At 47.6% G+C, this 70,312-nt stretch overlaps 20 non-coding genes and 2 pseudogenes across 20 annotated transcripts; all 22 read left to right on the top strand.

Annotated features, from left to right (window-relative positions):
• The first annotated feature begins 14,580 nt into the window (after positions 1–14,580).
• On the top strand, positions 14,581–14,744 carry LOC135029203 (U1 spliceosomal RNA). The gene has a single exon (XR_010225375.1). It is a non-coding gene; the product is annotated as a U1 spliceosomal RNA (small nuclear RNA).
• A 152-nt stretch (positions 14,745–14,896) lies between these two features.
• Positions 14,897–15,048, top strand: LOC135029215 (U1 spliceosomal RNA; annotated as a pseudogene).
• A 682-nt stretch (positions 15,049–15,730) lies between these two features.
• Positions 15,731–15,894, top strand: LOC135029200 (U1 spliceosomal RNA). Its single transcript, XR_010225372.1, has one exon. It is a non-coding gene; the product is annotated as a U1 spliceosomal RNA (small nuclear RNA).
• Positions 15,895–16,046: 152 nt separating this feature from the next.
• LOC135029216 (U1 spliceosomal RNA) lies at positions 16,047–16,209 on the top strand. The gene has a single exon (XR_010225387.1). It is a non-coding gene; the product is annotated as a U1 spliceosomal RNA (small nuclear RNA).
• A 671-nt stretch (positions 16,210–16,880) lies between these two features.
• Positions 16,881–17,044, top strand: LOC135029198 (U1 spliceosomal RNA). Its single transcript, XR_010225370.1, has one exon. It is a non-coding gene; the product is annotated as a U1 spliceosomal RNA (small nuclear RNA).
• A 152-nt stretch (positions 17,045–17,196) lies between these two features.
• Positions 17,197–17,359, top strand: LOC135029221 (U1 spliceosomal RNA). The gene has a single exon (XR_010225392.1). It is a non-coding gene; the product is annotated as a U1 spliceosomal RNA (small nuclear RNA).
• A 674-nt stretch (positions 17,360–18,033) lies between these two features.
• LOC135029206 (U1 spliceosomal RNA) lies at positions 18,034–18,197 on the top strand. Its single transcript, XR_010225378.1, has one exon. It is a non-coding gene; the product is annotated as a U1 spliceosomal RNA (small nuclear RNA).
• A 152-nt stretch (positions 18,198–18,349) lies between these two features.
• On the top strand, positions 18,350–18,512 carry LOC135029217 (U1 spliceosomal RNA). The gene has a single exon (XR_010225388.1). It is a non-coding gene; the product is annotated as a U1 spliceosomal RNA (small nuclear RNA).
• A 674-nt stretch (positions 18,513–19,186) lies between these two features.
• LOC135029197 (U1 spliceosomal RNA) lies at positions 19,187–19,350 on the top strand. The gene has a single exon (XR_010225369.1). It is a non-coding gene; the product is annotated as a U1 spliceosomal RNA (small nuclear RNA).
• A 153-nt stretch (positions 19,351–19,503) lies between these two features.
• On the top strand, positions 19,504–19,666 carry LOC135029222 (U1 spliceosomal RNA). The gene has a single exon (XR_010225393.1). It is a non-coding gene; the product is annotated as a U1 spliceosomal RNA (small nuclear RNA).
• Positions 19,667–20,337: 671 nt separating this feature from the next.
• Positions 20,338–20,501, top strand: LOC135029205 (U1 spliceosomal RNA). Its single transcript, XR_010225377.1, has one exon. It is a non-coding gene; the product is annotated as a U1 spliceosomal RNA (small nuclear RNA).
• A 956-nt stretch (positions 20,502–21,457) lies between these two features.
• On the top strand, positions 21,458–21,621 carry LOC135029202 (U1 spliceosomal RNA). Its single transcript, XR_010225374.1, has one exon. It is a non-coding gene; the product is annotated as a U1 spliceosomal RNA (small nuclear RNA).
• Positions 21,622–22,577: 956 nt separating this feature from the next.
• On the top strand, positions 22,578–22,741 carry LOC135029204 (U1 spliceosomal RNA). Its single transcript, XR_010225376.1, has one exon. It is a non-coding gene; the product is annotated as a U1 spliceosomal RNA (small nuclear RNA).
• Positions 22,742–22,893: 152 nt separating this feature from the next.
• Positions 22,894–23,056, top strand: LOC135029218 (U1 spliceosomal RNA). The gene has a single exon (XR_010225389.1). It is a non-coding gene; the product is annotated as a U1 spliceosomal RNA (small nuclear RNA).
• A 674-nt stretch (positions 23,057–23,730) lies between these two features.
• Positions 23,731–23,894, top strand: LOC135029208 (U1 spliceosomal RNA). Its single transcript, XR_010225380.1, has one exon. It is a non-coding gene; the product is annotated as a U1 spliceosomal RNA (small nuclear RNA).
• A 152-nt stretch (positions 23,895–24,046) lies between these two features.
• On the top strand, positions 24,047–24,209 carry LOC135029231 (U1 spliceosomal RNA). The gene has a single exon (XR_010225400.1). It is a non-coding gene; the product is annotated as a U1 spliceosomal RNA (small nuclear RNA).
• A 4,737-nt stretch (positions 24,210–28,946) lies between these two features.
• LOC135029211 (U1 spliceosomal RNA) lies at positions 28,947–29,110 on the top strand. The gene has a single exon (XR_010225383.1). It is a non-coding gene; the product is annotated as a U1 spliceosomal RNA (small nuclear RNA).
• Positions 29,111–29,261: 151 nt separating this feature from the next.
• LOC135029227 (U1 spliceosomal RNA) lies at positions 29,262–29,403 on the top strand (annotated as a pseudogene).
• Positions 29,404–30,097: 694 nt separating this feature from the next.
• LOC135029210 (U1 spliceosomal RNA) lies at positions 30,098–30,261 on the top strand. The gene has a single exon (XR_010225382.1). It is a non-coding gene; the product is annotated as a U1 spliceosomal RNA (small nuclear RNA).
• Positions 30,262–30,413: 152 nt separating this feature from the next.
• On the top strand, positions 30,414–30,576 carry LOC135029226 (U1 spliceosomal RNA). Its single transcript, XR_010225397.1, has one exon. It is a non-coding gene; the product is annotated as a U1 spliceosomal RNA (small nuclear RNA).
• Positions 30,577–31,247: 671 nt separating this feature from the next.
• Positions 31,248–31,411, top strand: LOC135029213 (U1 spliceosomal RNA). Its single transcript, XR_010225385.1, has one exon. It is a non-coding gene; the product is annotated as a U1 spliceosomal RNA (small nuclear RNA).
• A 152-nt stretch (positions 31,412–31,563) lies between these two features.
• Positions 31,564–31,726, top strand: LOC135029232 (U1 spliceosomal RNA). Its single transcript, XR_010225401.1, has one exon. It is a non-coding gene; the product is annotated as a U1 spliceosomal RNA (small nuclear RNA).
• Positions 31,727–70,312: the final 38,586 nt, after the last annotated feature.

Consider the following 70,312-nt stretch of genomic DNA (forward strand, 5'->3'; position numbering starts at 1 on the left):
CACTCCTCTGCCCACCTCCACCTCATCTCCCTTCCTCACTCTCTGCTCTTGACTTTGCCACTTACTTCACATCCAAAATTGACTCCATACGTCAGGACATCACATCACACCAGACTATCAGAAACCAGCCTTCTCCCATCCCTTACCAACCCTCCCCATCCCTCGCACCAACTCTGTCATCTTTCTCCCATGCATCTGGAGAGGAAGTCATGGCCCTCATTCGTTCCTGTTCCCTCACCACCTCCCCACTTGACCCTAACCCCCCCGCCTCCTCTGCCACATCTCTTCTTCTGCTTGTTCACATCTTTCCCACCTTCTCAATCTCTCCCTCTCATCAGGCACTGTCCCCTCTGCCTTCAAGCACGCTCTCATCTCTCCTATTCTTAAAAAACCTACCCTTGATCCAAACTCTCTCTTTAACTACCGACCCATCTCTCTTCTCCCTTTTGCCTCCAAACTCCTTGAGCGTATTGTCTACAACCGCCTTACTTCCTTTCTTTCCTCACACTCACTGCTTGACCCATTCCAGTCTGGCTTCCGTCCTCTCCACTCCACTGAAACTGCCCTTACAAAAGTATGCAATGACCTCCATGCTGCTAAATCTAAGGGACACTACTCTCTACTTATTCTACTTGATCTCTCTGCTGCTTTTGACACTGTGGACCATCCTCTCCTACTGCAAATCCTTCACTCCATTGGTCTGCGTAACACTGCCCTCTCTTGGTTGTCGTCCTACCTTTCTGACCGTTCATTCTCTGTCTCCTCTCATGACTCCACCTCCCCCTCACTTCCACTAACTGTAGGGGTACCCCAAGGTTCTGTCCTTGGTCCTCTTCTCTCTCTATACGTCCTCACTAGGTAAGCTCATTAGTTCTTTTGGTTTCCAATATCATCTCTATGCTGATGACACTCAAATCTATCTTTCCTCTCCAGACCTCTCCCCTACTCTCCTCACTCGTATCTCCAACTGTCTCTGCTATCTCTTCCTGGATGTCCCAGCTCTTTCTTAAACTTAACATGTCTAAGACCGAGCTGATCATCTTCCCTCCCTCCCGCATAACCTCACCTCCTACAATCTCATTATCTATTGATGGCACTACTATCTCCTCTACCCCCCAAGTGCGCTGTCTTGGAGTAATCCTTGACTCCTCCCTCTCCTTCAAACCACACATTCAGCACCTCTCACAAACCTGCCGTTTTCATCTAAAAAATATTTCCAGGATCAGACCCTTTCTGACCCAGGATGCTACTAAGACTCTTATCCACTCACTGGTCATCTCCAGACTGGACTACTGTAATCTCCTCCTGACTGGCATTCCTGACAAATACCTCTCTCCACTCCAATCTATCCTCAATGCTGCTGCCCGGCTAATTTTCCTCACCAAATGCACTACGTCCACCTCTCCTCTCTTACTAGTCCTTCACTGGCTCCCCTTCCCTTTCAGAATCCATTTCAAGCTTCTCACACTTGCTTACAAAACCCTCACCCACTCCTCTCCCATCTACATCTCTGATCTTATCTCGCTTTACACTCCCACCCGTCCTCTTCGCTCTGCTAATGCACGCCAACTCTCCTGCCTACGGATTACTTCCTCCCACTCCTACCTCCAAGATTTTTCACGTGCTGCACCACTTCTCTGGAATTCCCTACCTCTCCCCCTCAGACTCTCCACCTCTCTACAAAACTTCAAATGGGCTCTCAAGACCCACTTCTTCACCAAACCCAGCCAAATCTCATCCTAAACCTCTGTTCCACGCTCTCTATGTACCCCATCTGTCTCACCCCTGTCTGTCTACCCCTCCCCTTTAGAATGTAAGCTCTCATGAGCAGGGCCCTCTTCCCTCATGTGCTTACTCTTTTCTTACTTTAATAATCTTCAGCTGCACCAAATCCAGCAGTCTTCTGCCCCCTGATACTTATTCCAGTGTCATCTGCTGATGTAGCTATGTTTATTTACCCTGTACTTGTCCTATATTGTCATCAACTGTAAGTTGCTGTTTTCCTGTTTGATTATTTGTTTATGTACTCTGTAATTTGGTGCTGCGGAACCCTTGTGGCGCCATATAAATAAAGGATAATAATAATAAATAATATATTATATAGCAGTACGGTACAGTAGGCCACTGCTCTACCTACCTCTGTGTCGTCAAGTATACTATCCATCCATACCTGTGGTGCATTTTAGAAAAAAAACATATCTCGGCAGAGCAATCTATATATCCATCATTTTTCAGACAGCAACAGTGGGTATTGTAATAGTCACCCAATCCATCACTTTTATAGGGTTACATGCATCCACATGCTACAGCCTGTCTCAATAATTTTACTGTCACGGTGTGTGTGTTTGTGTTTTTATTTGGGTATTTTTTGTTGTTGTAGAACTACAGGTACCAGCGAGCCCGTTATTTCCCCGCCTGCTGGTACTTGAGGTTCTCCAAGTACCAGCAAGTGGGGGAGGCTTGCTGGGCCTTGTAGTTCCACAACAAAAAAACAATATTCTTTTTTTACACATATGGCTATCAGCCCGGCACCCACCACACAGGGGTGCTGGGGACAGCCTCGGGCTTCACCCCTGGCCCTTGGGTGCCTCGAGGGGAGGAACCTCTTGATTTAAGGGATCCCCACTCCTCCAGGGAACCCCGGCCAGGGGTGACTAGTTGGAGGGGTAATGCCAGGGCCGCAGGGACCTACATAAAAGTGTCCCCTGGCTGTGGCATTATCTCTCTGGCTAGTGGAGCCCGGTGCTGGTTTTAAAAATATGGGGGACCCCTACATCTTTTGTCCCACGTATTTTTTGGAACCAGGACCCGTCTAAGAGCCCGGTGCTGGTTGTCTAAATACGGGGAACCTCTGTCCAATTTTTCCCCAAGTATTTAAATAACCAGGACCGGCTCAAAGAGGCTGGTTATACTAAGGAGGGGGGACCGCACACATTTTTTTTAACCCATTCAGACCCTTCTCCTTTAAGTTAATGGAAGCCCTGGACAACAAAATTGCATTCATGTCCTCCTCCCTCACCCTTCCCAGTCCCAAACACTCATTTTTTTTTCTTTAAAAATTTATAATATATCACAAGAACAATGAGCAGGCAGGCAGCGGGCATTGGCGGCATCGGACTGATATAGAAATTAGTGGTGGAGGGCTGGGTCAGTTGATTGTGGGAGAGTTTGTAAGCCATTGGCGGTGGCAGTGGGTATCGGCTCAGAGGCAGTAGCGGGCATTGGCTAAGGGTCATCGGCAGGATTCGGCGGACATTATGGCTGTAGTGCCTCACTAGCCACTGACCTCACCGCACGCCACTGTGGGACAGATGTAACATGCAGAGAGAGGTAGATTTTGGGAGAAGGAATGTCCTAGCATAACTGTTAATTGCAGTGTAATACTGTAATTCAACTGTGCAGCATTTGTGGCTAAATGTCAAAGAAGCCAGTATTTACCCTGCATGCAAAACAATAAATGTATTTGCACATACCTCCAAACTAACCCAATTTTTGCAGGACAGTCACTTTTTTTGGGAATGTCCAGCTAACCCAAATAACCCCCCCCCCCCAGTGTCCCATAGTCATGGGGAAGGGGGGGGTGGAAGGCTCCCTGTAGCTTGTTGCTCTGCAAATATGCACATTGTGGGTAATTCAGACCTGATCGCTAGGGTGTGTTTTTTGCATCCCTGTGATCAGGTGGTTGCCGCCTACAGCGGAAGGGAAAATTTGCTGTGCAGGTGTGTGATCACATGTGCACAAGAGCTGCACAGCTCAGCACTTACTCAGCCATTGAGGTGACGTCACAAATCCTCCCACAAAACGCCGGGTCCCTCCAGTGTTTTTCCGGACACTCCCTAGAAACATTCAGTTGCCACCCACACAAACACCCTCTTCTTGTCAATCTTCTTGTGATCTCCGGACCGTCGCACCTACGCATTGTGGCGCATACGCATGTGCAGTGCAGACCTGATTGCCCGCTGGGTGAAAATAAATTGAAGCGATCTGGTCTGAATAAGCCCCAATGTCTATTCACGGGAGACAGAGGGGCTGGGGTATGGTCAGCAGCTCACAGAGCACCTATAATGACAAAAATGGGAGACATGGCTCATGATCGCGATATACCTGCGAAGGTACGCCCTCTATTGATTGACAGGCAGAGGCATTCGCATTTTCTGCGGAGCACCCGGAGAAAATGTAGGCACATGCACAGGATGGACCCTGCGTATATGCCCCCATCCTCTTCATAGTTTTTGGGGTTGGAACGAGCAGTGTGAAAACATCAATCGATGGGGGTAATTCCAAGTTGATCGCAGCAGGAATTTTGTTAGCAGTTGGGCAAAACCATGTGCACTGCATTTACGAACAGATGATTTTTTATATAAATTTTAAAATGTTAGTAAATGTGTGTTTTTTTCAACCTGGAAGCCCAACATCGATTAAGATCGATCTTAAATAGACCCCTGGGTTTTAAGGATAACCATGGTTGAGTCCAATAATTAATTCACATTGACCGAAGTTCTAATTAAGTAGTGATGTGCACCGGAAATTTTTCGGGTTTTGGGTTCGGTTCCGCGGCCGTGTTTTGGGTTCGGACGCGTTTTGGCAAAACCTCACCGAAATTTTTTTGTCGGATTCGGGTGTTTTTTTCAAAAAACCCTAAAAAACAGCTTAAATCATAGAATTTGGGGGTCATTTTGATCCCATAGTATTATTAACCTCAATAACCATAATTTCCACTCATTTTCAGTCTTTTTTGAACACCTCACACCTCACAATATTATTTTAATTGGTATTTGGTACCGGGGACACAGTACCTCAATCAAGTCTATAGTTGGCTCTGAAATCAGCATTAAACTGGATCCACACTTAGATTATCTGTCCAATTTTTTTTTCTAGTTGAAACAAAATTATGCTAATATGTGGCAGCAAATGACAATTGACCATTTGCTCCCAAACACTGGAAAACATCCAAAAATGGTCATTTAGATAAATTGGTTAAATCCATTTCATTTAGCTAATTTATCCAAACTACCTTTATTGTATCTTTGTGGGTGAATGATGTGTGGGTCAGTGTTGAGGGTGGTGGAGGAGATGGGTAATAGGCACAGCAGGGTGTGGACAGTCAAATAGTGTGCTTAGAGGTGCAGATAAATAGGGATATCTAATAATTCACCCACTATTCTATAGAATTATTAGATATCCCTATTTATCTGCATTACTCACCTAACACTCAGCATTTATCTACATGCTGATGCTATTCATAGCACTTAGCTTGCAAGTATTTTACCCATAAGAAGACACATTAGATGTTCCCTCTCTTTTCATTAAAGACGTCCCCAGCAACCATACTGTACTATACTACAACAGGAATAATTACTGTGGGGGATTATACCATTTGATCTGGAATAAAGGGAAAATATTGTGGAAAGAGTGCTGTAAGTGTATGATATGTAGAACTATTGCCAGGTTCTGACATTTGTCAAGTGAATTACTAATATACATTCAACTAATATTACATAGTGTCCAGTAATTCAGTATCAGACTAATTGATAAAGTCAATTTGGATCAATAATAAAGACACAACACAGGTAGCGAACCTTGATATTAATAAATGTATTTCCATTTATTATATATGGTAATTACATTATACAAACTTATTGTACTTTATCTCGTGTTTAGACAATTTTAACGAATTTATTAAAAGTAAATTTTTAAATCATCATTTGTGCGCCAGCAAAAGAGACATTCTTTTCTCTTCTCCTTTCCTGCATAACATTACTTGTCTCTGGTAGCACCCCCGAACGTCCTACAATTAATATTTAATATAACTGATGGACATTTATTGGGGCCTCTTCATACAAATATTTAGAATTTAATAGCTGGTGCAGAACACATCCCCTTCCCCCCATTCCCTGTATATCTGGATTCACCAAGGAAATGCTGATACTGACTCCAAGAAGAAAGGGAGTCTCTTCCCTATGAAGGTGAAGCCTTGTTTGGCGACGGCCTAGTTAATTTGATCTCGGCAGCTCCCGCAGGTAAGTCAACCTTCTTGCACTATGTTCCCTCTCAACGGATAAAGACGCATCATTATCTGATGCAGTCATTTCGGCCCAATAGATATGCAAGAAGTTAAGATTCCCCTTTCTTTGCAGGTAGAGGAAGAAGAAGAGGGAAGAGGTCTGTAGCCTCTTCAAGATTGCAGGAGCAGAGATTGCCCTCTGCTTCTGCCAAATCAACTGCATGACGCTAGGGCTTTCTTGCAGGAGCCCGCACCAGTGGGGGCACGTCTAAAACTCTTCAGTCAGTTCTGGATTCATTCGGACCTGGACTCGTGGGTTTTATAAATAGTGTCCCAAGGGTACAAACTGGGGTTTCAAGACGTTCCCCCTCACCGATTGTTCAAATCAGCCTTAGACAGCAGGGAGAAGGTTTTTATTCAAGCCACTTCGTGGTCCCGAAGCCGGACGGCTCAGTCAGACCAATCTGAAATCTGAAATCCCTCAATTTCTACCTAAAGAAATTCAATTTCAAGATGGAATCTCTCACGGTAGTGATCTCCAGTCCGGAGGAAGGAGATTTCATGGTTTTGGTAAACTTAAAGGATGCCTACTTACATGTTCCCATTTAGCCACTGCATCAAGCTACCAGAGGTTTGCAATTCAGGATTGTCATTACTAATTTCAGACGTTGCCATTTGGTCTGTCCACGGCTCCGAGGATTTTCACCAGGGTGATGGCGGAAATGATGGTTCTCCTTCGCAAGCAAGGAGTCACAATTATCCCGTACTTGGATAATAGTTTGCTGTCTGTTTCCACTTCTCTTTTCTTGAGCCGCTCCCTTCTATGCCCTTGCGCACTATCCTAACTTCTCCCGTCTGCTTACTTTGTGCCTTCCAACGCACAATGCGAACTACAGGTAGTGCTGCAGGGCCCACACCTTTTTACTTGCCTTACAGAGCAGCTCTGGAGCTGTTACAGTGCCCAGCTGCTGCAAGAAATCAGCTTGAATGCTTCAGGGGCTGGGGCATAGCCAACATGAGCCCCACACCGAAGGAGGGTGGAGGTGTTTAATGCGAACTAGGGGTCATCCAAGCGCCGCAAAAAGCCGCCATGCCCTGCATAACCCTTTTCTCTTTTCATATGCAGATGAGGGTTCCAGCCAACTTTGGCCCACTGCTTGGATGACATCACCGTATGCAAATCCGTCTTCTGCAGACCTTCTCCCAGGAATGCTTTTACTAGTTGTTGCATTTGGTTTGTTGTTTGGGGGTGCTTCAGTATTAGGCAGCCTTCTACCCTCCCATGTTCATCTCACCTGCCAGGTGAGATACTATGATCATGAAGTTGCTTCTCCCAGGGCAAGGCTCACCCATTGCCAGGCTGATGCAAGAACTGGCAGCCCGACTAGAACATCAGGAGGCTGCACAGGGCCACATCATCCGCTGTCTCCAGGATCTCTCTACTCGGCTGGATGGGATTCAGACAACTCTCCGTGGATCAGGCGCGTCTGGTGCGTCAACCACAGTGACTCCAGCTATAACCCCACCCACCTTACCCATTTCTGCTCCACGTCTTCATCTTCCAACGCCAGCAAAATTTGACGGATCTCCAAGATTCTGCAGGGGATTTCTCAACCAGTGTGAGACTGCAAGGGATATTGGACTCTTGAGTTCACGGGCCAATTTCATGGCAGTCTCGGATAGGAGGGCATTGTGGATTCACCAAGGGAATGCTGATGCTGACTCCAAGAAGAAAGGGAGTTTCTTCCCTATGAAGGTGAAGCCTTGTTTGGCGACGGCCTAGTTAATTTGATCTCGGCAGCTCCCGCAGGTAAGTCAACCTTCTTGCCCTATGTTCCCTCTCAACGGATGAAGACGCATCATTATCTAACGCAGTCATTTTGGCCCAATAGATATGCAAGAAGTTAAGATTCCCCTTTCTTTGCAGGTAGAGGAAGGAGAAGAGGGAAGAGGTCTGTAGCCTCTTCAAGATCGCAGGAGCAGAGATCGTCCTCTGCTTCTGCCAAATCCACTGCATGACGCTGGGGCTCTCTTGCAGGAGCCCACACCAGTGGGGGCACGTCTAAAACACTTCAGTCAGTTCTGGATTAATTTGGACCTGGACTCGTGGGTTTTACAAATAGTGTCCCAAGGGTACAAACTGGGGTTTCAAGACGTTCCCCCTCACCGATTGTTCAAATCGGCCTTAGTCAGCAGGGAGAAGGCTTTTATTCAAGCCTCTTCGTGGTCCCGAAGCCGGAAGGCTCAGTCAGACCAATCTGAAATCTGAAATCCCTCAATTTCTACCTAAAGAAATTCAATTTCAAGATGGAATCTCTCAGGGTAGGGATCTCCAGTCCGGAGGAAGGAGATTTCATGGTTTTGGTAGACATAAGGATGCCTACTTACATGTTCCGTTTAGCCACTGCATCAAGCTACCTGAGGTTTGCAATTCAGTATTGTCAAAACCAATTTCAGACGTTGCCGTTTGGTCTGTCCACGGCTCCGAGGATTTTCACCAGGGTGATGGCGGAAATGATGGTTCTCCTTCGCAAGCAAGGAGTCACAATTATCCCATACTTGGATGATCTCTTGATAAAGGCGAGACCCAGGGACCAGTTGTTGCAAAACATTGCACTCTCCCTGACCGTTCTTCAACAACATGGTTGGCTCCTAAACTTGCCAAAATCGCAGTTGGTCCCAATGACGCGGTTGTTGTTTTTGGGAGTGATACTGGACACAGAAGAGGTTTTCTTCCAGTGGAAAGGCTATGGAGATCCAGAGTCTGGTCAAACAAATTCTGAAACCAGCAAGAGTGTTAATCCATCAATGCATTCGGTTGCTGGGGAAGATGGTTGCGGCCTACGAGGCCATTCAGTTTGGCAGGTTCCATGCTAGAGTGTTCCAGTGGGACCTGTTGGACAAGTTGTCCGGATCCCACCTACACATGCACCGGAGGATAATCCTGTCTTCCAAGACCAGAATATCACTCCATTGGCGGCTGCACAGTTCTCACCTCCTAGAGGGGCGATGGTTCGGGATCCAGGACTGGATCCTAGGGACCACGGATGCAACCCTCCGAGGCTGGGGAGCAGTCACACAGGGGGAAAACATCCAAGGAAGATGGTCAAGTCGGGAAAGTTGTCTCCACATAAATGTTCTGGAGTTAAGGGCCATTTAATAACTGCAGACACAGTACGCACTGGGACGGGTGCCAAGCATCCTCTACGGACTAAGAGAAAAGGATTTACCGGTAGGTATTAAAATCCTATTTTCTCTAACGTCCTAGAGGATGCTGGGGACTCTGTAAGGACCATGGGGATAGACGGGCTCCGCAGGAGACATGGGCACTTTAAGAAAGACTTTAGTTCTGGGTGTGCAGAGGCTCCTCCCTCTATGCCCCTACTCCATACCTCAGTTTGATACTGTGCCCAGTGGAAACTGTGTGCTTTTCAGGAGCTCTCCTGAGCTTTCTGACAGAAAGTATTTTGTTAGGTTTTTAATTTTCAGGGAGCACTGCTGGCAACAGACTCCCTGCATCGAGGGACTGAGGGGAGAGAAGCAGCCCTACTCTCTGAGTTGCAAGGTCCTGCTTCTTAGGCTACTGGACACCATTAGCTCCAGCGGGATTGGTACGCAGGATCTCACCCTCACCGTCCGTCCCAGAGCCGCGCCGCCGCCCCCCTCGCAGAGCCGGAAGATAGAAGCCGGGTGAGTATGAGAAGAAAAGAGACTTCAGCGGTGGCAGAAGACTTCATGATCTTCACTGAAGTAACGCACAGCACTGCAGCTGTGCGCCATTGCTCCCATACACCTCACATACTCTGGTCACTGTAAGGGTGCAGGGCGCCCTGGGCAGCAATATAAACCTCTTTTTGCCAAAAATATAACATATATACAGCTGAGCACTGTATATATGTATGAGCCCCCGCCAATTTTACAGTTTAAGCGGGACAGAAGCCCGCCGCCGAGGGGGCGGGGCTTCTCCCTCAGCACTCACCAGCGCCATTTTTTCTCCACAGCACCGCTGAGGCAGCTCCCCAGACTCTCGCCTGCTGAAACCACGGTAGACAAGAGGGTTGAAAAGAGGGGGGGGGGCACATAATTCGGCGCAAATTACATACAGCAGCACTACTGGGCAAACATTAAGTTACTGTGTTATTCCTGGGTTATATAGCGCTGGGGTGTGTGCTGGCATACTCTCTCTCTCTGTCTCTCCAAAGGGCCTTGTGGGGAAACTGTTTTCAGAAAAAGCATTCCCTGTGTGTGTGGTGTGTCGGTACACGTGTGTCGACATGTCTGAGGAAGAAGGCTATATTAGAGAGGAGCGGGAGCAAATTAATGTGGTGTCTCTGCGACAGCTGATTGGATGGATATGTGGAATGTTTTAAATGCTAGTGTAAACTCAGTGCACAAAAGATTAGACAAGGCTGAAGCTTCGGGACAGTCAGGGTCTCAACCCATGCCTGATCCTATGTCGCAGGGACTGTCAGGGTCTCATAAGCGCCCACTATCCCAGATTGTTGACACAGATACTGACACGGATTCTGACTCCAGTGTCGATTACGATGATGCAAAGTTACAGCCAAAATTGGCAAAATCCATTCGATATAGCATTATGGCAATAAAAGATGTTTTGCACATCACAGAGGAACCCCCTGTCCCTGACAAGAGGGTACATAAGTACAAGGGAAAGAAGCCTGAGGTAACCTTTCCCCCCTCACACGAGCTGAACGAGTTATGTGAAAAAGCTTGGGAATCTCCAGATAAAAGACTGCAGATTTCCAGAAGGATTCTTATGGCGTATCCTTTCCCATCAATGGATAGGTTAAGATGGGAATCCTCCCCTAGGGTGGACAAAGCATTAACACGCTTATCCAAGAAGGTAGCCCTCCCGTCCCAGGATACGGCTACCCTCAAAGAGTCTGCTGACCGCAAACAGGAGATAACCCTGAAGTCCATTTATACACATTCGGGTACCTTACTCAGACCGGCAATTGCGTCGGCCTGGGTGTGTAGTGCTGTAGCAGCATGGACGGATACCTTATCTGAGGGGATGGATACCCTAGATAAGGATACTATTTTATTGACCCTGGGGCATATAAGAGATGCTGTCCTATATGTGTGTATGCAAAGTACAGGTGGTGCTGCAGGGCTCACACCCTTTTACTTGTCTTGTAGAGCAACTCTGGAGCTGTTATTGGATCCATCTGCTGCAGGCCTTCCCCCAGGAATGCTTGCACTAGTTGTTGCATTTGGTTTGTTGTTTGGGGGTGCTTCAGTATTAGGCAGCCTTCTGCCCTCCCACATTCATCTGAAAATGTGTTCTCCCTGCAGTTGTTGTCCCCAGATGAGAGTTCCCTTGTGCTTCCTCAGTTGAATCTCCTTAACTTGACGGGGGTGTGCCCGAGCAGCCGCCCTCCACAGCCCTATCCCAACACATACTTATCTTGCATATGAGATCTCTTGATCATGAAGATAGTTCTCACAGGGTGAGGTTCATCCATTACATTTTAAAGTAGGAAGGTACAAATTACATATTCGAATTACATATATGTGCTGGATTCAAATGTTTTCCCCCTTCCTTTCTCAATTGTGCCCATCAGCAGCTATACTTATGTTGCTGCCAATGGTTGTGACACATTTTTTTCTTCTGTGGGGTACACTGGACTCCACAAGGATTCATATTGGGGTGTAGAGTAGGATCTTGATCTGAGGCACCAACAAGCTCAAAGCTTTTGACTGTTCACAAGATACTCAGCGCCCCCTCCTCTATAACCTCGCTTCCATGAACAGGGAGCACAGTTTGTAGTTGGTGCCTTCAGTAGCAGGCCACTTAACAGGGGGCTGCCTCAGGCATCCTATTCTTAGCTAATAATTTTGACAAGAAAAGAAGAACTTTTTTAATAAGAATCTACAAGGGCTGCAGCAGGCTAGGTCTAATAGACATATTTACTGCAGCTCCATCACTCCCAGCGGCACAGTATACTCCAGTGCCCCGGTTGCTGGGTCACTGCAGCGGAGGCTCCGGTTTCTTCCTAAGGTCAGTCACACACACACCGCCCTCCGGGATCACGAGGCCGCTGATGAAAGGGTGGTAAGGGTCTTCTGTGCCCGCTTTATACTGTGATCCAGCGTGGCTGTAGGGGGCGGGCCGTGTGCGCACTGGCGTGGACACTGATTACTGGGCAGCTGCTCCACTAGCCACCAGGGACAGTTAAGGAGCACAGCTCTGGGGGTTTTTCTCCTATATTAACCCCATATTGTACTACCCGCAGTGCATTGTGATAGGTAATAGGGCCTGATTCGGGTTGGATTGCAATCGCAATAAGCAATCCAACTGCAAAAATTGCTAAGAGCATACGCATCCGCCTGCAGATAATGCGATCGCCTCTGCCAGTCAATCGGTGCAGGGGGGGGGGAGGGGGGTCAACAACACTCCATTCCCAAGTCAGAGATGGAGCGGTGCGGGGGCAGGGTTTCAATATTGGGTCGGCAACGGAGAAACAGGAGGCGTGGTCAGAGCGGCTGCATGACATCTCATGGGCCGGACTCCGCCAGTGGAGCCCCAGCGTCATGCAGTAGATTTTGTAGAGGCCGGGGAGGACTTCTGTTCCTGGGAGCTAGCTGTGTTGTGCATCTTTTTTCCTCTGCCCCTACCTCTGGCAAGAAAGGACGCACCTCACACTTTCTTGTTTCTTTGTGACCGAAAAGACTGCATTTGATAATGCAGAGCTTTCTTATGCTGTGAGGGAACATAAGGTAAAAAATTTGATTTTCCAGCTGTAGCTGTGCGTGTTAATGCTTTGTCCATCCTAGGGGAGGATTCCCATCGTAACCTATCCGTTGATGGGAAAGGATACGCCATAAGAATCCTTCTGGAAATCTGCAGTCTTTTATCTGGAGATTCCCAAGCTTTTTCACATAACTCGTTCAGCTCGTGTGAGGGGGGAAAGGTTACCTCAGGCTTCTTTCCCTTGTACATATGTACCCTCTTGTCAGGGACAGGGGGTTCCTCTGTGATGTGCAAAACATCTTTTATTGCCATAATCCTATATCGAATGGATTTTGCCAATTTTGGCTGTAACTTTGCATCAACGTAATCGACACTGGAGTCAGAATCCGTGTCGGTATCTGTGTCAACAATCTGGGATAGTGGGCACTTATGAGACCCTGACAGTCCCTGCGACATATGATCAGGCATGGGTTGAGACCCTGACTGTCCCAAAGCTTCAGCCTTGTCTAATCTTTTGTGCAATGAGTTTACACTAGCATTTAAAACATTCCACATATCCATCCAATCAGGTGTCGGCGGAGACACCACATTCATTTGCTCCCGCTCCTCTCTAATATAGCCATCTTCCTCAGACATGTCGACATACGTGTACCGACACACCACACACACACAGGGAATGCTTTTCTGAAGACAGTTTCCCCACAAGGCCCATTGGAGAGACAGAGAGAGAGAGCATGCCAGCACACACCCCAGCGCTATATAACCCAGGAATAACACAGTAACTTAATGTTTGTCCAGTAGCGCTGCTGTATGTCATTTGCGCCGAATTATGTGCCCCCCCTCTCTTTTCAACCCTCTTGTCTACCATGGTATAAGCAGGGGAGAGTCCGGGCAGCTTCCTCTCTGCGGTGCTGTGGAGAAAAAATGGCGCTGGTGAGTGCTGAGGGAGAAGCCCCGCCCCCTCGGCGGCGGGCTTCTGTCCCGCTTAAACTGTAAAATTGGCAGGGGCTCATACATATACAGTGCCCAGCTGTATATATGTTATATTTTTGCCAAAAAGAGGTTTATATTGCTGCCCAGGGCGCCCCCCCTGCGCCCTGCACCCTTACAGTGACCGGAGTATGTGAGGTGTATGGGAGCAATGGTGCACAGCTGCAGTGCTGTGCGTTACCTCAGTGAAGATCATGAACTCTTCTGCCGCCTCTGAAGTCTTCTTTTCTTCTCATACTCACCCGGCTTCTATCTTCTGAATCTGCAAGGGGGACGGCGGCGCGGCTCTGGGACGGACGGCGAGGGTGAGATCCTGCGTACCAATCCCTCTGGAGCTAATTGTGTCCAGTAGCCTAAGAAGCAGGACCTTGCAACTCAGAGAGTAGGGCTGCTTCTCTCCCCTCAGTCCCTCGATGCAGGGAGTTTGTTGCCAGCAGTGCTCCCTGAAAATTAAAAACCTAACAAAATACTTTCTGTCAGAAAGCTCAGGAGAGCTCCTGAAAAGCACCCAGTTTCAAATGGGCACAGTATCAAACTGAGGTATGGAGGAGGGGCATAGAGGGAGGAGCCAGTGCACACCCAGAACTAAAGTCTTTCTTAAAGTGCCCATGTCTCCTGCGGAGCCCGTCTATCCCCATGGTCCTTACGGAGTCCCCAGCATACTCTAGGACATTAGAGAAACTAGAATTTTAGTTTGGGGGTGCTTCAGTATTAGGCAGCCTTCTGCCCTCCCATGTTCATCTAAAAAAGATGTGTTCTCCCTGCAGTTGTTGTCCCCAGATGAGAGTTCCCTTGTGCTGCCTCAGTTGAATCTCCTTTACTTGACAGAGATGTGCCTGAGCAGCGGCCCTCCCCAGCCCTATCCCAAATCATACTTATTTTGCATAGGAGATACCATGGTCATGAAGATTGTTCTCCCAGGGTGAGGTTCATTCATTGCATTCTGGGTATGCTGACTCCTGTGATTTCCCCAAATGGGGGAAACTCGACTGCATTATTTGTGGTAGTGGGGGACTGTGTTTGTGCTTTCCTCTGGTCAGCTCTGGTAAAAGTCAGATTTCTTTGTCTCAGATCTTCCTCTAGCCTTGTTTTTCTTTCGAGAGTTCCCTTGTGCTGCCTCAGTTGGATCTCCTTCACTTGACAGGGGGGTGCCCGAGCAGCGACCCTCCCCAGCTCTAGCCCAACTCCTACTTACCTGCCAGGTGAGATACTATGATCATGAAGGTGCTTCTCCCAGGGCAAGGCTCACCCATTGCACTCTGGGTGTGCTGCTCCTGCGATTTCCCCAAATGTGGGAAACTTGACTGCATAATTTGTGTTTCCCGTGGTCGGATCTCGTATAATTCAGATCTCTTTGTCTCAGGTCTCTCTCCAGCCTAGTTTGCTGTCTGTTTCCACTTCTCTTTTCTTGAGCCGTTCCCTTCTATGCCCTTGCGCACGATCCTGACTTCTCCCGTCTGCTTACTTTGTGCCTTCCAATGCACAATGCAAACTACAGGTAGTGCTGCAGGGCCCACACCCTTTTACTTGCCGTACAGAGCAGCTCTGGAGCTGTTACAGTGCCCAGCTACTGCAAGAAATCAGCTTGAATGCTTCAGGGGCTGGGGCATAGCCAATATGAGCCCCACACCGAAGGAGGGTGGAGGTGTTTAATGCAAACTAGGGGTCAGCCAAGCGCCGCAAAAGGCCGCCATGCCCTGCACGCCCCTTTTCTCTTTTCATATGCAGACGAGGGTTGAAGCCAACTTTGACCCACTGCTTGGATGACATCACCATATGCAAACCCATCTGCTGCAGGCCTTCCCCCAGGAATGCTTGCACTAGTTGTTGCATTTGGTTTGTTGTTTGGGGGTGCTTCAGTATTAGGCAGCCTTCTGCCCTCCCATGTTCATCTGAAAATATGTGTTCTCCCTGCAGTTGTTGTCCCCAGATGAGAGTTCCCTTGTGCTGCCTCAGTTGAATCTCCTTTACTTGACAGAGATGTGCCTGAGCAGCGGCCCTCCCCAGCCCTATCCCAAATCATACTTATTTTGCATAGGAGATACCATGGTCATGAAGATTGTTCTCCCAGGGTGAGGTTCATTCATTGCATTCTGGGTATGCTGACCTCTGTGATTTCCCCAAATGTGGGAAACTCGACTGCATTATTTGTGGTAGTGGGGGACTGTGTTTGTGCTTTCCTCTGGTCAGCTCTGGTAAAAGTCAGATTTCTTTGTCTCAGATCTTCCTCTAGCCTTGTTTTTCTTTCGAGAGTTCCCTTGTGCTGCCTCAGTTGGATCTCCTTCACTTGACAGGGGGGTGCCCGAGCAGCGACCCTCCCCAGCTCTAGCCCAACTCCTACTTACCTGCCAGGTGAGATACTATGATCATGAAGGTGCTTCTCCCAGGGCAAGGCTCACCCATTGCACTCTGGGTGTGCTGCTCCTGCGATTTCCCCAAATGTGGGAAACTTGACTGCATAATTTGTGTTTCCCCTGGTCGGCTCTCGTATAATTCAGATCTCTTTGTCTCAGGTCTCTCTCCAGCCTAGTTTGCTGTCCGTTTCCACTTCTCTTTTCTTGAGCCGCTCCCTTCTATGCCCTTGCGCACTATCCTGACTTCTCCCGTCTGCTTACTTTGTGCCTTCCAACGCACAATGCAAACTACAGGTAGTGCTGCAGGGCCCACACCCTTTTACTTGCCTTACAGAGCAGCTCTGGAGCTGTTACAGTGCCCAGCTGCTGCAAGAAATCAGCTTGAATGCTTCAGGGGCTGGGGCATAGCCAACATGAGCCCCACACCAAAGGAGGGTGGAGGTGTTTAATGCAAACTAGGGGTCAGCCAAGCGCCGCAAAAGGCCGCCATGCCCTGCATAACCCTTTTCTCTTTTCATATGCAGACGAGGGTTGAAGCCAACTTTGACCCACTGCTTGGATGACATCACCATATGCAAATCCATCTGCGGCAGGCCATCCCCCAGGAATGCTTGCACTAGTTGTTGCATTTGGTTTGTTGTTTGGGGGTGCTTCAGTATTAGGCAGCCTTCTGCCTTCCCATGTTCATCTGAAAATATGTGTTCTCCCTGCAGTTGTTGTCCCCAGATGAGAGTTCCCTTGTGCTGCCTCAGTTGAATCTCCTTTACTTGACAGAGATGTGCCTGAGCAGCGGCCCTCCCCAGCCCTATCCCAAATCATACTTATTTTGCATAGGAGATACCATGGTCATGAAGATTGTTCTCCCAGGGTTAGGTTCATTCATTGCATTCTGGGTATGCTGACCCCTGTGATTTCCCCAAATGTGGGAAACTCAACTGCATTATTTGTGGTAGTGGGGGACTGTGTTTGTGCTTTCCTCTGGTCAGCTCTGGTAAAAGTCAGATTTCTTTGTCTCAGATCTTCCTCTAGCCCTGTTCTTCTTTCGAGAGTTCCCTTGTGCTGCCTCAGTTGGATCTCCTTCACTTGACAGGAGGCTGCTCGAGCAGCGACCCTCCCCAGCTCTAGCCCAACTCCTACTTACCTGCCAGGTGAGATACTATGATCATGAAGTTGCTTCTCCCAGGGCAAGGCTCACCCATTGCACTCTGGGTGTGCTGCCCCTGCGATTTCCCCAAATGTGGGACACTTGACTGCATAATTTGTGTTTCACCTGGTCGGCTCTCGTATAATTCAGATCTCTTTGTCTCAGGTCTCTCTCCAGCCTAGTTTGCTGTCTGTTTCCACTTCTTTTTTCTTGAGCCCCTCCCTTTTATACCCTTGTACACTATCCTGACTTCTCCTCCCGTCTGCTTACTTTGTGCCTTCCAATGCACAATGCAAACTACAGGTAGTGCTGCAGGACCCACACCCTTTTACTTGCCTTACAGAGCAGCTCTGGAGCTGTTACAGTGCCCAGCTGCAGCAAGAAATCAGCTTGAATGCTTCAGGGGCTGGGGCATTGCCAACATGAGCCCCACACCGAAGGAGGGTGGAGGTGTTCAATGCAAACTAGGGGTCAGCCAAGCTCCGCAAAAGGCCGCCATGCCATGCACGCCCCTTTTCTCTTTTCATATGCAGACGAGGGTTGAAGCCAACTTTGACCAACTGCTTGGATGACATCACCATATGCAAATCCATCTGCGGCAGGCCTTCCCCCAGGAATGCTTGCACTAGTTGTTGCATTTGGTTTGTTGTTTGGGGGTGCTTCAGTATTAGGCAGCCTTCTGCCCTCCCATGTTCATCTGAAAATATGTGTTTTCCCTGCAGTTGTTGTCCCCAGGTGAGAGTTCCCTTGTGCTGCCTCAGTTGAATCTCCTTTACTTGACAGAGATGTGCCTGAGCAGCGGCCCTCCCCAGCCCTATCCCAAATCATACTTATTTTGCATAGGAGATACCATGGTCATGAAGATTGTTCTCCCAGGGTTAGGTTCATTCATTGCATTCTGGGTATGCTGACCCCTGTGATTTCCCCAAATGTGGGAAACTTGACTGCATTATTTGTGGTAGTGGGGGCCTGTGTTTGTGCTTTCCTCTGGTCAGCTCTGGTAAAAGTCAGATTTCTTTGTTTCAGATCTTCCTCTAGCCTTGTTCTTCTTTCGAGAGTTCCCTTGTGCTGCCTCAGTTGGATCTCCTTCTCTTGACAGGGGGGTGCCCGAGCAGCGACCCTCCCCAGCTCTAGCCCAACTCCTACTTACCTGCCAGGTGAGATACTATGATCATGAAGTTGCTTCTCCCAGGGCAAGGCTCACCCATTGCACTCTGGGTGTGCTGCCCCTGCGATTTCCCCAAATGTGGGAAACTTGACTGCATAATTTGTGTTTCCCCTGGTCGGTTCTCATATAATTCAGATCTCTTTGTCTCAGGTCTCTCTCCAGCCTAGTTTGCTGTCTGTTTCCACTTCTTTTTTCTTGAGCCCCTCCCTTCTATACCCTTGTGCACTATCCTGACTTCTCCTCCCATCCGCTTACTTTGTACCTTACAATGCACAATGCAAACTACAGGTAGTGCTGCAGGGCCCATACCCTTTTAATTGCCTTACAGAGCAGCTCTGGAGCTGTTACAGTGCCAAGCTGCTGCAAGAAATCAGCTTGAATGCTTCAGGGGCTGGGGCATGGCCAACATGAGCCCCACACCGAAGGAGGGTGGGGGTGTTTAATGCGAACTAAGGGTCATCCAAGCGCCGCAAAAGGCCGCCATGCCCTGCATACCCCTTTTCTCTTTTCATATGCAGATGAGGGTTCCAGCCAACTTTGGCCCACTGCTTGGATGACATCACCGTATGCAAATCCGTCTTCTGCAGACCTTCCCCCAGGAATGCTTGTACTAGTTGTTGCATTTGGTTTGTTGTTTGGGGGTGCTTCAGTATTAGGCAGCCTTCTGCCCTCCCATATTCATCTGAAAATATGTGTTCTCCCTGCAGTTGTTGTCCCCAGATGAGAGTTCCCTTGTGCTGCCTCAGTTGAATCTCCTTTACTTGACAGAGATGTGCCTGAGCAGCGGCCCTCCCCAGCCCTATCCCAAATCATACTTATTTTGCATAGGAGACACCATGGTCATGAAGATTGTTCTCCCAGGGTGAGGTTCATTCATTGCATTCTGGGTATGCTGACCCCTGTGATTTCCCCAAATGTGGGAAACTCGACTGCATTATTTGTGGTAGTGGGGGACTGTGTTTGTGCTTTCCTCTGGTCAGCTCTGGTAAAAGTCAGATTTCTTTGTCTCAGATCTTCCTCTAGCCTTGTTCTTCTTTCGAGAGTTCCCTTGTGCTGCCTCAGTTGGATCTCCTTCACTTGACAGGGGGCTGCTCGAGCAGCGACTCCTCCCCAGCTCTAGCCCAACTCCTACTTACCTGCCAGGTGAGATACTATGATCATGAAGTTGCTTCTCCCAGGGCAAGGCTCACCCATTGCACTCTGGGTGTGCTGCCCCTGCGATTTCCCCAAATGTGGGACACTTGACTGCATAATTTGTGTTTCACCTGGTCGGCTCTCGTATAATTCAGATCTCTTTGTCTCAGGTCTCTCTCCAGCCTAGTTTGCTGTCTGTTTCCACTTCTTTTTTCTTGAGCCGCTCCCTTCTATGCCCTTGTGCACTATCCTGACTTCTCCCGTCTGCTTACTTTGTGCCTTCCAACGCACAATGCAAACTACAGGTAGTGCTGCAGGGCCCATACCCTTTTACTTGCCTTACAGAGCAGCTCTGGAGCTGTTACAGTGCCCAGCTGCTGCAAGAAATCAGCTTAAATGCTTCAGGGGCTGGGGCATAGCCAACATGAGCCCCACACCGAAGGAGGGTGGAGGTGTTTAATGCAAACTAGGGGTCAGCCAAGCGCCGCAAAAGGCCGCCATGCCCTGCACGCCCCTTTTCTCTTTTGATATGCAGACAAGGGTTGAAGTCAACTTTGACCCACTGCTTGGATGACATCACCATATGCAAATCCATCTGCGGCAGGCCTTCCCCCAGAAATGCTTGCACTAGTTGTTGCATTTGGTTTGTTGTTTGGGGGTGCTTCAGTATTAGGCAGCCTTCTGCCCTCCCATGTTCATCTGAAAATATGTGTTCTCCCTGCAGTTGTTGTCCCCAGATGAGAGTTCCCTTGTGCTGCCTCAGTTGAATCTCCTTTCCTTGACAGAGATGTGCCTGAGCAGCGGCCCTCCCCAGCCCTATCCCAAATCATACTTATTTTGCATAGGAGATACCATGGCCATGAAGATTGATCTCCCAGGGTTAGGTTCATTCATTGCATTCTGGGTATGCTGACCCCTGTGATTTCCCCAAATGTGGGAAACTCGACTGCATTATTTGTGGTAGTGGGGGACTGTGTTTGTGCTTTCCTCTGGTCAGCTCTGGTAAAAGTCAGATTTCTTTGTCTCAGATCTTCCTCTAGCCTTGTTCTTCTTTCGAGAGTTCCCTTGTGCTGCCTCAGTTGGATCTCCTTCACTTGACAGGGGGCTGCTCGAGCAGCGACCCTCCCCAGCTCTAGCCCAACTCCTACTTAGTTGCTTCTCCCAGGGCAAGGCTCACCCATTGCACTCTGGGTGTGCTGTCCCTGCGATTTCCCCAAATGTGGGACACTTGACTGCATAATTTGTGTTTCACCTGGTCGGCTCTCGTATAATTCAGATCTCTTTGTCTCAGGTCTCTCTCCAGCCTAGTTTGCTGTCTGATCCACTTCTCTTTTCTTGAGCCGCTCCCTTCTATGCCCTTGTGCACTATCCTGACTTCTCCCGTCTGCTTACTTTGTGCCTTCCAACGCACAATGCAAATTACAGGTAGTGCTGCAGGGCCCATACCCTTTTACTTGCCTTACAGAGCAGCTCTGGAGCTGTTACAGTGCCCAGCTGCTGCAAGAAATCAGCTTAAATGCTTCAGGGGCTGGGGCATAGCCAACATGAGCCCCACACCGAAGGAGGGTGGAGGTGTTTAATGCGAACTAGGGGTCATCCAAGCGCCGCAAAAGGCCGCCATGCCCTGCATAACCCTTTTCTCTTTTCATATGCAGATGAGGGTTCCAGCCAACTTTGGCCCACTGCTTGGATGACATCACCATATGCAAATCCATCTGCGGCAGGCCTTCCCCCAGGAATGCTTGCACTAGTTGTTGCATTTGGTTTGTTGTTTGGGGGTGCTTCAGTATTAGGCAGCCTTCTGCCCTCCCATGTTCATCTGAAAATATGTGTTCTCCCTGCAGTTGTTGTCCCCAGATGAGAGTTCCCTTGTGCTGCCTCAGTTGAATCTCCTTTACTTGACAGAGATGTGCCTGAGCAGCGGCCCTCCCCAGCCCTATCCCAAATCATACTTATTTTGCATAGGAGATACCATGGTCATGAAGATTGTTCTCCCAGGGTTAGGTGCATTCATTGCATTCTGGGTATGCTGACCCCTGTGATTTCCCCAAATGTGGGAAACTCGACTGCATTATTTGTGGTAGTGGGGGACTGTGTTTGTGCTTTCCTCTGGTCAGCTCTGGTAAAAGTCAGATTTCTTTGTCTCAGATCTTCCTCTAGCCTTGTTCTTCTTTCGAGAGTTCCCTTGTGCTGCCTCAGTTGGATCTCCTTCACATGACAGGGGGCTGCTCGAGCAGCGACCCTCCCCAGCTCTAGCCCAACTCCTACTTAGTTGCTTCTCCCAGGGCAAGGCTCACCCATTGCACTCTGGGTGTGCTGTCCCTGCGATTTCCCCAAATGTGGGACACTTGACTGCATAATTTGTGTTTCACCTGGTCGGCTCTCGTATAATTCAGATCTCTTTGTCTCAGGTCTCTCTCCAGCCTAGTTTGCTGTCTGATCCACTTCTCTTTTCTTGAGCCGCTCCCTTCTATGCCCTTGTGCACTATCCTGACTTCTCCCGTCTGCTTACTTTGTGCCTTCCAACGCACAATGCAAACTACAGGTAGTGCTGCAGGGCCCATACCCTTTTACTTGCCTTACAGAGCAGCTCTGGAGCTGTTACAGTGCCCAGCTGCTGCAAGAAATCAGCTTAAATGCTTCAGGGGCTGGGGCATAGCCAACATGAGCCCCACACCGAAGGAGGGTGGAGGTGTTTAATGCAAACTAGGGGTCAGCCAAGCGCCGCAAAAGGCCGCCATGCCCTGCACGCCCCTTTTCTCTTTTGATATGCAGACAAGGGTTGAAGTCAACTTTGACCCACTGATTGGATGACATCACCATATGCAAATCCATCTGCGGCAGGCCTTCCCCCAGAAATGCTTGCACTAGTTGTTGCATTTGGTTTGTTGTTTGGGGGTGCTTCAGTATTAGGCAGCCTTCTGCCCTCCCATGTTCATCTGAAAATATGTGTTCTCCCTGCAGTTGTTGTCCCCAGATGAGAGTTCCCTTGTGCTGCCTCAGTTGAATCTCCTTTACTTGACAGAGATGTGCCTGAGCAGCGGCCCTCCCCAGCCCTATCCCAAATCATACTTATTTTGCATAGGAGATACCATGGTCATGAAGATTGTTCTCCCAGGGTTAGGTTCATTCATTGCATTCTGGGTATGCTGACCCCTGTGATTTCCCCAAATGTGGGAAACTCGACTGCATTATTCGTGGTAGTGGGGGATTGTGTTTGTGCTTTCCTCTGGTCAGCTCTGGTAAAAGTCAGATTTCTTTGTCTCAGATCTTCCTCTAGCCTTGTTCTTCTTTCGAGAGTTCCCTTGTGCTGCCTCAGTTGGATCTCCTTCACTTGACAGGGGGGTGCCCGAGCAGCGACCCTCCCCAGCTCTAGCCCAACTCCTACTTACCTGCCAGGTGAGATACTATGATCATGAAGTTGCTTCTCCCAGGGCAAGGCTCACCCATTGCACTCTGGGTGTGCTGCCCCTGCGATTTCCCCAAATGTGGGAAACTTGACTGCATAATTTGTGTTTCCTCTGGTCGGCTCTCATATAATTCAGATCTCTTTGTCTCAGGTCTCTCTCCAGCCTAGTTTGCTGTCTGTTTCCACTTCTTTTTTCTTGAGCCCCTCCCTTCTATACCCTTGTGCACTATCCTGACTTCTCCTCCCGTCTGCTTACTTTGTGCCTTCCAACGCACAATGCAAACTACAGGTAGTGCTGCAGGGCCCACACCCTATTACTTGCCTTACAGAGCAGCTCTGGAGCTGTTACAGTGCCCAGCTGCTGCAAGAAATCAGCTTGAATGCTTCAGGGGCTGGGGCATAGCCATCATGAGCCCCACACCGAAGGAGGGTGGAGGTGTTTAATGCGAACTAGGGGTCATCCAAGCACCGCAAAAGGCCGCCATGCCCTGCATGCCAATTTTCTCTTTTCATATGCAGACGAGGGTTGAAGCCAACTTTGACCCACTGCTTGGATGACATCACCATATGCAAATCCATCTGCTGCAGGCCTTCCCCCAGGAATGCTTGCACTAGTTGTTGCATTTGGTTTGTTGTTTGGGGTTGCTTCAGTATTAGGCAGCCTTCTGCCCTCCCATGTTCATCTGAAAATATGTGTACCTCCTGCAGTTGTTGTCCCCAGATGAGAGTTCCCTTGTGCTGCCTCAGTTGAATCTCCTTTACTTGACAGAGAAGTGCCTGAGCAGCGGTCCTCCCCAGCCCTATCCCAAATCATACTTATTTTGCATAGGAGATACCATGGTCATGAAGATTGTTCTCCCAGGGTGAGGTTCATTCATTGCATTCTGGGTATGCTGACCCCTGTTATTTCCCCAAATGTGGTAAACTTGACAGCATTATTTGTGGTAGTGGGGGACTGTGTTTGTGCTTTCCTCTGGTCAGCTCTGGTAAAAGTCAGATTTCTTTGTCTCAGATCTTCCTCTAGCCTTGTTCTTCTTTCGAGAGTTCCCTTGTGCTGCCTCAGTTGGATCTCCTTCACTTGACAGGGGGGTGCCCGAGCAGCGACCCTCCCCAGCTCTAGCCCAACTCCTTCTTACCTGCTAGGTAAGATACTATGATCATGAAGGTGCTTCTCCCAGGGCAAGGCTCACCAATTGCACTCTGGGTGTGCTGCTCCTGCGATTTCCCCAAATGTGGGAAACTTGACTGCATAATTTGTGTTTCCCCTGGTTGGCTCTCGTATAATTCAGATCTCTTTGTCTCATGTCTCTCTCCAGCCTAGTTTGCTGTCTGTTTACACTTCTCTTTTCTTGAGCCACTCCCTTCTATGCCCTTGCGCACTATCTTGACTTCTCCCGTCTGCTTACTTTGTGCCTTCCAACGCACAATGCGAACTACAGGTAATGCTGCAGGGCCCACACCCTTTTAGTTGCCTTACAGAGCAGCTCTGGAGCTATTACAGTGCCCAGCTGCTGCAAGTAATCAGCTTGAATGCTTCAGGGGCTGGGGCATAGCCAACATGAGCCCCACACCGAAGTAGGGTGGAGGTGTTTAATGCGAACTAGGGGTCATCCAAGCGCCGCAAAAGGCCGCCATGCCCTGCACGCCCCTTTTCTCTTTTCATATGCAGACGAGGGTTGAAGCCAACTTTGACCCACTGCTTGGATGACATCACCATATGCAAATCCATCTGCTGCAGGCCTTCCCCCAGGAATGCTTGTACTAGTTGTTGCATTTGGTTTGTTGTTTGGGGGTGCTTCAGTATTAGGCAGCCTTCTGCCCTCCCATGTTCATCTGAAAATATGTGTTCTCCCTGCAGTTGTTGTCCCCAGATGAGAGTTCCCTTGTGCTGCCTCAGTTGAATCTCCTTTACTTGACAAGGGAGGCATTTTGGATTTTTTCTTTGGGTACCCTTACACCTGATGGTCTGAATGAGAGCATCGAACAGAACAACATTGGCAGTCTCTGAAGATTTTATCTATTGATTTACCTAATATATTATTTATTGAATATCCATTTATTGTATGTTTAATAAATAAACAAAATTATTAGAAGTAGCTATTTTGGAAACAGCTTTCCTCTTAGGATGAAACTGTATAACCCTGTTGTGTGTATTTCTTTAAAGTTCCTTAGTAAAATCCACTAGTAATGATGAACATCAGATTTCTTCCTCCATCCTCTTTTTACACTTTCTCTTGGTTCTATATATATATTTTTTTTTCTATTTTTATTATTTTCCCCTCCTTCTCCCAAAAGGCCCCCCTCCCTCCCCCCCCTCCCTGTTTTAAATTTTAAAATCTTTAAATATTTAAATCTTCGAATCCTTAAATTGTCTGTTTAATATTTATTTTTTCTTCAATTCTTTTTGTTGTTTAAACAGCAATGTAATTATTCCAGGGGTTAAAATAATGAAATATAGAAATAATATTAACAAAAATTAAAGGTAAAAATGAATTGATAGAATGATCCCATTAAAAGTAAATAAATAATATTGATGTTAAGCTGAGCGGGTTGGATTCGAACATGGGACTAGCTGCATAGAATGCAGGTGATGTTTCCCCTGCGCCACAAGAACTGCTTTAGTAGTGGCCTGGATTTATGTTACCCTAAAAGGTTTTATATAAGTAAATGGGGATCCTTAGTGCTGAGTCTCTGAATTATGTATATGTGATTATAGATATGAGGTATTGATTGAAAGATTATAGGTTAATCTGTATATAGATTATATATTTTCTGTTATTTTTTAAACCACCTTGTTGCTTATTTTATTATTATTTTTAATCACCATGTTGCTTATTTTTATATTATGAAATGCCTTTATATGTGCAAATGCAATTAGAAAGTTGTTCCATATGTGAGTCATTACATGTATGCATCCAATTAGTACATGTATGTATCCAATCAACTAATTAGTAATACTATTGGTCCGGTGCATTTTAAAAAGAGCCTGCTAGGCTGCTGATGTATCCTCTGACGAAACCGCTCTTGGATAACAGCGGAGAAACGCGTAAGGAAGGTGATTACCGGACACTCTGATTGCTGAGATATAAGCCCGTTCATGAACGAGCTACATCACGGCGGACGTCTGATGTAAAGACAGCGGTGAAGGGGAAAAAGCAATTTGAGACCGAGCAAAAGGAGGTCTCTACCCACGGCAGGAAGAAATATCCCGACCGCGAGTGCCAATAAGATCCAGCCACGGTTAACGGGGGTCGTAGCATACCGCTGTGTTTCACCAACCATCACAGCGCTCTCCCCCTGTTTTCTTTCATTACTCACGTGAGTTACATATGAACTTTAACTGCAGTAAATAAGAGGCGTTGGTTACAACTGTTGCTGTTCATCCACAAGAAGGAATTTAATGTATCAATTACAATTGGAAAGTAACGATTAAATTACAACAGCTGTATCCAGGAGGATTTTTTGGACACTTTAATAAACATTCTGTTGTCATCAAGGGCAATATGAAATAGATCCTGATTACATTTAGATATGGATAGTGGTGCCCATAGTTGCCAATTCAGCTTATAACAAGCGGAATTGGGCTTGTTTTTTCTTCTGGTTGCTTATTTTTTTGGGTGGTTGCTTGTTGCTTGTTTTTGGGCTTATAATTTTTTTTGCTGCTTGTTTTTGGGCTTCTTTTGTTTTTAGGTATCACTGACACAGACTTTCTGAGATAATTAGTCATTCATCCATATAACACAGATAACACAGATCCTCACACAGACATACTGTAGGTGAGACGTCGTGGATGAATAGAGTCTTAAAGAAATGATGATGAGTCAATCATTATGTCTATTGTTGCAGACTGCCGGTTGTGTGTATTCAGTAGGGCTAATTTGTTTTTAACAATGACAACAACAAAGACACTGACCAGACACACAACAGTGAAGCAATTCAGGACCACTTTATGTGGTATTCTTTATGTCAGATATGGTTTAAGACGCTTGGGTATTTGTTGCAAGGATTTTAAACCAACTACCAATATGCTTCAGCGCTTCAACTCAGCAATGTATAACATGGAAGCTTCTATAGACGATGGAGACAGCTCAGATGAATTTGCTTATATCCATTTTACATAAAACCTTTGAAATTCAGTGTGCCATGTACTTTACCTCACAGTATGCCATCTGCAATACACTTTACTTCACACAGTGTGCCATGCACTTTACCTCACACAGTGGGGGTGATTCCGAGTTGTTCGCTCGCTAGCTGCTTTTAGCAGCATTACACACGCTAGGCCGCCGCCCTCTGGGAGTGTATCTTAGCTTATTAGAATTGCGAATTGCGAATAAAAGATTAGCAGAATTGCGAATAAATAATTCTTAACAGTTTTCTGAGTAGCTCGAGAGTTACTCCTACACTGCGATCAGCTCAGCCCGTTTCGTTCCTGGTTTGACGTCACAAACACGCCCTGCGTTCGGCCAGCCACTCCCCCGTTTCTCCAGACACTCCTGCGTTTTATCCTGGCACGCCTGCGTTTTTCCGCACACTCCCAGAAAACGGTCAGTTTCCACCCAGAAACACCCACTTCCTGTCAATCACACTCCGATCACTTCAACGATGAAAATTCTTCGTTCGGACGTGAGTAAATCTACTAAGTTTTGTGCTAAATTACTTACCATGCGCATGCACATTTTTGCCTTAATCGCTCCGTTGCGAAAATCGGCAACGAGCGAACAACTCGGAATGACCCCCAGTGTGCTATCTGCAATGCACTATACTTCACACGGGTGGTCTTCAGTATGCCGACTGACGGGATCCCGGTGCACAGTATACCGGCGCCGGGATCCCGACAGCCGGCATACCGATACTTATTCTCCCTCGTGGGGGTCCACGACCCCCCTGGAGGGAGAATAAAATAGTGTGGCGCGCGTAGCGTGGCGAGCGTAGCGAGCCAGCAAGGGGCTCATTTGCGCTCGCCACACTGTCGGTAAGCCGGCGGTCGGGCTCCCGGCGCCGGTATGCTGGTCACCGGGAGCCCGACCGCCGGCATATCGTAGTGAACCCCTTCACACAGTGTGCCATGCACTTTACCTCACATAGTATGCCATCTGCAATGCACTTTACCTCTCAGTAATTCCTTTGTTATTTATTGAATTGAGTTATTATTTAATATTTATATATGCATTTATTATTTTGAATTGTCTTAATAATCTTTTGTTTTGTTACCTTCATTTGGCCTCTTTATTTATTTAATAGAAGTACAAAGTTGGATGTTGTAAGATTATTTGTTTTATCTTTCCATTGAATAAATATTTCACAGTGAATACAAATGACCACAGATACAGTATATACAGCTGGCAATTTTCACTTGAGATTTTTCTTTAGAGGAAACATGAAAGTTTAGTATCTTAAATTCACAACTCTAACTATATTTATAAAAATTCCAGTATTCTTTAAAAGCCAGTTTTGTGCTGATAAATATCATTATAAAGACCTTAAAGGCAGATTATATAAATAATTATATGTATTTTAACAATAATTTATATTAAAAAAAAAAACTTGAGTTGGGCTTTTTTTTGGGCTTTTTAGGATTGGTTTGGGCTTGTTTTGGGCTTATTTTTCAGTCATCTGTTGCTTGTTTTTAATTTCAGAGTTGGCAACACTGGTGGTGCCTATATATGTTGACTCCATTGTATTTTATTGAATGTGGGTTTCTTCTGTCTATATATATTTTTTAAAAATAAAGAGCTTGTATATTTTATTTTTTGCGCTCCCTTGATAACAAGTGTGATTATCTTTAAAATTTGGTTTATTATTAGTAGAACAGTACTACCTATGGGAGCACCATTTTATAATATATGGTGAAAATTAATAGATGTATAAAGATTAAATAAGCAACAAATTGGTGAAATAGATAAGTTTTGATAGGAGCACTGGGTTCTATATATATATATTGACATTTGGTTACATATATGTATAGACTTTATAAATTCTTGACAGAGATGTGCCTGAGCAGCGGCCCTCCCCAGCCCTATCCCAAATCATACTTATTTTGCATAGGAGATACCATGGTCATGAAGATTGTTCTCCCAGGGTGAGGTTCATTCATTGCATTCTGGGTTTGCTGACCACTGTGATTTCCACAAATGTGGGAAACTCGACTGCATTATTTGTGGTAGTGGGGGACTGTGTTTGTTCTTTCCTCTGGTCAGCTCTGGTAAAAGTCAGATTTATTTGTCTTAGATCTTCCTCTAGCCTTGTTCTTCTATCGAGAGTTTCCTTGTGCTGCCTCAGTTGGATCTACTTCACTTGACAGGGGGGTGCCCGAGCAGCGACCCTCCCCAGCTCTAGCCCAACTCCACTTACCTGCCAGGTGAGATACTATGATCATGAAGTTGCTTCTCCCAGGACAAGGATCACCCATTGCACTCTGGGTGTGCTGCTCCTGCGATTTTCCCAAATGTGGGAAACTTGACTGCATAATTTGTGTTTCCCCTGGTCAGCTCTCATATAATTCAGATCTCTTTGTCTCAGGTCTCTCTCCAGCCTAGTTTGCTGTCTGTTTCCACTTCTTTTTTCTTGAGCCCCTCCCTTCTATACCCTAGTGCACTATCCTGACTTCTCCTCCCGTCTGCTTACTTAGTGCCTTACAATGCACAATGCAAACTACAGGTAGTGCTGCAGGGCCCACACCCTTTTACTTGCCTTACAGAGCAGCTCTGGAGCTGTTACAGTACCCAGCTGCTGCAAGAAATCAGCTTGAATGCTTCAGGGGCTGGGGCATAGCCAACATGAGCCCCACACCGAAGGAGGGTGGAGGTGTTTAATGCGAACTAGGGGTCATCCAAGCGCCGCAAAAGGCCGCCATGCCCTGCACGCCCCTCTTCTCTATTCATATGCAGATGAGGGTTGAAGCCAACTTTGACCCACTGCTTGGATGACATCACCATATGCAAATCCATCTGCTGCAGGCCTTCCCCCAGGAATGCTTGCACTAGTTGTTGCATTTAGTTTGTTGTTTGGGGGTGCTTCAGTATTAGGCAGCCTCTGCCCTCCCATGTTCATCTGAAAATATGTGTTCTCCCTGCAGTTGTTGTCCCCAGATGAGAGTTCCCTTGTGCTGCCTCAGTTGAATCTCCTTTACTTGACAGAGATGTGCCTGAGCAGCGGCCCTCCCGAGCTCTATCCCAAATCATACTTATTTTGCATAGGAGATACCATGGTCATGAAGATTGTTTTCCCAGGGTGAGGTTCATTCATTGCATTCTGGGTATGCTGACCCCTGTGATTTCCCCAAATGTGGGAAACTGGACTGCATTATTTGTGGTAGTGAGGGACTGTGTTTGTGCTTTCCTCTGGTCAGCTCTGGTAAAAGTCAGATTTCTTTGTCTCAGATCTTCCTCTAGCCTTGTTCTTCTTTCAAGAGTTCCCTTGTGCTGCCTCAGTTTGATTTCCTTCACTTGACAGGGGGGTGCCCGAGCAGCGACCCTCCCCAGCTCTAGCCCAGCTCCTACTTACCTGCCAGGTGAGATACTATGATCATGAAGGTGCTTCTCCCAGGGCAAGGCTCACCCATTGCACTCTGGGTGTGCTACTCCTGCGGTTTCCCCAAATGTTGGACACTTGACTGCATAATTTGTGTTTCACCTGGTCGGCTCTCGTATAATTCAGATCTCTTTGTCTCAGGTCACTCTCCAGCCTAATTTGCAGTCTGTTTCCACTTCTCTTTTCTTGAGTTGCTCCCTTCTATGCCCTTGCGCACTATCCTGACTTCTCCCGTCTGCTTACTTTGTGCCTTCCAACGCACAATGCAAACTACAGGTAGTGCTGCAGGGCCCACACCCTTTTACTTGCCTTACAGAGCAGCTCTGGAGCTGTTACAGTGCCCAGCTGCTGCAAGAAATCAGCTTGAATGCTTCAGGGGCTGGGGCATAGCCATCATGAGCCCCACACCGAAGGAGGGTGGAGGTGTTTAATGCGAACTAGGGGTCATCCAAGCACCGCAAAAGGCCGCCATGCCCTGCATGCCAATTTTCTCTTTTCATATGCAGACGAGGGTTGAAGCCAACTTTGACCCACTGCTTGGATGACATCACCATATGCAAATCCATCTGCTGCAGGCCTTCCCCCAGGAATGCTTGCACTAGTTGTTGCATTTGGTTTGTTGTTTGGGGGTGCTTCAGTATTAGGCAGCCTTCTGCCCTCCCATGTTCATCTGAAAATATGTGTACCTCCTGCAGTTGTTGTCCCCAGATGAGAGTTCCCTTGTGCTGCCTCAGTTGAATCTCCTTTACTTGACAGAGATGTGCCTGAGCAGCGGCCCTCCCCAGCCCTATCCCAAATCATACTTATTTTGCATAGGAGATACCATGGTCATGAAGATTGTTCTCCCAGGGTGAGGTTCATTCATTGCATTCTGGGTATGCTGACCCCTGTTATTTCCCCAAATGTTGTAAACTTGACAGCATTATTTGTGGTAGTGGGGGACTGTGTTTGTGCTTTCCTCTGGTCAGCTCTGGTAAAAGTCAGATTTCTTTGTCTCAGATCTTCCTCTAGCCTTGTTCTTCTTTCGAGAGTTCCCTTGTGCTGCCTCAGTTGGATCTCCTTCACTTGACAGGGGGGTGCCCGAGCAGCGACCCTCCCCAGCTCTAGCCCAACTCCTTCTTACCTGCTAGGTAAGATACTATGATCATAAATGTGCTTCTCCCAGGGCAAGGCTCACCAATTGCACTCTGGGTGTGCTGCTCCTGCGATTCCCCCAAATGTGGGAAACTTGACTGCATAATTTGTGTTTCCCCTGGTCGGCTCTCGTATAATTCAGATCTCTTTGTCTCATGTCTCTCTCCAGCCTAGTTTGCTGTCTGTTTACACTTCTTTTTTCTTGAGCCGCTCCCTTCTATGCCCTTGCGCACTATCCTGACTTCTCTCGTCTGCTTAATTTGTGCCTTCCAGCGCACAATGCGAACTACAGGTAGTGCTGCAGGGCCCAAGCCCTTTTACTTGCCTTACAGAGCAGCTCTGGAGCTGTTACAGTGCCTAGCTGCTGCAAGAAATCAGCTTGAATTCTTCAGGGGCTGGGGCATAGCCAACATGAGCCCCACACCGAAGGAGGGTGGAGGTGTTTAATGCGAACTAGGGGTCATCCAATTGCCGCAAAAGGCCGCCATGCCCTGCACGCCCAGGGGTACAAGCTGGAATTCGAGATGTCTCCCCCCAGCCGTTTCCTAAAATATGCCTTGCTGACAACTCCCTCAGGCAGGGAGGCTGTGCTAGAGGCAATTAATAAGCGGTATTCCCAGCAGGTAATACTCAAGGTGCCCCTACTTCAATAAGGACGGGGTTACTATTCCACACGGGTTGGGGTACCGAAACCGCATGGTTCGGTGTGACCCATTTTATATTTAAAATCCTTGAACAAAAAAATTCAAGTTCAAGATGGAATCGCTCAGGGCGGTTATTCCAAGCCTGGACGAGGGGGATTACATGGTATCCTGGGACATCAAGGATGCTTACCTGCATGTCCCCATTTACCATCCTCGCCAGGAGTACCTCAGATTTGTGGTACAGGATTACCATTACCAAGTCCAGACACTGCCGTTTGGACTGTACATTGCACCGAGGGTGTTTTATTAAGGTAATGGCCGAAATGTTGATACTCCTTCAAAAAAAAGGGAGTTGTAATTATCCCGTACTTGGACAATCTCGTTATAAGGGCGAGGTCCAAGGAGCAGTTGGTAGTCGGGGTAGCACTATTTTGGAAAGTGCTACAACAGCATGGTTGGATTCTAAACAGTCCAAAGTCACAGCTGGTTCCTATGACACGTCTACTGTTCCTGGGGATGGTTCTGGACATAAACCAGAAATAGTGTTTCTCCCGGAGGAGAAAGCCAAGGAGTTGTCATCTCTAGTCAGAGACATCCTGAAGCCAAAATAGGTAGCGGTGCATCATTGCACGCGAGTCCTGGGAAAAATGGTAGCTTCCTACGAAGCAATCCCATTAGGCAGGTTCCATACAAGAACTTTTCAGAGGGACCTGTTGGACAAGTGGTCCGGATCGCATCTTCCGATGCATAGGCTGATAACCCTGTCTCCAAGGACCAGGGTATCTCTACTGTGGTGGCTGCAGAGTGCCCATCTTCAAGAGGGCCGCAGGTTCGGCATACAGGACTAGGTCCTAGTGACCATGGATTCCAGCCTTTGAGGCTGGGAGGCAGTCACACAGGGAAGAAATTTCCAGGGACTTTGGTCAAGTCAGGTTATTTCCCTACACATAAATATTCTGGACCTGAGGGCCATTTACAATGCCCTGAGGCCGGCAAGTCCTCTGCTTCAAAACCAGCCGGTACTGATCCAATCAGACAACATCACGGCAGTCGCCCATGTAAACCAACAGGGCGGCACAAGAAGCAGGATGGCGATGGCAGAAGCCACAAGGATTCTCCGATAGGCGGAAAATCATGTGTTAGCACTGTCAGCAGTGTTCATTCCCGGAGTGGACAACTGGGAAGCAGATCTTCTCAACAGACACGACCTCCACCCGGGAGAATGGGGACTTCCTCCAGAAGTCTTCCAATAGGATTGTACACCATTGGGAAAGGCCACAGGTGGACATGATGGCGTCCCGCCTCAACAAAAAGCTATAAAAGATATTGCACCGGGTCAAGGGACCCTCAGGCGATAGCTATGGACGCTCTGGTAACACCGTGGGTGTACCAGTCAGTTTATGTGTTCTCCCCTCTGCCTCTCATACCAAAGGTACTGAGAATAATAAGAAGGCGAGGAGTAAGAACGATACTCGTGGATGGCCAAGAAGAGCTTGGTACCCAGAACTTCAAGAATTTATATCGGAGGACCCATGGCCTCTGCCACTCAGACAGGACCTGCGGCAGCAGGGGCCCTGTCTGTTCCAAGACTTACCGCGGCTGCGTTTGTCGGCATGGCGGTTGAACGCCGGATCCTGAAGGAAAAGGGCATTCCGGAGGAAGTCATTCCTACGCTTACTAAAGCCAGGAAAGAGGTTACAGCAACTCATTATCACCGCATATGGCGAAAATATGTTGCATGGTGTGAGGCCGAAAGGGCCCCAACAGAGGAATTTCAACTAGGTCGATTTCTGCATTTCCTGCAAGCAGGAGTGACTATGGGCCTGTCGAAGTCAGAAAAATGTCTCAATGCACACTGCCATATTTGCACCGCACACTGGTCCGTGCTGCGCATGCGTATGCTCTCCCGTGGAAGCGCATACCCGCAATAGCGTGCACTCGCACGCGCAGTATGCGCATTTACGGTAGAGTTTATGTGATCGTAGCGTGCGACTCATTCGTTACAAAAGTTCACAATTAATGTCGTTTATAGATCATGTTCCCCTCAATAGTTTCTGTAAGTTTGGTTTAGATAGAATGTCCCTGAGCGGAGGAGTCCCTCTTTGTATTGCACGAAGGGTCTAACAGGAGTCATACAGCAGTATTTGGTACCCATCGGAAGAGTATTTAATTAGCAATATTCCGGTGTTGGTTTGGAGCGTATTAATCGCTCGTGCGAATAGTTATGAACATAAGAAGTTTATGTCCATTTCTATTATTTACCCATACTCAGGTATGCGGCGGGAAACCCAGTTTCCCACCCACCTGAGCCGTTTAAACTCAGCACAGCCCACCTGTATGAATCAACCTATGACCTTTGGTTACAGTACAGGGCCGAATTCCTGTGTCCAATAAACTGAAGGATTGTAGGACCAGGAGATTGCATTGTGTGTGGGGCATAAATAGGCAGGCCGACCACATCCAGCTCTCACTCTCTCATCAACGGTTATCTGCTGATAATCGGGAGCTGGATATCGAGGCGCAGGCGATCATACCCTTTGTGCGTAAGTTCTCTCCGTAATCATTGTCTTTCTGTGAGCCAATTCCTCTCTCTCCCTCTGTGTCTATTTCTCTCTCTCTATTTTCTCTTTTCTCTCGTAACTCCCCTAGACTAAACTTTATAGTATTGTATTGTATTGTGTTAGGCCAGGATAGTATTGTAGTTTATCCCTTAGTTAGGTGTTTGGTTAGGAAGTCTTTGTTATATTGTAGTGTATCATTTGTACTGTGTTACTCTTTTACAAGTATACTAGATATAATACAGATAATAGGCTTTGGAACCCTAAAACAGTATCTGTGTATTTACTATAGTGTTAAGTGTTCACTTGAGCGTCGGTGACGCTCAAACAGCTTTGTAGGTAGTCAGGCTACACAAAGTTGCATTTACACCCTGTACTCACATTAAAGGTATTCTGTGTGTTTCGTCGGTATAAGGTTTAATATCAAGGTATAGTGTTGTGAGCGTCTGCATCGCTGGTGACCTCCTCGTGGTCTCGAGTGTATGCTACGCCATAGCGAATCATTCCCCTAGACATAACCAATAACGTGTCCTGTGATCGCTGGGCCGTGAGCGAACGTGACGCTTGAGCGTCTCGCCTACGGCTGAGCGATCGTTACGCAAATAGCGTACCATTACGGTATTTCTTAAGTAAACAGCGTACAGTGTTCTTAGCTTCATAAGGGTTGTTTATACGACATAGGAATTTAGCATTGTCAATTGGGGACTCGTCCGATCCTTTTCACATCTGCACTAGGTAGATCAGCAGACATTATCCCCCAGCAAAAGGGTGGGAGGTTGTCTCGCAGTTGCTGACGGGATAAGCGTCTGCTTCACTTAGGTAAAGAGTGCTGAAGGAATCCGGTAACCGGAAGTAAGAACAAAACGCTTGTCTTTTAAAAAAACTGTTTATTTGTCTTTTGTCTTGCGTACGCACGCATATATCTGCATTTCTGTTCCATTTTTCGTATATCACTATTCCTGTTTGCCAAATTTTATAGTTGATAGAAAGTGCTAAAAGGAGATTTGCTGTTATTTAATAAATAGAGGTAATAGTTAAAGAATAGAACAACACACGGCTTGTCCGAGAGACGAGGCAGCCAGTGTGCAGTGTGGATTGCGGTAGATGATCAGGGATCATCTACATTGATAAAATATATATTGTGTTACGGTGGATCCTTTGCATTGCGTACACGTGTCGCTAACAAAGACTAGCGTACGCAATCCGAAAGACAGACGCACGCAGCGTACATTACGCAACGTAGCGTCTGGTTACGCCCACGTAGCTCAAGTTGTGATAAAGTTGAATTAGCGCAAAAGCGATAAGTAGCGCAAAAGCGATAAGTGGCGCAAAGGCGATAAGTAACGCACAGCGGTAGATAACGCGACGCGGTAAATAACGCAAATCTATTTTTGGAAAATCTGAAATTTAGTTTAACAGATCCTGCTCCTAATTGGTAACACTCTTGGCCTGAAGACAATTTCTGCGCAGAAATAGATATAGAAACAAAAGTGTACATGTGTTGAGTGAGTGTGTTTTGTATACAAAAGTTTATATAACTTTAAGGTGGAACCAAAAGGAAAGTCGGGTACTCGTTAAGGAACATACGTGTAAGTGACATATACGGTGGCCAGGGAGGCATCTCTGGTTAAATAATATTTGAGCATTAGAGTATAGCGGACCATAAGGTAACAAGACCAGGAGGTCATAAGGTAACAAGACCAGGAGGTCATAAGGAACAAGACCAGGAGGTCATAAGGTAAAAAGGTCCGCTATAAAAGTCCAGTGGCACAACGCCTGGGGTGTTGGTGCAGAACCCATATAGGCCATTAAGCTCTGGCTGAAGGAATTCGCAGCCGAAATTTTCGATTCCACTGGTCGCTCCGCACATAAGATTAGTTGCTTATGTGCTGAACGATTGTACCGCACGTAATTGTGTGCATTAGTAAACCTGACCGGTACTATTTGTGTACGAAGGTCATAAACGCTATTTGTACATTCTGACGTGATTTGTGTAATTTTTTATTTTTGGAAGGGAAGTTCGCTGGTCACTCAGGAACTATCTAACAACCCCAACGTTTACTGGAAAGAGTAAGTGTCCTGCGGGTATCCCTCATATGTTCCAGTAAACTGAAGGTTCCATAGGGGCCCTGTATCGAGTACGCCAGCACCACGTCGGTGTGATCAGGTCGTATTGGTCGAGGTGGGCGAGTGAGTGGGGTACTCGGTAAACCGCCACCGCCGGCCTACTGCGGAGTAATTTGGTTGTCTGTAAAGGCTTGCTGAAAACCTTGATACAGAAAATCCAAGGAGGACTAAGCAACACCTACAGACGATGGGGGCCAGTTGCTCAGGTAGGGGGCGATCAACCCTGGTTCAGGTTGATTCTGTGAACCGACCAGTTGGGTCGGCACGATATGTAATGTGTGAAAAATATGGAATTCACACCGAATCTTTATGTGATGAATGGGAGAGAATGACTGTTCAAGACAGAGACAAGTTCCCAAGAATAGGTAGCTTCAGTCCGGAAGTGTTACAAAATTTAAGGAGGAGGATATGTCTCGTAAAATCATCAAAGAGACGAATTCAGCATCATGATTACTTACAGTTATGGCACCAGGAAGGTGAGATACAGAGAGGTTTGGCTCTGGCGGCAGGATCTGGGGCAGTCAGGAAGTTGATTGCCACAGCTCCTCCTCCACCATATATTGCAGGAGAGAAGTTGATTGCGGAGAGAAACGCACTGGGTTGTAAAACACAAACTCTTAGTAACAATGTAAATGTTAATGATGTTAACCAAATAACTCATGCAAGTATTAACCCGTGCAAGTTGTACCCTGTTTTGAACCTTCCTCAGGAGTGTGAACAAGAAGACGATTCGGCAACGATTTCAGCGCTCTCTCTAGCGGCCACCATAGCAGAGACCACAGTAGGCACAGCACCACCCACGAGATTAGTGAAGGCCCCTAGCGGAGGGATAGGTGAGGTCGTGTCAGCGGGTAAGTACGGCACCATGCATTACACTGAAACAATTGTACCACAAGTTGTAGAATCTACACAGAATGAAGTTGTTAGAATTGCTCCTGTAAAGGTGATAGTAGTTCCCAATGGGAAAACAGATGCATCAGGAGTCACACCCGTCAGGAACATTGCCATGTATTGCCCGTTAACTAGAATGGAATTGAGGACCATAGTGTCTGAATTCCCAGACCCCAGAAAGGATTTAGTGGCAAGCCAAAAATACATCAGGGATTTAGGAAACACTTTAGAGCCCAATAATAAGGATTGGCAGATAGTGTTAAGAGCTTGCTTACCTCCCAGTGTCGACTCAGTTAAATTCTTAGCTGATTGTCTATTAGATAAAGATGTACCACTTACAGATGTGTACGACCAGGATAATGTAAAAAGGATAAATTTGCAGCTAAAAGAATATTTCCCAGCCGTTGCTAAATGGAATAAACTATTCTCCATTAAACAAAAGGAGTCTGAAACGGCAGCAGAATATTTCCACCGGGCATTATCAGAAATGGCAAAATACACTGGTATAGAAGACATAAAGACCAACCCAAACCATCGAGAAGTAGCAGTATCTGTACTGATGGATGGTTTGAAAGAAACATTAAAGGCTAGGGTACAGACCACGCAGCCATGCTGGCGAGGTCTGTCAGTGTCCACTTTGAGAGAGGCTGCTGTTGATCACGACAAAAACATCACTAGGCACAGGGAGTCGCAAAGTGATAAGTTGATGTCCGTAAGTATACAGGCGCTGACCACAAGGCAGCCTGCGTATGTACCACCGAATCCTGTGGATAAGGCAAGTATGATAACATGTTTTTCTTGTAACAAACCAGGACATTTTGCACGAGACTGTAGAGTAAGAAATGTACAAAGATCTTTTCAACCCCCTAGACAACAACACCACACACGACATTGGGAGCAGGGTCCACAGAGGCGGAGTTTTGAGCCACATACAGGGGAAACAAAAAGATATCCCCCAAACAGAGATTGGCATGCCTCTGGTAGTTCCCAGCTAACCCCCGCACAAGTAGTTGCTGCCAATGGGATTCAGGGCGGTCAGCATACCCAATAGGGGTGTGGCCATACCTGTAATCTGCAACCAGTTAAATTGATTGCCAGTCTTGGAAGCGAACCAGAGATTGCAATCAATGTGGCTGGTAAAACTTTAAACTTTCTTGTAGACACAGGGGCGGCCAAGTCAGTGATAAATTCGACAGTGGGCATGAGAACCACTGGTAGGACAGTTCCAGCCATAGGAGTAACAGGAGTAGTCCAGCACTACCCTGTTAGCAAACCAGCCGAGATTACAATAGGGCCTCTGCACACCAAGCATTCCTTTTTGCTGGCTGCATCGGCACCGACCAATCTCCTGGGAAGAGACTTACTATGTAAAATGGGTTGCGTCATTTATTGTACTCCTGAAGGTGTATTCTTGGACATACCTGAGAATCACGCTCAAGAAGTACGAGATATGTTAGACTCCCCATCAAAATTAATGTCACATTCCATTATGACAAATAGGAATCCATCCCAGGTAGAAGAGATGACATCTCAGATACCAGATTCACTTTGGACAAAAGATGGACAAGACACTGGATTAATGGCAAACGTAGCTCCAGTAGTAGTGCAAGTAAAAGATGGTAGGATAGCTCCAAAAAATCCCACAGTATCCTCTGAAGCCAGAGGTGGAGTTAGGAGTTTTTCCCGTAATAGAGCGCTTGCTACAACAGGGCATTCTAGTAAGAACGTCCAGCACAGCAAATAGTCCCATCTTCCCTGTTAAAAAGAGTGGGGGGAGGGGTTACAGGCTAGTGCAGGATCTAAGGGGGATTAACAAAATAGTCGAGAGTCAGTTCCCCGTAGTGCCTAATCCAGCTGTCATCCTAATGCAAATTCCTCCCACTGCCAAATTTTTCACTGTTATTGACCTCTGCTCCGCTTTCTTTTCGGTACCTCTGCACCCTGACAGTCAATATTTGTTTGCATTCACATACAGAGGAGTCCAATACACGTGGACTCGATTACCCCAAGGTTTCATAGATAGTCCAAGTATATTTTCTCAGGCTTTGCATGATTGTTTACAGTCTTTTCAACCAGAAAGTGGATCAGTGTTGATACAGTATGTGGATGATCTACTACTGTGTTCTGATTCATTGGAGGCATCCCTGAAAGATACGAAACAGCTCCTGTTTCATCTTTCAGACACAGGTCACAAGGTCTCCAAAGACAAGTTGCAATTATGCCAAGCTAAGGTAAAATATTTGGGACACTGTCTAACACAAGGACTGAGACACCTGACCGCTGATAGAATCCAAGCCATTAGAGACATGACACTACCACAAACCCAGCAACAGATCAGAACGTTTTTAGGAATGTGTGGGTATTGCCGTAATTGGATCCCAGGGTTTTCCATATTGGCACTACCTCTGCAGGAAATGGTCTCCTCAAACAAACCTGATCGGATTTCGCATACAGACGAATCTGAAACGGCATTTGAGAGACTCAAACAGTGTCTAACGCAGGCACCTGCACTAGGTATGCCAGACTATGGGAAACCCTTTGAACTATACGGAACAGAAAGTGCTGGGTGCGCAGCAGGTGTACTAACACAAAAACACGGTGACGCCAGCAGGCCAGTTGCATACTACAGCGCTCAGCTAGATACGGTAGCGCGGTCCCTCCCCACATGCTTGCGTAGCGTTGCGGCGATAGCATTGCTAGTGACGAAAAGCGAAGATGTCGTGCTAGGCCACAACCTCACAATCCATACACCACATGCAGTATCTGCCTTATTAAATTCTGCCCAAACCAGACATGTCTCATCAGCAAGGTTTACGAGATGGGAATTGGCATTAATGGCCCCAGTAAACATCACCATAAGGAGATGCAGCGCATTAAACCCTGCAACATTTCTCCCAGGTGTGCCTGGACAGGCACAAAGGGTGGGAGGTGAGAGTGATGGGGAAGGAGGATTTTATACAAAGGAGGATGCACATGATTGTATGGAATATTTGACCCAAAATTTTACCGCAAGGCCTGACATCAGTGACAATCCACTAGAAGATGCAGAACTCACGTTCTACACGGACGGTAGTTGTCACAGACAGTCAGACTCGGGAGACTTGTGTACTGGATACGCAGTCGTAGATGACCAAGACACCATAGAAGCGGAACCGCTAGGCCCACCTCACTCAGCCCAGGTTGCTGAACTGGTCGCCCTAACCAGAGCATGTGAATTGGCTAAGGGTAAGTCTGCCAATATCTACACCGATTCTAGATACGCGTTCGGGGTAGTCCATGATTTCGGAGCCCTATGGCGGCTCAGAAATTTCATGACGGCAGCTGGCACACCGATAGCGCATGCAGCGTATATAAAAAGGCTTCTAACAGCGATACAGGAACCCGACAGAGTGGCTGTTATCAAATGTAAAGCACATACGTATAGCCAAGACCCAGTATCCCTTGGTAACAGCCGAGCAGACGAAGCTGCAAAGCTTGCAGCTGCTACCCCCATACGGACAGACACCACACAGTTGATGGTATTTAATACCATCAACACACAGAAGTTGTGTGAGATGCAGAGTTTGTGTTCCACTCAAGAGAGAGCAGTCTGGAAGGCAAAGGGATATGGCCAGGAGCCCTCAGGGCTCTGGACGGATGGACATGGTAAACCAGTGGCCCCCAGGGCATACCTTCCATGTCTGGCTGAAGCAGCTCACGGGCTGACTCATCTAGGCAAGGAGGGGATGTGCAAATTGGTAAGAGCATACTGGTGCGCCCCAGGATTCTCCTCTCATGCTGGTAAAAGAGCAATGTCATGCCTTACCTGTCTGAGAAAGAATATTGGAAAGGCAATACCTACAGAACCCTCCCATATCCCACCTGCCGGCGGCCCTTTCCAAGTAATACAAATTGACTTCATCCAATTGCCCCCATGTAGAAACTTAAAGTATGTACTTGTCTGTATAGATGTTTTCTCGAATTGGGTCGAAGCTTTTCCAGCAGCTACAAATACCGCTATGTTTACAGCTAAGAAAATTGTGCAGGAATTTGTATGTAGATATGGTATCCCTAGAATCATTGAAAGTGATAGGGGTACCCATTTTACAGGTGATGTCTTTCAAGGAATGTGTAAGTTGATGGGAATTGATAGCAAGCTGCACACTCCGTACCGTCCACAGGCGAGTGCGAAGGTCGAAAGAGTGAACAGCACTATTAAAAATAAATTGAGTAAAGTAATGGCAGAGACAGGATTGACGTGGCCAGAAGCTTTACCCATTGTTTTGTATAGCATCAGAACCACTCCCAGGTCCCCTCTTAATCTGTCTCCTTTTGAAATTCTGTTTGGTCGACAACCGCATGTCATGATTAACCCTCAGGATGATTTGAAATGTAACAATGAAGTAACTGTAAAGTACTTGATTAACATGAGTAAGCAGTTGAGGAGTCAAAATGATAATCTGAAGTTGGTGATTCCTGATTTACCAGATAGTAATTGTCATGACATTGAACCTGGGGATTATGTAATGATACGAAATTTTCTACGCTCAGGTTGTCTTATTGATAGATGGGAAGGACCATACCAGGTCTTATTGACTAGCACCACAGCATTGAAGGTTGCTGAGAGAGAGACTTGGGTCCATTCATCCCACTGCAAGAAGGTTGCTGACCCAGAGAAGTCCCGTGATAAGGAACAGACGGTAGAGGTTGTATCACTGGAGTGTCTGTTCCAGGAGGACTGAGGCGGCACCTGAGCCTTGAAGATCGAAAGCAGTTGTCGACTCCCTTCTCCCTTTTATTGTTTTTCTCCACTTCCCATCCCTTCTCCCTTGATATTTCTTTTTCCCCTTTCTCATTCTTCTCCATTTCCTCCTCAAAGATGGACTTGCCCAAAGAGACTGTGATCCGGATTTTGATGTTAACCATGATGTTGACCAGAGCAGTCTGTTCCGGCGAGAGTACCATAGAGGTCGAGAGAGGTTCTGGAATGGGTTCCGATTATGATGATGGAGGCGTAGTTTTCCAAGATCAACCAATCCAACAAGCAAAGGCGAGTATCAGAAAACGATCCGATAGAAGAAATTGTGATGGATTGTTAGCTGAGGAAAATTGTATCTGTAGGCTCTGTGGTAATCTGGTTGAAGATGGATGCATAAAGCAATGCCAATCTAGTTTTAATATCCATATGGACCGGCATCCATTGAGTGACTATCACTCTCTAGTGGGTAACGTGTTGAACCAAACAGATTGTTGGGTATGCTCTCAAGTACCTCAGGGTCACAGCAAATCAGGGCTAGTACCATTTCCTTTAACGTTAGGGGAGGTACTTGAGCTAAGTGGTGGGAGACCGGTGGACCGGAGGTTTAACATCTCCAGCCCTCCCAGTTTGAAGCTCCACCAATACCATGTGGATAGGTCCCTCTTATGTTTTAACATCTCCAATCCTAGAAAACCGGGAAATTGGGAAGTGTCATGGAGCAACCTTACCATGACCTTTTCACACAGAGCAGATAGAATGCCTACAGATACAGAGCTTGTACGCCACATAGCCAGTAGAGGAAAATCTTTCCGGTATAGGTATACCTTAGGAAATAGAATTACTAAAGTTGGAGAGGTATCACCAGGATACTGTGCACATATCGTACAAACCGATACATGTATTAGACAGATGGAAGAATTAGGGTCAGGAGATTTCACCTGGAAGGTTTGTAACATGGTCATGTCCTTCTCCGTCCCTTATGTTCTCCCCGATGATGCATATTTCATATGCGGGAGAAAGGCGTACAAGTGGCTTGCCCCAAACTCTGAAGGATTGTGTTATATTGGAAAAGTATTGCCTGAAGTGATGACTGTAACACATGACAAAATGAAAGACATACACCGTGGTGCCCAAGCTCCTTATACTCACACTCACTACGAACACCGAGTTAAAAGACAACTGTCAGAAAGGTTAGAGCATCCGGCCTCTGATCTTATCCATGAATCCACCGGGATTCAGGTTCTGGTAGCGTTAGATTTCACTCGTACCGCTCGAGGAGTGATGAATTATAAATACATTTCCGCACTCGCCAATTTGTTAGATAATATCACTGAAATGTATGATGACACGTTTAGATACACTGGAAGAGAACTTCAAGCTTACAAAACAGAACTAGTTCAGCATAGGATGGTTCTTAATTACCTTACAGCAGTAACAGGCGGATATTGTGTTACATTGGCAACACAGTACGGTATAAAGTGTTGCACGTATATCACAAATAACACCGAGGATCCGGTAGAGGTCATAGACCAAAAGATGGACGATATTCTGCAATTAAAGTGGGAATTTCGTCGGAAACACAATCTCACCCTTGCTGCTGTAGGTAATGAGCTGACTGGTTGGGTGTCATGGTTGAACCCGCGAAATTGGTTCTCCGGTTTGGGAGAGTGGGCTCAAGGAGTCATAATGGATGTTGGAAAGTTTCTCCTGTGTATCTTAGGTGTTGTTATATCTATTGGATTGATATTTAGATGCGGGCAGGCTTTGATGAGGTGTAAACAAAGTACGAAAGTGATGAGCTTGAGGAGTGAGGAAACTGTAATTAACCTGGATTTGATTTATGACCCAATGCTAGAAACCATGACGTAATGATGTAATGAGTATACGGTCCGTCTTTCACCCATTTCTATGTTTTCCTCCGAGGTACAAAGACCCACGTAGACGAAGGACCTGATGAGCCAAGGGGCCGACAACGGAAAGATGGAAAGAAGAAGAGCAGACGACCTGATATACAAGATTTTATGGACAATGCCATGGGTACCCCAGTTTCCCTAGGAACTTTAAAATCACGCTAGCCCAACATTTTTTGTAAATCCATGGACGTTGTTTGCTTTACTCACGATTTATGAGCAAAAGCACAAAGAAGAAGACTGCAATCAAACGACACCAATCAAGACCTCAATCGACGAACGTACATTAACCTGACATAGAATATCATTGCATTTTTCGTAAGTGTTCTTTATCTTCATCTCTGCAACCCTCAGGTAATAACACACATAGTCGATAGGGAATACAGGCACAGATAGCAGCAACCACATACCCCCCCAATTCATGTATCATCAACTAAAATGTGCATCCCCATTGTGTTACAACCACAGCCGAAATGAGCTCGGTAGAGTTTGACAGCCCATCCACAGACCTGTACCACAGGATAAGAAGGAATTCAAATGTATACTTCGCAATACCTCGAAGCTTGATTTACCACACGTACGGCACGATGATACATGACCCCCCCAAACATGGACTCATACACACATGCTCCTGCTTTCTCACTAGGTCATACTCTCTTCACACCTACTCCATTCTTCCTCCTTTCCCCACCATGGAAATCAATTAACCCCTGACTTACATTTTTCTCCTTAAATATTTTGTGGCAGTTATTATTGACTGCCAAAGGGTGGACTGTCGAAGTCAGAAAAATGTCTCAATGCACACTGCCATATTTGCACCGCACACTGGTCCGTGCTGCGCATGCGTATGCTCTCCCGTGGAAGCGCATACCCGCAATAGCGTGCACTCGCACGCGCAGTATGCGCATTTACGGTAGAGTTTATGTGATCGTAGCGTGCGACTCATTCGTTACAAAAGTTCACAATTAATGTCGTTTATAGATCATGTTCCCCTCAATAGTTTCTGTAAGTTTGGTTTAGATAGAATGTCCCTGAGCGGAGGAGTCCCTCTTTGTATTGCACGAAGGGTCTAACAGGAGTCATACAGCAGTATTTGGTACCCATCGGAAGAGTATTTAATTAGCAATATTCCGGTGTTGGTTTGGAGCGTATTAATCGCTCGTGCGAATAGTTATGAACATAAGAAGTTTATGTCCATTTCTATTATTTACCCATACTCAGGTATGCGGCGGGAAACCCAGTTTCCCACCCACCTGAGCCGTTTAAACTCAGCACAGCCCACCTGTATGAATCAACCTATGACCTTTGGTTACAGTACAGGGCCGAATTCCTGTGTCCAATAAACTGAAGGATTGTAGGACCAGGAGATTGCATTGTGTGTGGGGCATAAATAGGCAGGCCGACCACATCCAGCTCTCACTCTCTCATCAACGGTTATCTGCTGATAATCGGGAGCTGGATATCGAGGCGCAGGCGATCATACCCTTTGTGCGTAAGTTCTCTCCGTAATCATTGTCTTTCTGTGAGCCAATTCCTCTCTCTCCCTCTGTGTCTATTTCTCTCTCTCTATTTTCTCTTTTCTCTCGTAACTCCCCTAGACTAAACTTTATAGTATTGTATTGTATTGTGTTAGGCCAGGATAGTATTGTAGTTTATCCCTTAGTTAGGTGTTTGGTTAGGAAGTCTTTGTTATATTGTAGTGTATCATTTGTACTGTGTTACTCTTTTACAAGTATACTAGATATAATACAGATAATAGGCTTTGGAACCCTAAAACAGTATCTGTGTATTTACTATAGTGTTAAGTGTTCACTTGAGCGTCGGTGACGCTCAAACAGCTTTGTAGGTAGTCAGGCTACACAAAGTTGCATTTACACCCTGTACTCACATTAAAGGTATTCTGTGTGTTTCGTCGGTATAAGGTTTAATATCAAGGTATAGTGTTGTGAGCGTCTGCATCGCTGGTGACCTCCTCGTGGTCTCGAGTGTATGCTACGCCATAGCGAATCATTCCCCTAGACATAACCAATAACGTGTCCTGTGATCGCTGGGCCGTGAGCGAACGTGACGCTTGAGCGTCTCGCCTACGGCTGAGCGATCGTTACGCAAATAGCGTACCATTACGGTATTTCTTAAGTAAACAGCGTACAGTGTTCTTAGCTTCATAAGGGTTGTTTATACGACATAGGAATTTAGCATTGTCAGGCCTTAAATTGGGTTCCATTAAGGTACAGATCTCGGCTCTGTCGATTTTCTTTCAAAAAGAACTAGCTTCAGTACCTGAAGTTCAGACATTTATAAAAGGAGTGCTGCAGAGTCAGCCCCCGTTTGTGCCTCCTGTGGCACCTTGGGATCTCAACGTGGTGTTGAGTTTCTTAAAATCACATTGGTTTAAACCACTAAAAACCGTGGATCTGAAATATCTCACGTGGAAGGTGGTTATGTTATTGGCCTTGGCTTCTGCCAGGCGAGTATCAAAGTTGGCGGCTTTGTCTTGTAAAAGCCCTTATTTGATTTTCCATATGGATAGGGCAGAATTGAGGACTCGTCCCCAGTTTCTCCCAAAGGTGGTGTCAGCGTTTCACCTGAACCAGCCTATTGTGGTGCCTAGGCTACTAGGGACTTGGAGGACTCCAAGTTGCTAGACGTTGTCAGGGCACTGAAAATATATGTTTCCAGAATGGCTAGAGTCAGAAAATCTGACTCGCTGTTTATCCTATATGCACCTAACAAGCTGGGTGCTCCTGCTTCTAAGCAGACTATTGCTCGTTGGATTTGTAGTACAATTCAGCTTGCACATACTGTGGCAGGCCTGCCACAGCCAAAATCTGTCAATGCCCATTCCACAAGGAAGGTGGGCTCATCTTGGGCGGCTGCCCGAGGGGTCTCGGCTTTACAACTTTGCCAAGCAGCTACTTGGTCAGGGGCAAACACGTTTGCAAAATTCTACAAATTTGATACCCTGGCTGAGGAGGACCTGGAGTTCTCTCATTCAGTGCTGCAGAGTCATCCGCACTCTCCCGCCCGTTTGGGAGCTTTGGTATAATCCCCATGGTCCTTACGGAGTTCCCAGCATCCACTAGGACGTTAGAGAAAATAAGAATTTACTCACCGGTAATTCTATTTCTCGTAGTCCGTAGTGGATGCTGGGCGCCCATCCCAAGTGCGGTTTATCTGCAATACTTGTACATAGTTATTAACTAAATCGGGTTATTGTTGAGCCATCTGTTGAGAGGCTCTATTGTTTCATACTGTTAACTGTGTTTCATATCACGAGTTGTACGGTGTGATTGGTGTGGCTGGTATGAGTCTTACCCGGGATTCAAAATCCTTCCTTATTGTGTACGCTCGTCCGGGCACAGTACCTAACTGAGGCTTGGAGGAGGGTCATAGTGGGAGGAGCCAGTGCACACCAGGTAGTCTAAGATCTTTCTAGAGTGCCCAGCCTCCTTCGGAGCCCGCTATTCCCCATGGTCCTTACGGAGTTCCCAGCATCCACTACGGACTACGAGAAATAGAATTACCGGTGAGTAAATTCTTATTATAGTAGTGTATACACTAGAGATGAGCGCCTGAAATTTTTCGGGTTTTGTGTTTTGGTTTTGGGTTCGGTTCCGTGGCCGTGTTTTGGGTTCGAACGCGTTTTGGCAAAACCTCACCGAATTTTTTTTGTCGGATTCGGGTGTGTTTTGGATTCGGGTGTTTTTTTCAAAAAACACTAAAAAACAGCTTAAATCATAGAATTTGGGGGTCATTTTGATCCCAAAGTATTATTAACCTCAAAAACCATAATTTACACTCATTTTCAGTCTATTCTGAATACCTCACAATATTATTTTTAGTCCTAAAATTTGCACCGAGGTCGCTGTGTGAGTAAGATAAGCGACCCTAGTGGCCGACACAAACACCGGGCCCATCTAGGAGTGGCACTGCAGTGTCACGCAGGATGTCCCTTCCAAAAAACCCTCCCCAAACAGCACATGACGCAAAGAAAAAAAGAGGCGCAATGAGGTAGCTGTGTGAGTAAGATTAGCGACCCTAGTGGCCGACACAAACACCGGGCCCATCTAGGAGTGGCACTGCAGTGTCACGCAGGATGGCCCTTCCAAAAAACCCTCCCCAAACAGCACATGACGCAAAGAAAAAAAGAGGCGCAATGAGGTAGCTGTGTGAGTAAGATTAGCGACCCTAGTGGCCGATACAAACACCGGGCCCATCTAGGAGTGGCACTGCAGTGTCACGCAGGATGGCCCTTCCAAAAAACCCTCCCCAAACAGCACATGACGCAAAGAAAAAAAGAGGCGCAATGAGGTAGCTGTGTGAGTAAGATTAGCGACCCTAGTGGCCAACACAAACACCGGGCCCATCTAGGAGTGGCACTGCAGTGTCACGCAGGATGTCCCTTCCAAAAAACCCTCCCCAAACAGCACATGACGCAAAGAAAAAAAGAGGCGCAATGAGGTAGCTGTGTGAGTAAGATTAGCGACCCTAGTGGCCGACACAAACACCGGGCCCATCTAGGAGTGGCACTGCAGTGTCACGCAGGATGTCCCTTCCAAAAAACCCTCCCCAAACAGCACATGACGCAAAGAAAAAAAGAGGCGCAATGAGGTAGCTGTGTGAGTAAGATTAGCGACCCTAGTGGCCGACACAAACACCGGGCCCATCTAGGAGTGGCACTGCAGTGTCACGCAGGATGTCCCTTCCAAAAAACCCTCCCCAAACAGCACATGACGCAAAGAAAAAAAGAGGCGCAATGAGGTAGCTGACTGTGTGAGTAAGATTAGCGACCCTAGTGGCCGACACAAACACCGGGCCCATCTAGGAGTGGCACTGCAGTGTCACGCAGGATGTCCCTTCCAAAAAAACCCTCCCCAATCAGCACATGATGCAAAGAAAAAGAAAAGAAAAAAGAGGTGCAAGATGGAATTGTCCTTGGGCCCTCCCACCCACCCTTATGTTGTATAAACAAAACAGGACATGCACACTTTAACCAACCCATCATTTCAGTGACAGGGTCTGCCACACGACTGTGACTGATATGACGGGTTGGTTTGGACCCCCCCCAAAAAAGAAGCAATTAATCTCTCCTTGCACAAACTGGCTCTACAGAGGCAAGATGTCCACCTCATCTTCACCCTCCGATATATCACCGTGTACATCCCCCTCCTCACAGATTATCAATTCGTCCCCACTGGAATCCACCATCTCAGCTCCCTGTGTACTTTGTGGAGGCAATTGCTGCTGGTCAATGTCTCCGCGGAGGAATTGATTATAATTCATTTTAATGAACATCATCTTCTCCACATTTTCTGGATGTAACCTCGTACGCCGATTGCTGACAAGGTGAGCGGCGGCACTAAACACTCTTTCGGAGTACACACTTGTGGGAGGGCAACTTAGGTAGAATAAAGCCAGTTTGTGCAAGGGCCTCCAAATTGCCTCTTTTTCCTGCCAGTATAAGTACGGACTGTGTGACGTGCCTACTTGGATGCGGTCACTCATATAATCCTCCACCATTCTATCAATGTTGAGAGAATCATATGCAGTGACAGTAGACGACATGTCCGTAATCGTTGTCAGGTCCTTCAGTCCGGACCAGATGTCAGCATCAGCAGTCACTCCAGACTGCCCTGCATCACCGCCAGCGGGTGGGCTCGGAATTCTGAGCCTTTTCCTCGCACCCCCAGTTGCGGGAGAATGTGAAGGAGGAGATGTTGACAGGTCGCGTTCCGCTTGACTTGACAATTTTGTCACCAGCAGGTCTTTCAACCCCAGCAGACCTGTGTCTGCCGGAAAGAGAGATCCAAGGTAGGCTTTAAATCTAGGATCGAGCACGGTGGCCAAAATGTAGTGCTCTGATTTCAACAGATTGACCACCCGTGAATCCTTGTTAAGCGAATTAAGGGCTGCATCCACAAGTCCCACATGCCTAGCGGAATCGCTCCCTTTTAGCTCCTTCTTCAATGCCTCCAGCTTCTTCTGCAAAAGCCTGATGAGGGGAATGACCTGACTCAGGCTGGCAGTGTCTGAACTGACTTCACGTGTGGCAAGTTCAAAGGGCATCAGAACCTTGCACAACGTTGAAATCATTCTCCACTGCACTTGAGACAGGTGCATTCCATCTCCTATATCGTGCTCAATTGTATAGGCTTGAATGGCCTTTTGCTGCTCCTCCAACCTCTGAAGCATATAGAGGGTTGAATTCCACCTCGTTACCACTTCTTGCTTCAGATGATGGCAGGGCAGGTTCAGTAGTTTTTGGTGGTGCTCCAGTCTTCTGTACGTGGTGCCTGTACGCCGAAAGTGTCCCGCAATTTTTCTGGCCACCGACAGCATCTCTTGCACGCCCCTGTCGTTTTTTAAAAAATTCTGCACCACCAAATTCAAGGTATGTGCAAAACATGGGACGTGCTGGAATTTGCCCATATTTAATGCACACACAATATTGCTGGCGTTGTCCGATGCCACAAATCCACAGGAGAGTCCAATTGGGGTAAGCCATTCCGCGATGATCTTCCTCAGTTGCCGTAAGAGGTTTTCAGCTGTGTGCGTATTCTGGAAAGCGGTGATACAAAGCGTAGCCTGCCTAGGAAAGAGTTGGCGTTTGCGAGATGCTGCTACTGGTGCCGCCGCTGCTGTTCTTGCGGCGGGAGTCCAAACATCTACCCAGTGGGCTGTCACAGTCATATAGTCCTGACCCTGCCCTGCTCCACTTGTCCACATGTCCGTGGTTAAGTGGACATTGGGTACAACTGCATTTTTTAGGAGACTGGTGAGTCTTTTTCTGACGTCCGTGTACATTCTCGGTATCGCCTGCCTAGAGAAGTGGAACCTAGATGGTATTTGGTAACGGGGGCACACTGCCTCAATAAATTGTCTAGTTCCCTGTGAACTAACGGCGGATACCGGACGCACGTCTAACACCAACATAGTTGTCAAGGACTCAGTTATCCGCTTTGCAGTAGGATGACTGCTGTGATATTTCATCTTCCTCGCAAAGGACTGTTGAACAGTCAATTGCTTACTGGAAGTAGTACAAGTGGGCTTACGACTTCCCCTCTGGGATGACCATCGACTCCCAGCGGCAACAACAGCAGCGCCAGCAGCAGTAGGCGTTACACGCAAGGATGCATCGGAGGAATCCCAGGCAGGAGAGGACTCGTCAGACTTGCCAGTGACATGGCCTGCAGGACTATTGGCATTCCTGGGGAAGGAGGAAATTGACACTGAGGGAGTTGGTGGGGTGGTTTGCGTGAGCTTGGTTACAAGAGGAAGGGATTTACTGGTCAGTGGACTGCTTCCGCTGTCACCCAAAGTTTTTGAACTTGTCACTGACTTATTATGAATGCGCTGCAGGTGACGTATAAGGGAGGATGTTCCGAGGTGGTTAACGTCCTTACCCCTACTTATTACAGCTTGACAAAGGGAACACACGGCTTGACACCTGTTGTCCGCATTTCTGGTGAAATACCTCCACACCGAAGAGCTGATTTTTTTGGTATTTTCACCTGGCATGTCAACGGCCATATTCCTCCCACGGACAACAGGTGTCTCCCCGGGTGCCTGACTTAAACAAACCACCTCACCATCAGAATCCTCCTGGTCAATTTCCTCCCCAGCGCCAGCAACACCCATATCCTCCTCATCCAGGTGTACTTCAACACTGACATCTTCAATCTGACTATCAGGAACTGGACTGCGGGTGCTCCTTCCAGCACTTGCAGGGGGCGTGCAAATGGTGGAAGGCGCATGCTCTTCACGTCCAGTGTTGGGAAGGTCAGGCATCGCAACCGACACAATTGGACTCTCCTTGTGGATTTGGGATTTCGAAGAATGCACAGTTCTTTGCTGTGCTGCTTTTGCCAGCTTGAGTCTTTTCATTTTTCTAGCGAGAGGCTGAGTGCTTCCATCCTCATGTGAAGCTGAACCACTAGCCATGAACATAGGCCAGGGCCTCAGCCGTTCCTTGCCACTCCGAGTGGTAAATGGCATATTGGCAAGTTTACGCTTCTCCTCCGACAATTTTATTTTAGGTTTTGGAGTCCTTTTTTTACTGATATTTGGTGTTTTGGTTTTGACATGCTCTGTACTATGCCATTGGGCATCGGCCTTGGCAGACGACGTTGCTGGCATTTCATCGTCTCGGCCATGACTAGTGGCAGCAGCTTCAGCACGAGGTGGAAGTGGATCTTGATCTTTCCCTAATTTTGGAACCTCAACATTTTTGTTCTCCATATTTTAATAGGCACAACTAAAAGGCACCTCAGGTAAACAATGGAGATGGATGGATTGGATACTAGTATACAATTATGGACGGGCTGCCGAGTGCCGACACAGAGGTAGCCACAGCCGTGAACTACCGCACTGTACTGTGTCTGCTGCTAATATATAGACTGGTTGATAAAGAGATAGTATACTCGTAACTAGTATGTATGTATAAAGAAAGAAAAAAAACCACGGTTAGGTGGTATATACAATTATGGACGGGCTGCCGAGTGCCGACACAGAGGTAGCCACAGCCGTGAACTACCGCACTGTACTGTGTCTGCTGCTAATATATAGACTGGTTGATAAAGAGATAGTATACTCGTAACTAGTATGTATGTATAAAGAAAGAAAAAAAAACCACGGTTAGGTGGTATATACAATTATGGACGGGCTGCCGAGTGCCGACACAGAGGTAGCCACAGCCGTGAACTACCGCACTGTACTGTGTCTGCTGCTAATATATAGACTGGTTGATAAAGAGATAGTATACTCGTAACTAGTATGTATGTATAAAGAAAGAAAAAAAAACCACGGTTAGGTGGTATATACAATTATGGACGGGCTGCCGAGTGCCGACACAGAGGTAGCCACAGCCGTGAACTACCGCACTGTACTGTGTCTGCTGCTAATATATAGACTGGTTGATAAAGAGATAGTATACTCGTAACTAGTATGTATGTATAAAGAAAGAAAAAAAAACCACGGTTAGGTGGTATATACAATTATGGACGGGCTGCCGAGTGCCGACACAGAGGTAGCCACAGCCGTGAACTACCGCACTGTACTGTGTCTGCTGCTAATATATAGACTGGTTGATAAAGAGATAGTATACTCGTAACTAGTATGTATGTATAAAGAAAGAAAAAAAAACCACGGTTAGGTGGTTTATACAATTATGGACGGGCTGCCGAGTGCCGACACAGAGGTAGCCACAGCCGTGAACTACCGCACTGTACTGTGTCTGCTGCTAATATATAGACTGGTTGATAAAGAGATAGTATACTCGTAACTAATATGTATGTATAAAGAAAGAAAAAAAAACCACGGTTAGGTGGTATATACAATTATGGACGGGCTGCCGAGTGCCGACACAGAGGTAGCCACAGCCGTGAACTACCGCACTGTACTGTGTCTGCTGCTAATATATAGACTGGTTGATAAAGAGATAGTATACTCGTAACTAGTATGTATGTATAAAGAAAGAAAAAAAAACCACGGTTAGGTGGTATATACAATTATGGACGGGCTGCCGAGTGCCGACACAGAGGTAGCCACAGCCGTGAACTACCGCACTGTACTGTGTCTGCTGCTAATATATAGACTGGTTGATAAAGAGATAGTATACTACTAATATTATATACTGGTGGTCAGGTCACTGGTCACTAGTCACACTGGCAGTGGCACTCCTGCAGCAAAAGTGTGCACTGTTTAATTTTAATATAATATTATGTACTCCTGGCTCCTGCTATAACCTATAACTGGCACTGCAGTAGTGCTCCCCAGTCTCCCCCACAATTATAAGCTGTGTGAGCTGAGCAGTCAGACAGATATATAATATATATAGATGATGCAGCACACTGGCCTGAGCCTGAGCAGTGCACACAGATATGGTATGTGACTGACTGAGTCACTGTGTGTATCGCTTTTTTCAGGCAGAGAACGGATATATTAAATAAACTGCACTGTGTGTCTGGTGGTCACTCACTATATAATATATTATGTACTCCTGGCTCCTGCTATAACCTATAACTGGCACTGCAGTAGTGCTCCCCAGTCTCCCCCACAATTATAAGCTGTGTGAGCTGAGCAGTCAGACAGATATATAATATATATAGATGATGCAGCACACTGGCCTGAGCCTGAGCAGTGCACACAGATATGGTATGTGACTGAGTCACTGTGTGCTGTGTATCGCTTTTTTCAGGCAGAGAACGGATTATAAATAAAAGTGGTGGTCACTGGTCACTATCAGCAAAACTCTGCACTGTACACTACTGAGTACTCCTAATGCTCCCCAAAATTAGTAAATCAAGTGTCTAAACGGAGAGGACGCCAGCCACGTCCTCTCCCTATCAATCTCAATGCACGTGTGAAAATGGCGGCGACGCGCGGCTCCTTATATAGAATCCGAGTCTCGCGATAGAATCCGAGCCTCGCGAGAATCCGACAGCGTCATGATGACGTTCGGGCGCGCTCGGGTTAACCGAGCAAGGCGGGAAGATCCGAGTCGCTCGGACCCGTGAAAAAAAACATGAAGTTCTGGCGGGTTCGGATTCAGAGAAACCGAACCCGCTCATCTCTAGTATACACTAGAGGTCTTTCCGAACCCCCTAATCCTAACATTGTAATTTGCTTTAGGGCGCACCTCCAATTAGTCTAGTGTTTCGTATTTTCACATTAAATACTTTCTTGCATTGGTTGGTTAAAGATTAGATCGTATATTTTTCTAGATATAGCTGTGCATAGTCTACAAGGCTACATGCTTCTCCCCTAACTAGAGATGTGCAGCGGGCATTTTTCGTGTTTCATGTTTTGGTTTTGGTTTCGGATCCGCAGTTGTGTTTTGGATACGGACGCGTTTTGGCAAAACCACCCTTTTGGGTTTTGGATTCGGGTGATTTTTTTTTAAAACCTCAAACAGCTAAAATCATAGAATTTTGGGGTAATTTTGATCCTATAGTATTAAGCTCAATAACCATAATTTCTACTCCTTTCCAGTCTATTCTGAACACCTCACACCTCCCAATATTATTTTTAGTCCTAAAATTTGCACCAAGGTCCCTGGATGACTAAGCTAAGCGACCCAAGTGGGCAGCACAAACACCTGGCCCATCTAGGAGTGGCACTGCAGTGTCAGACAGGATGGCACTTAAAAAAATAGCCCCAAACAGCACATGATGCAAAGATAAATAAAAAAAGAGGCGCAAGATGAAATTGTAGTGTGTCTCTCCTGCTCAGTGTCAGTTCTCAGTAGTATCCTCATCAGTGCTCAGTATCACTGCTCATTGTCTTGTGCTGCATTGTGGTGCTCAGTATACTAGAGTACATTACTAATAGTCCAGTGCTGCATCTTGCTGCTCAGTGTCAGTTCTAGTATCCTCATCAGTGCTCAGTATCACTGCTCATTGTTTTGTGCTGCATTGTGGTGCTCAGTATACTACAGAACATTACTAATAGTCCAGTGCTGCATCTGGCTGCTCAGTGTCAGTTCTAGTAATCTCATCAGTGCTCCGTATCACTGCTCATTGTCTTGTGGTGCTCAGTATACTACATAACCAAATACCAGTTAACGGAATGAACCAAAATCAGCAACAGGCTGATCACAACTGAAACACAACTTTTGTGTAACATAAGCAATAACTATAGCAAGAACTGCAGATAGTGGAGGTCATTCCGAGTTGTACGCTCGCAAGCTGCTTTTAGCAGCATTGCACACGCTAAGCCGCCGCCTACTGGGAGTGAATCTTAGCTTCTTAGAATTGCGAACGACGGATTCGCAATATTGCGATTAGCACACTTCTTAGCAGTTTGAGTAGCTCGAGACTTACTCTGCCATTGCGATCAGTTCAGTCAGTATCGTACCTGTTTGACGTCACAAATACGCCCAGCGTTCGCCCAGGCACTCCCCCGTTTCTCCAGCCACTCCCGCGTTTTTCAAAAATACGTCAGCGTTTTTTCACACACACCCATAAAACGCTCAGTTTCCGCCCAGTAACACCCACTTCCTGTCAATCACACTCCGATCATCAGAACGAAGAGAAATCCTCGTAATGCCGTGAGTAAAATACCTAACTGCATAGCAAAATTACTTGGCGCAGTCGCACTGCGGACATTGCGCATGCGCGTTAGCGACTGATCGCTCCGTTGCGGAAAAAAAACAACGAGCGATCAACTCGGAATGACCCCCAGAGTCCGCACTGGGACGGGCGCCCAGCATGCTCTATGGACTAAGAGAAAAGGATTTACCGGTAGGTATTAAAATCCTATTTTCTCCTATGTCCTAGAGGATGCTGGGGACTCCAAAAGGACCATGGGGATTATACCAAAGCTCCAGAACGGGCGGGAGAGTGCGGATGACTCTGCAGCACCGATTGAGCAAACACGAGGTCCTCATCAGCCAGGGTATCAAACTTGTAGAATTTTGCAAAAGTGTTTGAACCCGACCAAGTAGCTACTCGGCAAAGCTATAACGCCGAGACCCCTCGGGCAGCCGCCCAAGATGAGCCCACCTTTCTGGTATGATTTGGGATGGTCAGCGCGCTCTGGGGGGGATATAAGGGAAAAATGGGAATATAGGGTATTGCGGGATGGGAGTGGTACTTGGATAAGTGATTGTGTTGACTGTTTGCGTCTAATTGTAGGTTTTGCACCAATGATCAATCTGATATGGTTTCTATCTGAACTCTTTATTTGTAAATTAGATATGATTAGGTCAGCATCCTAATTTCAATATTGTGTTTGGTCCTTGTCCCACAGTTCCTTCACCACTGTCAGGTGTGTCCTGCAGACTACCCGTTGCAAGGTATACCTTCCTATTGGTATACCGATTGGACCCCAGCTCAGGTAAATGTCAGGTGTACCCTGTGGGTCACCTTTACCATAGGTGTGGTGGATGCCTATGTGCCCTCTGAACTGCGTCCTATTTGAATGTTTGGGGTATGACTAGTGCGGCGTCCCGCCTGTCAGTCCCCTCTCATGTGCGGCTCTGGGTTGTGTGGTCATAGGCTGTGTGTCTTACACTTACCGCCGGGGGCAGGTAACTACCTGCCGCCGGTGACCGCGTCTCTTCCTTCCACAACCTCAGGCCTGGTCCTCTGTGTCCGCGTCCTCCGTCTCCTTCAGTCTGCCGCGTCTTCCTTCTCCTTCAGTCCGCGCGCTTCTCCTGCAGCAGCCAGTCTCCTCCGTTCCCGGGTCCCGTTCTGCCACTTCCTGGTTCGCGCACCATTACCATTTACAGCTTCCCTTCTCCGGCTGGAGATGGTGACACAGCGGCATTCACCACAGACAGCGCGCTCACGTGACATCGCACGTGACGCGCAAACCAGGAAGTGGCAGAACGGGACCCGGGAACGGAGGAGACCGGCTGCTGCAGGAGAAGCGCGCGGACTGAAGGAGAAGGAAGACGCAGCGGACTGAAGGAGACGGAGGACGCGGACACAGAGGACCAGGCCTGAGGTTGTGGAAGGAAGAGACGCGGTCACCGGCGGCAGGTAGTTACCTGCCCCCGGCGGTAAGTGTAAGACACACAGCCTATGACCACACAACCCAGAGCCGCACATGAGAGGGGACTGACAGGCGGGACGCCGCACTAGTCATACCCCAAACATTCAAATAGGACGCAGTTCAGAGGGCACATAGGCATCCACCACACCTATGGTAAAGGTGACCCACAGGGTACACCTGACATTTACCTGAGCTGGGGTCCAATCGGTATACCAATAGGAAGGTATACCTTGCAACGGGTAGTCTGCAGGACACACCTGACAGTGGTGAAGGAACTGTGGGACAAGGACCAAACACAATATTGAAATTAGGATGCTGACCTAATCATATCTAATTTACAAATAAAGAGTTCAGATAGAAACCATATCAGATTGATCATTGGTGCAAAACCTACAATCAGACGCAAACAGTCAACACAATCACTTATCCAAGTACCACTCCCATCCCGCAATACCCTATATTCCCATTTTTCCCTTATATCCCCCCCAGAGCGCGCTGACCATCCCAAATCATACAAGTCAATAGGAGGAAGGACGCCTCCAGGTCCAGCAGCACTCATAGCAGCTTTTTTCCTATTGTGAGCGCAGCCTCCATCCTAATTCACCTTTCTGGTAGAATGGCCCTTCACCGATTTCGGTAACGGCAATCCATCCATAGAATGCGCATGCTGAATCGTATTACATATCCAACGTGCAATAGTCTGTTTAGAAGCAGGAGCCCCAATCTTGTTGGGAGCATACAGGACAAACAGTGGCTCTGTTTTCCTAATACGAGCTATTCTGGCGACATAAATCTTTAAAGCTCTGACTACATCGAGAGAATTTGAATCAGCCAAAGCTTCAGTAGCCACAAGCACCACAATAGGTTGGTTCATGTGAAATGAAGAAACCACCTTTGGTAGAAATTGTTGACGAGTTCGTAATTCCGCTCTATCCACATGGCAGATCAAATAGGGACTCTTGTGAGACAAGGCCACTAATTCTTGCAGATGCCAAGGCCAATAGCATGACCACTTTCCAAGTGAGGAATTTTAACTCAACCTTCTGTAAAGGTTCAAACCAATGTGACATAAGGAACTGCAACACCACGTTAAGGTCCCATGGTGCCACCGGGGGCACAAATGGAGGTTGGATGTGCAGTACACCCTTCACGAAAGTCTGAACTTCCGGAAGGGAGGCCAATTCTTTTTGAAAGGAAATCGATAAGGCCGAAATATGGACTTTAATGGAGCCCAACTTTAGGCCCGCATCCACACTGGCCTGCAAAAAATGTAGAAAACGACCCAGCTAAAATTCTTCCGTAAGAGCCTTCTTGGCTTCACACCAAGACACATATTTTCTCCAAATACAGTGATAATGCTTCGTCGTTACCTCCTTTCTTGATTTAAGCAGTGTAGGGATGACTTCACCGGGAATACCCTTCCGGGCTAAGATCTGGCGTTCAACCGCCATGCCGTCAAACGCAACCGGCCCTTGCTGTAACAGATCCTCTCTTAGAGGAAGAGGCCAGGGATCTGCTATTAGCAGTTCCTGAAGATCCGGATACCAGGCCCTCCGTGGCCAATCTGGAACAAAGAGTATCGCCTGAACCCCTGTTCTTCTTATGAGGCTTATCACCTTTGGAATGAGTGGTAGTGGAGGAAACACATAGACCGACTGAAACACCCAGGGCGTCACCAGGGCGTCCACCGCACTGGCTTAAGGGTCCCTCGTCCTGGAACAATATCTCTGAAGTTTCTTGTTGAGGCGAGACGCCATCATGTCTATTTGAGGAATTCCCCAATGACTTGTCACTTCTGCAAAGACCTCTTGATGAAGACCCCACTCTCCAGATGGAGATCGTGTCTGCTGAGGAAATCTGCTTCCCAGTTGTCCATGCCTCGAATGAAGACCGCCGAGAGAGCGCCTGTATGTTTTTCCGCCCAGCGGAGAACTCTTGTGGCCTCCGCCATCGCTGCTCTGCTTCTTGTTCCGCCTTGGTGGTTTATGTACGCCACTGCTGTTATGTTGTCCAACAGGAGATGTTCCGCTTGTAGAAGGCCGTTGTAGATGGCTCTTAATTCCAGAATGTTTATGTGCAGACAAGCTTCCTGGCTTGACCATTTTCCATGGAAAATTTCCCTCTGTGTGACCGCTCCCCAGCCTCGGAGACTTGCATCCGTGGTCACCAGGATCCAATCCTGGATCCCGAACCTGCGTCCCCCTAGGAGGTGAGAACTTTGGAGCCACCACAGGAGAGAAACTCTGGTCCTGGAAGATAGGCTTGTTTTCCAGTGCATGTGCAGGTGAGACCCGGACCACTTGTCCAACAGGTTCCACTGAAACACCCTGGCATGGAACCTGCCAAACGGAATGGCCTCGTAGGCCGCCACCATCTTCCCCAGCACCTGAGTACATTGATGAATCGACACTCTTGCCGGTTTCAGAATCCCTTTGACCATGTTCTGGATTTCCAGAGCTTTTTCCACCGGGAGAAAAACTCTCTGCAGGTCCGTGTCCAGAATCATGCCCAAGAATGACAGCCGTGTTGTCAGAACCAACTGTGACTTTGGCAAATTCAGGAGCCAACCATGTTGTTGCAGCACTGTCAGGGAGAGCGCAACATTTCTTAGTAACTGCTCCTTTGATCTCGCCTTTATCAGGAGATCGTCCAAGTACGGGATAATTGTGACACCGTGCTTTCGCAGGAGCACCATCATTTCCGCCATTACTTTAGTGAAAATCCTCGGAGCCATGGAAAGCCCAAACGGCAACGTCTGAAATTGGTAATGACAATCCTGAACAGCAAACCTCAGGTAAGATTGATGTGGAGGATATATGTGGACATGTAGGTTAACATCGACTGACACCATAAAATCCCCCCTTCCAGACTGGATATCACTGCTTGGAGAGATTCCATTTTGAATTTGAATCCTTCAAATACAGATTGAGGGATTTTAAGTTCAGAATCGGTCTGACCGAGCCATCCGGCTTTGGGACCACGAACAGGCGTGAATAAAACCCTTCTCCCCGTTGTGACGGGGGTACCGCGACAATGACTTGTTGTTGACATAGCTTTTGTATTGCAGCGCACACTACTTCCCTTTCCAGAAGAGAAGCTGGCAAGACCGATTTGAAAAATCGGTGAGGGGGCACGTCTTGAAACTCCAGTTTGTACCCTTGGGTCACAATTTCCAGCACCCAAGGATCCATGCCTGAGTGAGCCCAGATCCGACTGAAGAGCTGAAGACGTGCCCCCACTGGTGTGGACTCCCGCAGCGAATCCCCAGCGTCATGCGGTGGACTTGGTAAAAGCCAGGGAGGACTTCTGCTCCTGGGGGCTTGCCACAGCCGGCAATCTTTTTCCCCTTCCCTTACCTCTAGCGGCAAGGAAGGAGGACCCTCGTCCTTTTTTGAATTTATTAGACCGAAAGGACTGCATCTGATACGGAGGCGTTTTCTTTTGCTGTGGAGGGACAAAAGGTAGAAAAGATGACTTACCCGCAGTAGCTGTAGATACCAGGTCCGCGAGGCCTTCACCAAACAAAACGCCACCTTTATAGGGCAGAGCCTACATAGCCTTTTTAGAGTCAGCATCACCATTCCATTGATGAGTCCACAACGCTCTCCTAGCTGAGATTGCCATGGCATTGGCCCTTGATCCCAAGAGGCCAATATCTCTCGCAGCCTCCTTTAAATAGACCGCTGCGTCCCTAATATGACCCAGCTTCAAATGCACGCTATCCCTATCCATGGTGTCTATTTCAGATGACAAGGTATCTGCCCACTTTTCAATAGCGCTACTCACCCATGCCGATGCCACGGCCGGCCTGAGCAGCATACCCATAGTGACATAAATAGATTTCAAGGTAGTTTCCTGCTTACGATCCGCAGGATCCTTTAGGGCTGCAGTGTCAGGGGACGGTAGCACCACCTTCTTGGACAACCGTGCTAGAGCTTTGTCCACCGTGGGTGTTGACTCCCACCTTATCCTATCCTCAGAGGGAAAAGTATATGCCATAGAAATTCTCTTGGGAATCAGTAACTTTTTGTCAGGAGTTTCCCAAGCCCTTTCAAAAAGAGAGTGTTCAGTTCATGAGAGGGAGGAAACGTTACCTCAGGTTTCTTTCCCTTATACATACAGACCCTTGTCTCAGGGATATGTAATACGTCCCTTATTGCCACAATCATGTACTGAATGCTCTTAGCCAGTTTAGGATTCAATTTGACATCACTATAGTCGACACTGGAGTCCGAATCCGTGGCGGTATCTGTGTCTGCTATCTGGGTAAACGATCGTTTCTGTGACCCCGAGGGGGTCTGAGTTTGTGACAAAACATCTCCCATTGATTGTCTCCATGCTTGGTTCTGAGACTCAGATTTATCTAATCTTTTATGCAACAAAGCCACACATGCATTTAAGACACTCCAGATATCTACCCAATCAGCAGTCGGCGGTGCGGACAGATTTACTCCTACATTCTGTTCCGCCCCCACACCAGCTTCCTCCTGGGAAGAGCATTCAGCCTCAGACATGTCGACACACACGTACCGACACCCACTAACACACTGGGCTATAGGGGACAGACCCACAGTAAGGTCCTTCAGAGAGAAAGTATGCCAGCTGACGACCAGCGCCTCACCCGGTCTGAAGGAATATACAATGTCCCAGACCTAGCAGCGCTTTTATATATAAATATATACAACACCAAATTTGCTGTGCACCGCCCCTGTTTTTGCACCCTGTTACTTGTGACAGAAGTGAAGGGCCATGACCAGCGTCTCTGCAGCTTGCTGTGAAGAGAAAATGGCGCTGATTAGAGCTGGAGGACGAAGCCCCGCCCCCTAAATGGCGCGCTAGTGTCCCCCTTTTATTTATACTGGCGGGGGTCTGTATACAGTGCCTATGCACTGTATACTGCTGTGCCTGTCCTTAAAAGAGGTTTAATTGCTGCCCAGGGCGCCCCCCCTGCGCCCTGCACCCATGTAGTGCCGCTTGTGTGTGGGAGGAATGGCGTGCAGCGTGACCGCTGCGTGATACCTCCGAAGATCTGAAGTCTTCTGCCGCCTTCACTGAAGTCTTCTTTGCTTCTGTTACTCACCCGGCTTCTTTCTTCAGGCTCTGTGAGGGGGACGGCGGCGCGGCTCCACGATGCAGGGAGCCTGTTGCCAATAGCGCTCCCTGAAAATAATAAACCTAACAAAAGTCTTTTCTAGAGAAACTCTGTAAAGTTCCCCTAGTGTGTGTCCAGTCTCTCTGGGTACAGAATCTAACTGAGGCATAGAGGGAGGAGCCAGTTCACACCCATTTAAAGTCTTAAAGTGCCCATGTCTCCTGCGGATCCTGTCTATACCCCATGGTCCATTTGGAGTCCTCAGCATCCTCTAGGACATATGAGAGAGAGAGAGAGAGAGATAAATACTTACCATCTCTCCTCGCTGGCAGTCAGGCTCCTCGTGGTGGCAGATCCCGGGCAGCTGCTGGGAAGAAGGAGGAGGAGGGAGGGGGACAGGAGCCGCTGCAGCGCTATGTAATTGGTAGTAGACCACTGCAGCAGTCCCCTCTCCTTCCGTATTGGCTGGCCGCCGCTGTGAATGCTGGGATGAGGGAAGCGCATCCCAGCATTCACAGCAGCGCCGGGCAGCCAATGTTGAAGGAGAGGGGACTGCTGCAGCGGCACTACTACCAATGGCACACACGTAGTTACGGCGCTGCTGTACATCCCTACATCCGTACACTGCCGCTCTCATACATCCGTACACTGCCGCTCTCATACATCCGTACACTGCATCTCTCATACATCCACACACTGACGTTCTCATACATCCGTACGCTGACTCTCTCATACATCCGCACGCTGACGCTCTCATGCATCCGCACGCTGACGCTCTCATGCATCCGCACGCTGACGCTCTCATGCATCCGTACACTGCATCTCTCATACATCCACACACTGACGTTCTCATACATCCGCACGCTGACTCTCTCATACATCCGCACGCTGACGCTCTCATACATCCGCACGCTGACGCTCTCATACATCCGCACGCTGACTCTCTCATACATCCGCACGCTGACGCTCTCATACATCCGCACGCTGACGCTCTCATACATCCGCACGCTGACGCTCTTACATTCATACAGCCGCTCACTGACGCTCTCATACATCCGCATACTGACGCTCTCATACGTCCGCACTGACGCTCTCATACGTCCGCACTGACGCTCTCATACGTCCGCACTGACGCTCTCATACGTCCGCACTGACGCTCTCATACGTCCGCACTGACGCTCTCATACGTCCGCACTGACGCTCTCATACGTCCGCACTGACGCTCTCATACGTCCGCACTGACGCTCTCATACGTCCGCACTGACGCTCTCATACGTCCGCACACTGACGCACTCATACGTCCGCACACTGACGCACTCATACGTCCGCACACTGACGCACTCATACGTCCGCACACTGACGCACTCATACGTCCGCACACTGACGCACTCATACGTCCGCACACTGACGCTCTCATACGTCCGCACACTGACGCTCTCATACGTCCGCACACTGACGCTCTCATACGTCCGCACACTGACGCTCTCATACGTCCGCACACTGACGCTCTCATACGTCCGCACACTGACGCTCTCATACGTCCGTACGTTGACGCTCTCATACGTCAGTACGTTGACGCTCTCATACATCCGTACATTGACGCTCTCATACATCCGTACGTTGACGCTCTCATACATCCGTACGTTGACGCTCTCATACATCCGCACGCTGACGCTCTCAAACAACCGCACGCTGATGCTCTTACATTCATACATCCGCACACTGACGCTCTCATACGTCCGCTCACTGACGCTCTCATACGTCCGCTCACTGACGCTCTCATACGTCCGCTCACTGACGCTCTCATACGTCCGCTCACTGACGCTCTCATACGTCCGCTCACTGACGCTCTCATACGTCCGCTCACTGACGCTCTCATACGTCCGCTCTCATACGTCCGCTCACTGACGCTCTCATACGTCCGCTCACTGACGCTCTCATACGTCCGCTCACTGACGCTCTCATACGTCCGCACACTGACGCTCTCATACGTCCGCACACTGACGCTCTCATACGTCCGCACACTGACGCTCTCATACGTCCGCACACTGACGCTCTCATACATCCTTACCCTGACGCTCTCATACATCCTTACCTGACGCTCTCATACATCCGCACGTTGACGCTCTCATACATCCGCACGCTGACGCTCTCAAACAACCGCGCGCTGATGCTCTTACATTCATACATCCGCACACTGACGCTCTCATACGTCCGCTCACTGACGCTCTCATACGTCCGCTCACTGACGCTCTCATACGTCCGCTCACTGACGCTCTCATACGTCCGCTCACTGACGCTCTCATACGTCCGCTCACTGACGCTCTCATACGTCCGCTCACTGACGCTCTCATACGTCCGCTCACTGACGCTCTCATACGTCCGCTCACTGACGCTCTCATACGTCCGCACACTGACGCTCTCATACGTCCGCACACTGACGCTCTCATACGTCCGCACACTGACGCTCTCATACGTCCGCACACTGACGCTCTCATACGTCCGCACACTGACGCTCTCATACGTCCGCACACTGACGCTCTCATACGTCCGCACACTGACGCTCTCATACGTCCGCACACTGACGCTCTCATACGTCCGCACACTGACGCTCTCATACGTCCGCACACTGACGCTCTCATACGTCCGCACACTGACGCTCTCATACGTCCGCACACTGAGGCTCTCATACGTCCGCACACTGACGCTCTCATACGTCCAAACACTGACGCTCTCATACCGCCGCACACTGACGCTCTCATACCGCCGCACACTGACGCTCTCATACCGCCGCACACTGACGCTCTCATACCGCCGCACACTGACGCTCTCATACCGCCGCACACTGACGCTCTCATACCGCCGCACACTGACACTCTCATACGTCCGCACACTGGTGCACTTATACATACGTACTCTGACGCAATCATACATCCGCATATACCTATACCCATATATGCACACAGCCGTACATTTATACACATACATACATATATATATATATATATTTATATATACACACACAGCTGTACAAATATACAGTCACACACTTATACACACAGCCACACACTTATACCCATATATGCACACAGCCACACACCTATACACACAGCCACACACCTATACCCATATATACACACACAGCCACACACTTATACACATATATACTCACAGCCACACACTTATACACATATATACTCACAGCCACACACTTATACACATATATACTCACAGCCACACACTTATACACATATATACTCACAGTCACACACTTATACACATATATACTCACACCCACACACTTATACACATATATACTCACAGCCACACACTTATACACATATATACTCACAGCCACACACTTATACACATATATACTCACACCCACACACTTATACATACATGTTCACTTATAGATGGTGCCTCCCTTACCTTAACACATCACAATTACATGGCAGCATATCACAATGTTCAGTATTGCAGCTCAGAGCCATTCCTCCCCTCAGTTTCCCACATTGCAGGAAGGCAGCAGTGACCCGTGTAGCCACGCCCCCTGATCGGACTCCTCTGTAGTTTCACATTCAGCTGTGCTGACACTGACAGTAGTATGCCGTGCTGCTCTGCCTGCCCAGATGGCCCAAGGATTTCCCCATGCCCTAGGGCCAGGACTCTGGAGCATATGACGGGCGCTGACAGTGGGCATGTGTCCTGTGCCTCCTGCCCGGCACTCGCACCATAGTAACCCACCCACACCCAAAATACTGTCATCAGCAGGGGGCAGTACAGGTGGCCGGTGCCCTCCCGACTCTTGGAGCACATTGGTGTCAGGTAGAGGAGGAGCATAGAGCGGGAGATAGGGTCACAGAGGATCCCCAGTAGCTGCTGGTAACCTCCGATTCTCATGCCCCCGCAGGTAGTGGAAGCCAGTCACTGCAGATCCAGCGGGTTACACAGATCAGGCTACCCGCAGGCGAACTGCAGTCTTTGCACCGGGCCCAGCGAGCGCATGAATCACTAGTGCACAGCGCTGCTGGGAGCCTGGCCCAGGAACACTCTGCCGAGGTTGTCACCACTGAGAGGCAGTCGTGATGGGGACAGGGGCGACTAGCTGCCCGCTCTGTCTTCCCGTCAGATGTCCTGTGCTGCTGCTACTGTGTGCCAGCTTCAGGTGCAGCAGCAACAGGGCGGCCGGCCAGGCAGCAATGTACACAGTCACATAGAGTAGAAGAGCACATTTGAATTTGCCGCCCCATCTGGCATTGCGGCACACACATGAATAAATTAAGTGACGTCATCTAAACTGCCTGGCCACGCTCACAGCATAATACGGATGTAATATATTTTTACTGACACGACACCATAACTAAAAAAAGACTCAGACAGCATCCACTCAGTCCCAAAACACCCCCCAATCATTTTGTATAATACATATAGATCTAATTATTTTTATAATCACAAAATAAATTGGCTATGTGAGGAGTGATCAGCCATATTGCTCCACTCAAGTGAAGCTACTCTCTGTACACCCCCTGCTGGCGGCCACTGCGCAGGCGCAACAAATTGAAAAGCCCTATCTTTAAAATGGGGCATATTTTACTTAATTATAAAAAAACTATAACTTTCTCAAAAACCACAACCCCAAAAGGCACTACACTGGGACATACTCGGTCTAATAAAACAAACCCCAAGTCTTTCTTTGTCCTCTACCCTGAGTTATGCCTTCCCAAAAATCTCCTCATTCACTCTATAGGAAAACGTTGTCAAAAAGCCATACAGGAAGTTGCAGAAAAAAACTGACAGTTGAAACTTTAGGTTACTCCCAATTCCTCAGTTTTTATTATTTTGCCCTGAAATTTGGCATGCAGCACCGGGTGACGATTCTACGCGTCCATGCCAAATTTCAGCTCGGTACGTCTAATCACGTTTGAGGTGTAGCCCCTCAAACACCATGCCCCCATCTCTGAAGTTCCCTATGGGAGAATTCCGTTTGTTCGATTCAGCCTTAATATAAGGGCACGACCGTGCCCTTATAATATATATATATATATATATATATATATATATATATATATATATATATATACATATACATATACTTTACAATAAACTATTAGACCGGTCAAATAAAATCACTAACAATATATTTGCATAGCTATAGGAGGTGGATCTTAGATAAACTCTGTGCACAGAGAAATTTTCAAAAATAAAAATCAGTCCATATATTGGATTAAAAAAATAAGAATTTACTTACCGATAATTCTATTTCTCGTAGTCCGTAGTGGATGCTGGGGACTCCGTCAGGACCATGGGGAATAGCGGCTCCGCAGGAGACAGGGCACAAAAGTAAAAGCTTTAGGATCAGGTGGTGTGCACTGGCTCCTCCCCCTATGACCCTCCTCCAAGCCTCAGTTAGGATACTGTGCCCGGACGAGCGTACACAATAAGGAAGGATCTTAAATCCCGGGTAAGACTCATACCAGCCACACCAATCACACTGTACAACCTGTGATCTGAACCCAGGTAACAGCATGATAACAGCGGAGCCTCTGACAAGATGGCTCACAACAATAATAACCTGATTTTTGTAACAATAACTATGTACAAGTATTGCAGACAATCCGCACTTGGGATGGGCGCCCAGCATCCACTACGGACTACGAGAAGTAGAATTATCGGTAAGTAAATTCTTATTTTCTCTGACGTCCTAAGTGGATGCTGGGGACTCCGTCAGGACCATGGGGATTATACCAAAGCTCCCAAACGGGCGGGAGAGTGCGGATGACTCTGCAGCACCGAATGAGAGAACTCCAGGTCCTCCTCAGTCAGGGTGTGCCCCTGACCAAGTATGAGCTCGGCAAAGTTGTAAAGCCGAGACCCCTCGGGCAGCCGCCCAAGATGAGCCCACCTTTCTTGTGGAATGGGCATTTACATATTTTGGCTGTGGCAGGCCTGCCACAGAATGTGCAAGCTGAATTGTACTACACATCCAACTAGCAATCGACTGCTTAGAAGCAAGAGCACCCAGTTTGTTGGGTGCATACAGGATAACAGCAAGTCAGTCTTCCTGACTCCAGCCGTCCTGGAAACTATATTTTCAGGGCCCTGACAACATCTAGCAACTTGGAGTCCTCCAAGTCCCTAGTAGCCGCAGGTACCACAATAAGCTGGTTCGGGTGAAACACTGACACCACCTTAGGGAGAAACTGGGGATGAGTCCGCAGCTCTGCCCTGTCCGAATGGACAATCAGATATGGGCTTTTTGAGACAAACGCCGCCAATTCTGACACTCGCCTGGCCGAGGCCAGGGCCAACAGCATGGTCACTTTCCCTGTGAGATATTTCAAATCCACAGATTTGAGCGGTTTAAACCAATGTGATTTTAGGAATCCCAGAACTACGTTGAGATCCCACAGTGCCACTGGAGGCACAAAAGGGGGTTGTATATGCAGTACTCCCTTGACAAACTTCTGGACTTCAGGAACTGAAGCCAATTCTTTCTGGAAGAAAATCGACAGGGCCGAAATTTTAACCTTAATGGACCCCAATTTGAGGCCCATAGACACTCCTGTTTGCATGAAATGCAGGAAACGACCGAGTTGAAATTTCTTCATGGGGCCTTCCTGGCTTCACACCACGCAACATATTTTCGCCACATGTGGTGATAATGTTGTGCGGTCACCTCCTTCCTGGCTTTGACCAGGGTAGGAATGACCTCTTCCGGAATGCCTTTTTTCCCTTAGGATCCGGCGTTCAACCGCCATGCCGTCAAACGCAGCCGCGGTAAGTCTTGGAACAGACATGGTACTTGCTGAAGCAAGTCCCTTCTTAGCGGCAGAGGCCATGAGTCCTCTGTGAGCATCTCTTTAAGTTCCGGGTACCAAGTCCTTCTTGGCCAATCCGGAGCCACGAGTATAGTTCTTACTCCTCTACGTCTTATAATTCTCAATACCTTGGGTATGAGAAGCAGAGGAGGGAAGACATACATCGACTGGTACACCCACGGTGTTACCAGAACGTCCACAGCTATTGCCTGAGGGTCTTTTGACCTGGCGCAATACTTGTCCAGTTTTTTGTTCAGGCGGGACGCCATCATGTCCACCTTTGGTCTTTTCCAACGGTTCACAATCATGTGGAAGACTTCCCGATGAAGTCCCCACTCTCCCGGGTGGAGGTTGTGCCTGCTGAGGAAGTCTGCTTCCCAGTTGTCCACTCCCGGAATGAACACTGCTGACAGTGCTATCACATGATTTTCCGCCCAGCGAAAAATCCTTGCAGT

The sequence above is a fragment of the Pseudophryne corroboree genome, unplaced genomic scaffold, assembly GCF_028390025.1.
Source record: "Pseudophryne corroboree isolate aPseCor3 unplaced genomic scaffold, aPseCor3.hap2 scaffold_484, whole genome shotgun sequence".
NCBI lineage: Eukaryota > Metazoa > Chordata > Amphibia > Anura > Myobatrachidae > Pseudophryne > Pseudophryne corroboree.